Below are 72,089 nucleotides of genomic sequence, written 5' to 3' on the forward strand. Positions count from 1 at the left end.
CTTTGAAATTGTTGCATGTTGTGTTTATATTTTTGTTCAGTGTAGTATCATTCCGTATGTCAGTAAGATTACAGTAATATCATGGGTATGGGTTAAGAGGACTACACTCAGTAACCCTACAGTATAGATCCCTACCGACAAATGTAATGAGATTAAAGCTGTGTGTCAAGTGTGTGTGTGTGTGTGTGTGTGTGTGTGTGTGTGTTTTTGTAGAGCAGGTTCCGATGATGCAGGACTCTTGTTTATCCGTGCATTAAGAATAAATTACATCACACAGTCTTTTCTAACATTGCAAAATACTGTGTCATTCACATATTCATTCCAAATAGCAATGTTTGCAAGATCACACAGTAAGCCTATGAGGCAAATGAGAAGATATGATCTGCATTTAACCCGTAATAAATTATTTTAAATGATGTACATGCCCACTAACTTATACTGTATAAATTAGTGGACAATAATTTAACAACAGTTTACAAGCGAAGACAAATTACATGCTCTGATTTAGATTCACACGATATTAAAGTAAATCTTGATTTCTCAAATTTCACAAATTGAGTTGAATAACTTCTATCAAAGACTCAAAACCTGTAGCTTTCGCAAGACTATTTCTCCCAATTTCCTCCAGCACCAACTGTATCTGAGGTATAGAGGGAAGGAGTGAATGAAGGAGGAAGGGGATAAACTGGAGGGTGAGGGTAGCTCCATTTCACACTAAGGCCTGTGCTAATTTGCAATCAGACACTCTCTTTGAGTTCTCTCTCCATGCCTCCAGACAGTGTAAATGGCAGCTGAGACAAAGCAGCCATTCTCTGGGTCCTGAGCGGCCGACCAGCCAGGGCCCTAGCTAGCTCGCACTTTTATTTCAGGCCATTGCTCTCAGACGGAGACCATTCTGGGACGGGAGAGAGTTAAGAGATGGCAACGACGGACAAGGAGGCGAAACCAAAGCAGTACAAACTGTAAACTGAACTTCCCCCCTCCATTCTCTATCCCTCCTTTCCTCCTCACCAAAGACTTGCTGAGGTGCCACACCCTAGGGCCTAGGCAGGCACTGCGTGTTCAGGCCTCTGGGGTAGTTCTACTCTTTTAACATCTAATATCCATGGTTATGTAATCAGGTTTTATAGCTCTACTCTGTTACAATATCTCGTATCCAGGTCGTGGATTTCTTCTGTGCCTCTTGGCTATGCAGTATTACATTATGCACTGTGTTCACGTTTAACTGACATTGTGAACCTCATTCTCCTTGTTTCAGAAATGTATGCAGAATAATTTGCTAATCACTTTAATAACTTTAGTTATTATACAGTGTGTTCATGTTGAACTGACATCGTGAGGATTTCACTCTTGGAAATTAACCTTATGTCAGAAATCTACACAGAATAAACTGCTAATCACTCTTATTTCTTCAGAAGAACAGGGTTGTTAGAGGCCTCCCAATAACCTCTGCTATTTCACATAGAATAAAATAGAATATATTGTTATTAAATGGACCTGCAACATGTTCCAACACAAAGTATAGAAACCACCTGAAAGTCAAATATACCCATAATTTAAAAAAATCATTAGTACTAAATGTGACAGACTATGACAGAGTAGGCCTAAGCTTTCACTGATAAGGCACTCAAAAGTCTGTCTGTGTGATTGTCAATAACAGGTCACGTGTCTGTGTGTGTGTGTGTGTGTGTGTGTGTGTGTGTGTGTGTGTGTGTGTGTGTGTGTGTGTGTGTGTGTGTGTGTGTGTGTGTGTGTGTGTGTGTGTGTGTGTGTGTGTGTGTCTCTCCAGTGCTGTTATTGCCCTGCTATCTGTTGGCACTGCGGGTGTCTGCTGTAGCTCTGTTGCCACAGGTAACAGGTGAATGATTACCAAGGGAGGCTTTCCTCATGAACAGGTCATGGCCTAGCCATCAGGCTCACCACATTGAGACAGAGACACAAGCAGAACCATGCATTGTTGGGGTGTGGTAGCTAACCTACTGCCGGTAGATTTAGCTGTATTTAACTGTCTGATGATAACATATTTTTCATTTGTGTCTATTTGTTATTGTTAGCAAGGGCAATGCTAGCTGTATGCTAGTCTCATACCTTTTTGGTTACATACATGTTGTGAACCATAGTGACATATTAAAGTTTTGCATTATAAAAGTCAATTGAGCATGTCTAGCTCTAGCTGATTTAATAGAACTGGAAGACCTAGGTATTCAACTCTTACACTACGAGGTCCGGAGCCTGCTGGTTTTCTGTTCTATCTGACAATTATTTGCACCCACCTGGTGTCCCAGGTCCCAGTCCCCGATTATTATTAAATTAGAGGGGAACAATGAAAAAAAAACATAGTGGAACTGGCTTAGAGGTCCAGAGTTGAGTTTGAGGGCCTTGTAGGATACATTATGTTAAAAGAGTCAGTCACAACCTGACTTGTACATTATTTTAAAAAAGTCAAAGTCGTAGTTAAATTTCATGTCAGAAATAAATAACACTCGCCGAACTGCGTCACTTTTTCTTGGACTGAGTCCCACAGGTTGACATAGTTTCTGCCTTCCTGCGCTGGCTCTGAGGCACTCTGAGACTCTCTCACTCAACTCTACCCCACTCTACACAATACCCCTCACACCGACACTTACAAACTACAATGCCAGGAATGGATGCGTATTTGCAGAAACCTATTCAGAAATATCCCCTGGCCTTAATTAATTCCATTTCTCCTGCTGCCAAGCCAGCAAAAACTACCCTGAGTAGGACCTGAGGACTCGACTGGAGGGGAGTCAGTCTACAACTGCAAGCAAAGCTAAAAGTTTATCTTCATCTTATAATCACATAATCGTTATTGCAAAGGACAAGGGAATTGATAGAGTGACTGACTGGGAGCATTATGCCCTTGAGGTGACCCCACTAGTGCAGCAGCAATGAGCCACACACACACACACACACACACACACACACACACACACACACACACACACACACACACAGAGATATGGCCTGGTCTCTGAGCAGCAGTGAGTGAACAGTACAATTACTGTATAGCTTGCCTCGGATGACCACAAACACTCATTGTCACAGCATACCGCAGGGAACAATTGACTTCTTATACTACGGATAGTCAGGGGATCGGAGGATAAATTTGAGCATTGCAACAACTGCACAAACAAGCTACAACCATGTGTGTGTCCCCTCGTTTAGAAAGCACTGCTTTGTGTTGTGCTGCTAGAAAGGGTAGCACAAGTTCAGCATATTTACACAGTAACTATCCCTTGAGCTTAAACAGTGATGATTTTGTAGATGCACATAGGATTTTGTAGATAATACAATTGTTTACAGTTATTTGCCCTCTAGGGTTGTTACTATAAAGTTGCTGCATTATAAAGCACTATAAATGTATACATCTGCATTTTTCATCATAAACAGTGTGTTCTTTATAAGAAATAACTTAATACTGGGCTGCAGGGCTGAAGAGGAGCAGTGGCCTCTCCCCCTCCCTGCTTTTTCTGCCCGCCTCCCTTCCCTTTTCTCTCCCTCACTTGGATCAAGGCTCCGCCAGTCCGCTGTCCTCCCACGCTGGCTTCTTTTGCTCCACCCCTCCACACACCCTATCCCTTTCTGCATGACATCATTGCACATCTGTTGTCCCAACAGGGTGCTGATGACAAGGGCCACAAAATGACTAGCCTCTCTTTATCTTTCTTTCTCTTTGCCCCCTCACTCTTTTTCCCTCTCCCAGTCTCGCTCTCTTTCTCTTTCACTCATTACTATCACCCCATAGCACTCACATCTATAGCCATGAAATGCTTTGAAAGGCTGGTCATGGCTCACATCAACACCATTTCTCTTTCACTCATTACTATCACCCCATAGCACTCACATCTATAGCCATGAAATGCTTTGAAAGGCTGGTCATGGCTCACATCAACACCATCATCCCAGTCACCCTGAAACAACTCCAGTTACCACCCCAACATATCCACAGATGACGCAATCTCTAATGCACTCCACACTGCCCCCAACTACCTGGACAAAAGGAATATCTATGGAAGAATGCTGTTCATTGACTCCAGCTCAGCATTCAACACCATAGTCCCCTCCAAGCTCATCACCAAGCTCAGGACCCTGGGACTGAACACCTCCCTCTGCAACTTGATCCTGGACTTTCTGACAGGCCGCTCCCCAGGCGGTGAAGGTAGGCAACAACACACCTGCCACGCTGACCATCAACACGGGGCCCCTCAGGGGTGTGTGCTTAGTCCCATCCCTCAAGGAGCTGATCGTGGACTTCAGGAAACGGAGGGGCAAGCACATCCCCATTCACATTGATGGGGCTGTAGTGGGGCGGGTCAAGAGCTTCAAATTCCTTTGTGTCCAAATAACTAAGGAATTAACATGGTCCACACACACAGTTGGGAAGCGGGTCACACATACACACACACACTCACCACATACGCTGTTGCTACTGTCTATCATCTATCCTGTTGCCTCGTCACTTTACCCCTACCTATATGTACACAGTTACCTCAATTATCTCGTTACCCTACACATTGACTCGGTACTGGTATTCCCTGTATATAGCCATGTTACTTTACTCGTTATTGTTATTCACTGTGTATTTACTGTGTATTTATTTATTCCTTGTGTCACTATTTTTTATCTTCATAGTAAACTCTGCATTGTTGGAAAAGGACCTGTGACTAAGCATTTCACTGTTAGTCTACACCTGTTGTTTACGATTTAGCCAGTTGTTTGATTTAGCCAGTCTCTCTTTCTCTGCTGAGTCGAGTACTGCAAATAATCAGGCTACACACATTAGCATGTCTGCTAGTGTTTTCTCCAACATGTGCTTTGAGAAGCAGAAAATGGTTGTTAAAGTTAAAACAAATGACCCGTTCAGCTGACCTCAGAGTTGACCCATGTGATTATAAGCAAGCTCAATCAGCAAGGTCAGCACTAATGCGACATGACTCTTAAAACTTTTGCCTTTTGGGCTGAGCCATTAGAACCTGCTAAAACCTGTTAAGCAGTGCAGTGTGTGTGTGTGTGTGTGTGTGTGAGTGTGTGAGTGAGTGAGAGAGAGATTGTCTGTATGTTTCAACAAAAAAATCTAACCCTGTGGACTAATGGCACTCAGTATATTCAAGAAAGACTTACATAAATCTGATATGTGTTTGGTTCCCAAATACCCTATTTTGGGAACAACTAGTTCATAATGGGGACCAACGATCAGCACATAACTATAACTTCACAATGTAATGCTGTGATATAAGGGGCTTTACTTTTCCTGTCTTTGCTTTTAACATTTTGCCCCAAAAAGGGACAGTGCAAATAAACGTTCGCACTTTGCAGATAGTTACATAAAAGGTGAAAAGATGTCTTTAAACGTCCAATACTATTTTCAGGAAGTAATAATACGCCCAGTGGAAAATCACTGATTCAGCTTGGAACTGGTTAGTTGTGTATCAATAATACCGATGCTCACTCTCTTGCCAAGGTGGGAATCAAAATGGCGGAACCACTGCAAGGCAGAGTCTCTCTGGTTTGGAGGGTGTTGAACAGTATGATCTCCAGCACTTTTTCTGCTGCAAATATGGATGAGAAGAGACCTCATGTGGACATTTAGAGCATTGCTTTCACACAGAGACAATCCAGAACTTCATTGGCATCATTCTATTTTAATATGGAATATACTGAAATTCATGGGTACTACATTAATAAAATATGAAAGTTGAAACATAAGTGGAAACAATGACAATATGTATGGGGTAGAGGTAAGGGAGATGCAAAAGCTGGAAGATGAGGCTATATCATCTGAGCTCAGCCATTCTTAAGTGTATTGTCTCTCTCTATTGGTAAAAACCATAAGGGAGAATAAATCAGTTTCTTAGATCAGTTTCTGGGGGCAACTAACTTCATCCTACATCATCATGGCAACATTTTCTTACTCTGTCTTGAACTAATAAATGTCTGGCACAATGCATGCTTATCCCGCATGATGTTTTAAGATTCAAAGGATTATTTTGGAAGCTTAGACTTTCCATTCTGATTAACTGTAATAACAGTATAGTAAATAGTTGACTTACCAGTGAACTACACATGTCTATGTTAATATAAATAATAAATATTTTATGTTGGCCAAAAGGGGTCTTTCCTGAACATTAAAACCCTGTAACAATTGCTTACTTGTCTCAAGATTGTTTGTTTGAGAATGTATCTAGCTCACACAAACGCTAGCACATGCACTTTACACACATGTACATTGTAATATTGTTGTATGGTGGTATCATACATTTTGTATTGTAGATATGTAGTGGTGTAATAATGTTAAATGATGTACTGTTTTATTTTTGGTTTTATGTGTAATGTAAGTGCCTTAATGTGTTTGGCTCCAGGAAGAGTAGTTGCTGCCCTGGCAGCAGCTACTGGGTATCCTTAATAAATACAAATAAAAATATGGAACAGGTTTGAAACCCAAAGCGATATTTAAAATGCATAAATCCTAGCAATAGCTTGTATGGAAAGGGATAATTTCCATAGACATTTATGTGCAGCATATTAGTTTTTTAAATTTTCTAACATGCATTGGTCAAAACTGAAGTCACATTGTCGAAACTCTTCTGTAACGGCAGATTTCCTCCTCTTCGTCTGAGGAGGCCACGGAAGCGGGGATTGACTATGGTGGAGTGGGGGGCCGCCACCGTGGACATATGCCCACCCAGACCCTCCCCTATAGGTTCAGGTTTTGCGGCCGGAGTCCGCACCTTGGGGGGGGGGGGGGGGGGGGGGGGTACTGTCACGTTCCTGACCTTATTTCCTTTGTTTAGTCTTTATTCTTTATTTAGTTGGTCAGGACGTGAGCTGGTATTATCTATGTTGTCTGTTTCTATGTGGGGTTACTTGTTTGGCCTGATATGGTTCTCAATCAGAGGCAGGTGTTAGTCATTGTCTCTGATTGGGAACCATATTTTTAGGTAGCCTGTTTTGTAGTGTGTTTTGTGGGTGATTGTTCCTGTTCGTGTGTTCATCTGTTCTGTGTTCCCTAGTTCAGGACTGTAGCGTCTTCGGTTCTTTCTTTCAGTTTTTTGTTTTTGTTCGTCGTTTAAATATCCTATTAAAATATGGATTATCATCACGCTGCATTTTGGTCCTCCTCTCTTTCACCCGAAGACAGCCGTTACATCTTCACACAGTCAGCGAAACAGAAGTGTATGTGGACCAAACTGTGAATAATTTTTCATTTCTTTAACACAAAATACAGTCAATGACCACATTCTCTGAAATCCATTAACTATTTTTTAACTATTTTTTTCATTCATACTCCACCACCTGCAAAACTATATATTTGCAGCACGTTTTCAAATACTAACACACTGTTTCCAAAACTGTTAAAAACACATTCAAAACAGAATGATGGCAAATGTTGTGCATTTCTGCAGAAACCAGATTGAAACATATAGAAAATCTAAGCAGAAAATGTAATCATTCCATACACAGCTGATTGCAATTGCAGCTGAAAGCCAACCCATGTGTCCTGTTTTTAGTCTCGTTACCAAACAGACAAAAGAGGATGGCTTCAGAATGACTTAGTTTGAAACATGGATCAAGGAAGACAGGTTGGTGGGGAAAGAAGAGTGGCAGGGTTGGATTAGACATTCCAGAGGATACTTTCCAAGCTGCATCGCCATAAGATGTGATGTTGATGAGAACTTGTGGCCAAATGCTGAAGAGGGGGAGAACTAGAACCCTCACAGTACTGTACAGTATGAGTGATTACACTATACATGTTGTTGTTTTTTGTCATTATTATTGCAGACCTGCAATTTCAGGAATTTGTTTTGTTTCAACTTTTTTTTTTTTTTACAAGTATATTACTATATGCAAAGATAAAGGAGAGCCAAAAAAGACAGTGCTTTTTAGGTCAGTGTGTTATGAGTGACAATGTGTGCTTTCTGAGTGAGAATTGTTGCCAGTGTTATGGTCGAACAAGCTTATTTTGAGATATGTATGAAGTGTTTTGGTGGTTTGTGTAACGTCTGCTTCCAAATCACACTCTCAAGCACAAAGATCCCCTGAACGCAACTCACTTTCCAGCTCACACTCTCAAACACAAAGATCCCCTGAACGCAGCTCATTTTCCAGCCCACACACTCAAACACATAGATCCACTGAACGCAGCTCACTCTCCAGATCCCAATCACCTGAATTCTGATCACCTGTTCACACACCTGTGTCCTTATCACACACTATTTAGTTCAGTTCTTTACACCCCATCACTGTGAGGTATTGTTTGTTTTGTGACATGCTTCTATTCAGAGTGCTGGGTTTCCTGTAATGTAATTCTCCCATGTATGATAGTTTTGGCCTGCCTCACTAATGAGGTCTCTTGCCTATTCCCTGCCTGTACCTTAGCCTATTGGAGTTCCTGTTATCAACCTATTGCCTGATCTCCTGGATGATGTTACTAGCCTTTTCCCTGCCTGTACTGTTGCCTTTTTGGACACCCTGTGTATGACCTTTAGCCTGCCCCTGGACCCAGCTACCTGCCTCCACCTATGGTCCTTTACAATTAAACACCTGCTGCGCCCTGTGCTTGAAACCAGCTCTCTGTCTCCCATCGTGTTCATTAGTTTGAGTGAGTTTGAGGTGAGATTAACTGTTTGGCTGAGATGCATGTTGCTAATGCAGACTGAAGAGTTTTGAAAAAGTGGCTTCAGTATTGACCAATGCTTGTTAGCAATTGAGAAACTGTAAACAAAATGTTTCCTATTCTGTTCATCTGCTTTTAAAAAGCTTCAAGATGCTGCAAGGACAATAATGGCCCAAAACATGGATTTGCATTGTTTTTTTACCCCCTAAACATTGCAACAATTTTCCTCTTAGTTTTTTAAGGATTTCTAAATAGTGTAAATTAGATTTAATTACAAAGCAGCCTCTTGGGTTTGTCGTAAACACTCCCTCATACCAACGCCCCCCTGGGTTAGTTTACTTTTCATCTCCCATACTGTGTATGTGTAATTTACAATCTCATTGGAGCAGAGGGGGGATACAGATTCCTGACTGTTAGTTTATGCTTTTTCCTTTTACATATAAGCGATGCCATGTGTTTGTCCACGCATATTACTGATGAAAAATTCCTCTGCTGTTTTGTAAAGGATAACAGCTAAGCCAGTTCTGTGTAATTGTCAACATGGTGGTCTGACCTCATATGGTCTTTTAGACTGTATGGATGAGTTGAGATTACTTAAATGTGCTGGTTGGTCTCATCTTTTCCTACACTGTATAGTGTTTGGGGTGAATAGGATGAAAGTCAAGTGATATTTGGCGTGGAATCAGAAAGAATCCCTTTATGGCACACAATGTTTAACCCATAAAAGTCTTAGCAATTGTTCTATCTTAACATATGATTAATAACATGACCATCTAGCTATTTGATTCTCTATCTTTAGGGCACCTGGGGGTATCAGAAACAAATGTGTAAAAGTTATTTGATGACAACTGGGGTGGATTTCCACTTGACACATGCAGGAAGTCCTAGTCCAGGGGTTACCAAACTTGTATTGAACGTTAGCTAAAATTGGCACGAGAATTTCCAGGGGTCCCAACTTGGAAAAATGATATCCCCTATTTTAATGCTGTGTGTTCGTTCATATTCACTCAATGTTAGGTCCTGCCGGCTGTCCAGAAACACAATGACATGAAAGTAAAGTCTTATAGTATAAGAGGTTCTTAGTTGACACTAGAAGGTTGTATTATATACCCATTTGAAGAGAAAATGAATTTGTTTGGTAAGATTACAGATTTTCTCAGGGGACCCCATTTCAATTTCGGGGGACTCCATATGGGGTCCCGACACCAAGTTTGGGAACCACTATCCTAGTCACAAGTGGCTACATTGTAGCTCTCAAATCTGTCAAATGCCAAAAAGATTCATATACATGGCTAACAGGGACATTGGGAGAATCTCAATTACATACTCCTCTCTCCTCGCCGCCTTCTCAAAACCCATTTGGATGAGAGAGGCAGAGGTGAGGTCCCTTCTCTTCCAATGGGTTTTGAGAAGACAACGAGAGAGAACACGAGGAGATGCAATTGAGATTCTCCAATGGTATCCTACCTGACTGTCACTATCCCTATCCTTATCCTTGGGTCAAGTTATAAGTGAGGACAGAGGCCATCTTGCACAAATCAAGTTCTCAAGACAACTTACATTAGTCTCATGCTGTGAAGTTTTCCCGGTGGTTGCAAACCAAAATGATTTGAATCCCTTCCCTTTCTCCCCTTCTCTCCCTTACTATGTACAAATATGATAAGAAACAGATACCATTGTCCAAACCAGTCGAAATAGTGAGTGTGCTGCTTAAGTGCTGTCTTGGCTTTAAACGCAGTGGTTAAATACACTAACAACAGATATGTCCTTAATATATAGGCAATAGGGTGCCATTTGAGATGCACACTCAGTCTGCTGTGTTTTGTGCGGGCCCTGAACAGAAAGCCAACGATGTTATCTGTGAGATGTCCGCTGGAATCAGAAGTAGGACACGAGTTGTGTTTTACTGAGAGGCTTTGTTGGAATGAAAGATATTAAAGCCTGGATTGAGGAGTTATCAGCTATAGAATTCAATCTAACTGTAATATTCGTTGGTGGAGGTTTTAGACTGTGTGAATCTGAGTCTTTGTGGTCACAGATCTGTAGCGTTATATCTAACAGTCGTGACCAAGAGGTTGGCAAATAAGTTCAAGTAGGAAGGGTGTAGTGCCGTGGTTCTCAACTCCGGTCCTCGAGTACCCCCAACACCACACAAGTTGAATCAGGTGTGCTGTTGGGGTACTGGAGGAGTGGGGAAACACTGGTGTAGCGGGTTGCCTTGCCTGCCTCTTAAAAAGGGTGAGTCTGTCACAGTCTCAGCTTGGTGGTGGCTTTTCTGATCTGATATGAATAAAGAATGTGAGTTTTTATTGATTAAAACAAAGCGTGCCTTTCATACTTGTATGACTGCTCAGTGCTCAGCTGGTCCGGTGTGTGCTAGCAGAGCAAGATGAAGAGCACAACAGTCAGAATGTCTTCAACACTTCACTAACATGACATCTCCGAAAAGGAGAGAAGAGAGAGACAACATGGGCTTTGCCCTCAGCCATCATCCCATGAAAGAAGTATCCTTGTAAAACGGTCCATGCTTTGAAGGTTGTTTGAAACTAAACAGCACCATCCCCACCCATTGAGAGCTTTTACCCACACTAAGTTTCTAGGCAAACAAGCTGTTATTTGCATGGAACATCTTTAAAGGGGAGACTGCAAATATGTCTCTGTTTCTCATTCTCATCTGATATTTTAGAGAGCTTTTGGTGGTTTTATTTGCATGTCTTGGAAGTTTTCAACACGTGGCAACATGGGTCTGTTTGAGAAGAATCACTCAGCTTAGATAGTTTTGTCTTTATGAACCAGTAAATGATTCCTGACAAGATTAAATGTAAGGAAAATAAATAATAGCTTCTTTCTGCAGTTTGTTTTCAAGATCACAACTATTTGACCTCCTTGAAGTTGACAGTGATGGCATTGCATTCTAACTTTCAACCACATGAGGGTATCATCGAGATCTAAATACCATTGAGAGAGAGCAAGATAATTCATTGTATCCTCAAAGTAGCCTACATTCTTTCTATAGTTGTTATTTAGGGGTTGAGTTGTTATATTGTGTCATCCCATGTGTCCTACGTGTTTCCACACCAACCAATGTTATGGTGTCTCTTATCGGTTGAAATGAACTGGACACCTGTCCTGCATGCCTGCGTAATCAATTGGTGGTTTTACACGTGTTTTTACGCACGCCTTTAATGAATGGAACGTAATTCAATGAGACCTGTTGAAGACGGAATGTCCAGAAATATTAGCCTACCTAACACCATAATAACAACAATATACATTCATAAAGCACATACCATTTTTAAGACAGTATTGGTCACATGGATTAATTGATTGAAAAAATATATAGTTGGGAGCTAAATGGTGGAAGTTCGTCTCTCTACGGTTGCCCCGTTTGATTTTAACGGGGGGGGGGGGGGGGGGGGGGGGCGGTATAACACTGTCTGTCTCTCTCTGCCAATGATAAAACAGCGGCACATACCTGCTGTCCCGGAATCTAAAATCCACTCCATCAGTCTAGGAGGACAACCACATTAACACCACTGCCGTCAAGTGACGACCCGTCCAGTCTCCTCGTCCGAAGCCAACGCTACTACCGGGGGGCTTGGAGCTGCATAGCACCAACGCTCCGCGGACTGACCCCAAGAACTAGACGCGATTACCCCAAAGAAGCGAACAGAGATTTGTTTGATACGAACTCCCAGGACTACTTATCTTCTAAAGGAATTATCTCACTAATTTCATTTCCCCCCTCACTCAAGCAAGCAGCGGCCGTTGTGTTCAATGACACCATGCTCATTGTCTCGTCCCGCAGTGCGCTGCTGTCCGTCTACTATCCCCAGATCTTCCTCATCCTCACCAGCGGTAGCTACCTGTAGGTTGGCACGTGCTTTTTACCCTTCTCTTCAACAGGTGCTTGTACAGCCATGTGATGGTGTGCATTTGTAAAATCTCAATTTTTTTTTTTTATCTCTTATGCACTAATTTAATTAATTTGTTGATTGGGACATTTACGCACGTGGAAATTATAGAGCATTTGTGGTTTATAATACAATTTCACTATAAAATGAACAACTCAAATAAACTTTTGGAACTTATATAATAGCCTATTGTAAAATACTGGGAGTGATATCTTCACATGAAATTGTTGGTGTCAAACAATATCTGTTTGGTTTTGTGACTGAAAATAGAATATTAATAACAAAACCTATAAGAAAACCTCTTAACAAGAATATAAACGTTTAACGAACATTTAACATGTCTGAAGAGTTTAATTTAAACTTCCCTGACAAAATGTATTTTCCAACTAGCTTAAAAGTCTTAGTCAATGGAGAGGTTCACAATAACAGCTGCTACAACTTCCCAAAATGACAAATGACATTAAATAAATATTTTGATGGACTTATAAATGACTTATGTGGTATTCACAGTGTTCAATAAGTAAATTGAAGAGATTACCTGATCAGTAGGATTCACACATTGCAACATGACCATGTTCTCTACACGCTATATTTGTAAAGCAACATATGGGAAAGAGCGACATCCTGTGTTCTGTAGACATAAAACTGTACAAGTTATTTATTATTACATTAAAAGACCCGGGCCCTCACAGAACATATGATTAGTGCAGATATTTCTCATACTTGCACAGACAGACCTGACCAATACCTAAAACAGCCCTAGTTGAGGTTCATGGCTTTAGTTAAAATGTGGGCTTAAACGGCTATTAGCCAGAGTTGGTTTGTTGTCTGTTCTTCATTGGCTAACCATTGTTTGCTTTTGTGCATTTTAAAACCTAATTCAATGACTTGAAGTAAATCTTACACACAGTGGACCTTTAAAATGTATGAGGGTCAAGTTGCTTGGCTCAGATCTATAAGGTCACAATAAACAATCTCAGTGACCTGTGAGCTTGTCTCGAACCAGCCGTGTGTCTTAAATCAGCTGTGTGTATTAAGTGCTCTATCTAGAATGTTAGCCAAACCAAAACCTGACTGATGTGAGGGAACACTGTAGCTCATGGGGGGACCTATAGAATCTGTAGCTACAATACAGTCCGTGCCACGCCGACTCTGCCCCGCCGACTCTATGCCTTGATGTTTAGCCATCTCCCTCTTCCCCCCCCCATAGGGCACTGTCCTCGGTGGTAGCGTTGGGTGCTAACATCATTTGCAACAAGATCCCTGGACTGTCCCCAAGGCAGCGCACCCTCTGCCAGAGCCGCCCGGACGCCATCATCGTCATCGGCGAGGGTGCACAGCTGGGCATCAACGAATGCCAGTACCAGTTCCGCTATGGCCGCTGGAACTGCTCCACCCTGGGCGAGAGGACCGTCTTTGGACAAGAGCTGAGAGTAGGTCAGTCTACCTGCTGCAATTAGTCTAGTCAAATGTACATCACTTGTTAGGGGGTGCTGGGCCAAAGAAAACATGTAGGGACAGTTTCCCGGATGCAGATTAACCCTAGTCCTGGACTAAAAACTATTTTCGATGGAGATTGACCATTGAGCTTGCTTTTTAGTCCAGGACTAGCCTTAATCTGTGTCTGGGAAATCACCCTGGGGCTCCCGAGTGGCGCAGCGGTCTAAGGCACTGCATCTCAGTTGTATCACAACCGGCCGTGATTGGGAGTCCCATAGGGCGGCGCACAATTGGCCCAGCTTCATCCGGGTTAGGGTTTGGCCAGGGTAGGCCGTCCATAGTAAATAAGACTTTGTTCTTAAATGACTTCCCTAGTTAAATAAAGGTTAAATAAATAGATGAAGTAGGACCCGCAATGGTGTGGGTCCTACTTCATCTGATATAATGGTTTATGATGATGATGATGCAGTGATTGCATCAGAATGCCCACCAGACCAAGCATTGTCTAGAAATAGTGGAGAGCTAAGCATCTGATTGTGCCTCATGGGCAGAGTGAGAAGTCACTGGCTTTTCCTGTGCCCCAATGAAAACGTATAGGTCTACTGTCAGTGACTAGTGCCTAATTCACAGTCCAACCAACACTTTCCAAGGTGCATGACACAAAGGATAAGCTGGATATATAACAAATATGATCAGCCACTCTTACAGGAAAATGAAAGTTGTTTCTATTGAAGTTGTTTCTATTTCTATGGTCACTTCCTTTTTCTTCCCAATGGCTATGTTCAGGCCAGGGCACTGGTTACAGGAGAGGTTATGGTAGTTCAGAGCCATACGATTTGGTGAAGGTGGGAGCGATAGCTATCATCATGGCCAATTTGGTTGTTGTAGTGAGTGTGGTGCTACTCCTGCAATAGAAGCAACGATGGGAGGTTCACAAACTCACAAACTCGTAGAGTGAAGAGTGAAGCTCTATGGTTAGTGAAACTACTTCAGTGAAATCTTCCAGTGAGAGTAGTATTCTTTCACCATCATCCTTCTTCAATAACCACAGTGAATACCGTACTTTGACTCCATAATATTAGGAATACGGGAACAATTGAAACTTGAAGCCGTGTTGCTAGTGTTCTGAAGGGGTTTCAATCCTACAACAGTCTGTCCTACATGTGACCTCGTTGTGTAGAAGTCTGTCCTGCCTCTGGGCTTGAGTTTGGTTTGTGACATTCATTCTTACAACACTGACTGTCTTAAATACAGTAGGTCTGTATTAATTATTGTGTGAAAATGAACCAGAATGTCCTTAGATGTGCAACCTCTCCTAACTATCTATACTCATAATCTCTAAACATGGCTCTGATCTGGTTTTAGTCAGCATTCCCCTATTCTTTTATTTCCCACAGCACACTAGTCGATTTGCTCTTATATGAATTGTCTATCAGTCAGAAATGTTTTGTTGTAGTCTCGCTGTGGTTTGGGAACTGTGTTTAATCCAACAGCTCTGGGAACAATCACTCCTCTCACAGACAGGCGGACCGCTGGATCCAGGATCCATTTAGTTATTTTGTTAGAGGAAAGAAAATGTATCTATTCCTCTGTTCACCATGGTGTGTTAGGGTTATGGTGTGTTAGGGGGTTAAATGGGACACTCAGCTTGTCCCTCTACTGACTGTATGTGTTGGGAGAGATTGATATGACAAGAACTCTGTCGATCTACTGGAAAGTTATGGTAGGACTCATCTCTTGGGTTGTTGTTGGTAGTGATGAGATGTTGGATTGGTCATTCAAAGGGCCCGGACAGGCTCATCCTATGGTCAGTTGATCCATTTGAGTTCATGCATGTGTAAAGGAGTCACGTTTAAAAATATATATATATTTCACCATTATTTAACCAGGTAGGTCAGTTGAGAACAAGTTCTCATTTTCAACTGCAACCTGACCAAGATAAAGCAAAGCAGTGTGACAAAAACAACAACACAGAGTTACACATGGGATAAACAAACGTACAGTCAATAACACAATAGAAAAATCTGTATACAGGAAATCCAGGAGGTAAGACAATAAATAGGCCAATAGTGGCGAAGTAATTACAATTTAGCAATTTATATTGGAGTGATATATGTGCAGATGAGGATGTGCAAGTAGAAATACTGGTGTGCAAAATAGCAGAAAAACAAATATGGGGATGAGGTAGGTAGTTGGATGAGCTATTTACAGATGGGCTGTGTACAGCTGCGGCGATCGGTAAGCTGCTCTGACAGCTGACGCTTAAAGTTAGTGAGGGAGATATGTCTCCAAGTGATTTTTGCAATTCGTTCCAGTCACTGGCAGCAGAGAACTGAAAGGAAAGGCAGCCAATGGAGGTATTGGCTTTGGGGATGACCAGTGAAATATACTGGAGCGCGTGCTATGGGTGGGTGTTGCTATGGTAACCAGTGAGCTGAGATAAGGCAGAGCTATATCTAGCAAAGACTTATAGATGACCTGGAGCCAGTGGGTTTGGCGACAAATATGTAGCGAGGACAAGCCAACGAGAGCATACAGGTCGCAGTGGTGGGTAGTATATGGGGATTTGGTGACAAAACAGATGGCACTGTGATAGACTGCATCCAATTTGCTGAGTAGAGTGTTGGAGGATCATTTGTAAATGACATCGCCGAAGTCAAGGATCGGTAGGATAGTCAGTTTTACGAGGGTAAGTTTGGCAGCATGAGTGATTTAGGCTTTGTTGTGAAAAACGAAGCCAATTCTAGATTGAACTTTGGATTGGAGATGCTTAATGTGAGTCTGGAAGGAGAGTTTACAGTCTAGCCAGACACCTAGGTATTTATAGTTGTCCACATATTCTAAGTCAGAACCGTCCAGAGTAGTGATGCTAGTCGGGAGGGCGGGTTCAGGCAGCGATCGGTTGAAGAGCATGCATTCCGTTTTACTTGCATTTAAGAGCAGTTGGAGGCCATGGAAGGAGTGTTGTATGGCGTTGAAGCTCGTTTGGAGGTTTGTTAACACAGTGTTCAAAGAAGGGCCGGATGTGTACAGAATGGTGTCGTCTGTGTAGAGGTGGATCAAAGAATCACCAGCAGCAAGAGCGACATCATTGATATATACAGAGAAAAGAGTCTGCCCGAGAATTGAACCCCCATAGAGACTGCCAGAGGTCCGGACAACAGGCCCTCCGATTTCACACACTGAACTCTATCTGAGAAGTAGTTAGTGAACCAGGCGAGGCAGTCATTAGAGAAACCAAGGCTGTTGAGTCTGCCAATAAGAATACGGTGATTGACAGAGTCGAAAGCCTTGGCCAGGTCGATGAAGACGGCTGCACAGTACTGTCTTTTATCGATGATGGTTATGATATCGTTTAGGACCTTGAGTGTGGCTGAGGTGCACCCGAGACCAGCTCGGAAACCAGATTGCATAGCGGAGAAGGTAAGGTGGGATTTGAAATGGTCGGTGATCTGTTTGTTCACTTGGCTTTCGAAGACTTTAGAGGGGGGGGGGGGGGGGGGGCTTGGGCCAGTTGCTGCGAGTGGTGCATAGCTGTTGGTCGGGGTTGGAGTAGCCAGGTGGCCAGCATGGCCAGCCGGTTGTCAAGAAGTTCCTCTTCAATCACTTAATTTGATTGACCTGCAAGGACAGAGAACATATAACTATTGAGTGAGACCAGGTTTCTGTCTTGACCACTAATCAAAGTCAGCTACAGCAGTTAGAATACCAACAACAATGGAACCAAGCATGTATTACTCTATAATGAAAACACATTTATAAGCTGGGCATGACGTTTGGCAGCTCGAGGAAAACATTCACTATTCTACATTTACCGAAAGGTCTGGTTCGGACTGATGAGAGAAGACTTCAGAGTTAGTTTAAAGTTATGGATCAGGGAGCCACAGAGCTAATGGGATCTATGAGTGAGTGTGTCAGGTTGGAGAGAAGCCACCCCATTGCCTTCCACTAGACGCCATGCATTAATACTCAGGTTGTTGAGGAGAATGGAAGCCAACATAGTATCTTGATTGAGGCGAGAAATATCCTATTACAAGGACAACGCAATAGTAATGTTATATACAGTAATTAATTTCCTTTCCATGAGGTAAATGTTAATGTGTTTGTTCTGAAATGGAAAGCTTGCCATTTGAAAGGCTCTTACGGGTATTTATCGTTGCTCTGACGGTGTAGTTTGACAGATTGATCAATGGTATAGCGGATGTGAGAATGTATTGTGTGGTTGTGGGTCTACAACTCATAAGTTACCAACACCAGCTACAAAAACAATGAGTAATGTTCACTTAAGATTTATCTAGCATCTTTAAGTGGATTTGTGTGTTTATTAACTTCTTATAAATCATTTACAAGACGTTACGCTACATCCATAAACAACTTGTCTAGAGTGAAGGTAGTGAGATCAATAACACTACAATGTGAGCTATAGAATGACATGTGTTGGCTGAAACAGAAACCAACTGGCACACATTAATAAGTGCACTTATAGATAGGATAATCTACGCTGAACAAAAACAGAAACGTAACATGTAAAGTGTTGGTCCCATGAGCTGAAATAAAAGATCCCAGAATATTTCCATACGCTAAAAATATTATTTCTCTCAAATTTTGTGCACAAATTTGTTTACATCCCTGCTAGTGAGCATTTCTCTTTTGCCAAGATAATCCATCCACCTGACATGTGTGGCATATCAAGCTGATTAAACAATATGATCATTACACAGGTGCACCTTTTGCTGGGGACAATAAAAGGCCACTCTAAAATGTGCAGTTTTGTCATTCAACACAATGACACAGATGTCTCCAGTTTAGAGGGAGCGTGCAATTAGTATGCTGACTGCAGGAATGTCCACCAGAGCTATTGCCAGAGCATCTAATGTTAATTTCTCTACCATAAGCCACCTCCAATGTAATTTTAGAGAATTTGGCAGTACGTCCAACTGGCCTCACAACTGCAAACCACATGTATGGCGTCGTGTGGGCGAGCGGTTTGCTGATGTAAACGGAGTGCCCCATGGTGGTTGTGGGGTTATGGTATGGGCAGGCAGGCATAAGCTACGGACAACTGATGGTCATGCCATTCATCCGCCGCCATCACCTCACCTTTCAGCATGATAATGCACGGCCCCATGTCGCAAGGATCTGTACACAATTCTTGGAAGCTGAAAATGCCCCAGTTCTCCCATGGCCTGCATACTAACCAGACATGTCACCCGTTGAACATGTTTGGGATGCTCTTGCTCAATGTGTACGACAGCGTGTTCCAGTTCCCACCAATATCCAGCAACTTCGCACAGCCATTGAAGAGGAGTGGGACAACATTCCACAGGCCACAATCAACAGCCTGATCAACTCTATGCGAAGGAAATATGTTGCGCTGGTGGCCACATCAGATACTGACTGGTTTTCAGATCCACGCTCCTACCTTTTTTTTAAGGTATCTGTGACCAACAGAGACATCTGTATTCCCAGTCATCTGAAATACATAGATTAGAGCCTACTGAATTTATATACTTTATATATATTTATATACATATACTACTATAGTACATACAGGAGTTTTTACTGTATCTGCGGTACAGACACAGATACAGTAAGGCTCCTCTGGTAACCAGCAGATGTCACTTTGGTTTTATCAATGGAGTCTTACCCAGCCCGCCTGTTAAAAATTAGGGCTCTGACGACAGTCCAATAGACAGAGACTATCAAATAAGGAATGGTAGGTATTTATTAGCCTGTTACAGCTTAATTACATTACACTAGTATAAGGCCGAACTGCAGTCAGGTCACCCAGTAATGTAAAGTGAGGATACATTTTGTTGTAGTGGGCCACTAGCCTTTCATTAGGCCACAACATAAAATACTGTACTGTAACAAACTCATACTACGTACTGTAATGCACTACAACTTACCTAGGACTAGTGCAAGGTAACTCTTTGCCCCCCTCTCTCTCCTCCCCAGGTAGCCGAGAGGCGGCATTCACCTATGCCATCACGGCGGCTGGCGTGGCCCATTCGGTCACAGCAGCGTGTAGTCAGGGCAACCTGAGCCAGTGTGGCTGCGACTGGGAGAAGCAGGGCTACCATGACCAGGAGGAGAGCTGGAAGTGGGGAGGCTGCTCGGCCAACATCAAGTACGGCGTGGAGTTCTCCAGACGCTTCGTGGATGCCCGAGAGATCAAGAAGAACGCCCGACGTCTGATGAACCTGCATAATAATGAGGCAGGACGAAAGGTAAAGTGACTGACACTGCTTGTCTTGTTGTCTGTGGTTTTAACACATCTAACAAAAATGTAGTTGTTTCTGTAGGGATCTAGAATAGAAGACAATAGAATATAATACAACTCCATCAGAAAAGTATACTGAACAAAAATATAAATGTTTCATGAGCTGAAATAAAAGATCTCAGAAATGTTCAATGCGCACAAAGTGTAATTCTCTCAAATTCTGTGCACCGATTTGTTCACATCCCTGTTAGTGAGCATTTCTCAGTTGCCAAGATAATCCATCCACCTGACAGGTATGGCATATTAAGAAGCTGATTAAACAGCATGATCATTACCCAGGTGAACTTTGTGCTGGGGACAATAAAAGGCCACTCTTAAATGTGCAGTTTTGTCGCACAACACAATGCCACAGTTTTGAAGGAGGGTGCAATTGGCATGCTGACTGCAGGAATATCCACCAGAGCTGTTGCCAGATAATTTTATGTTAATTTCTCTACCATAAGCTGCCTCCAAAGTCGTTTTAGAATTTGTCAGTACGTCCAACCACGCCAGCCCAGGACCTACACATCCAGCTTCTTCACCTGCGGGATCGTCTGAGACCATCCAACTGGACAGCTGATGAAACTGTGGGTTTGCACAACCAAAGAATTTCTGCACAAACTGTCAGAAACCGTCTCAGGGAAGCTCATCTGTGTGCTCGTCATCCTCACCAGGGTCATGACCTGACTGCAGTTCGGCGTCATAACCAACTTCAGCGGGCAAATGCTCACCTTCGATGGCCACTGGCACGCTAGAGAAGAGTGCTCTTCACGGATGAATCCCATTTGTTTTCTCTTGATTGATGTGTTTGACAGCATGTTCCAGTTCCCAGGAATATCCAGCAACTTCGCAGAGCCATTAACCTCTCTAGGGTACGTGGGACGCTAGCGTCCCACCTGGCCAACATCCGGTGAAATTGTAGAGCGCGAAATTCAAAAATACTAAATTAAAATATTTAACATTCTTGAAAATATGTGTTATACATCAAAATAAATTCTTGTTAATCCAGCCACTGTGTCAGATTTCAAAAAGGCTTTACGGCGAAAGCAAACCATGCGATTATCTGAGGACAGCGCCCTGCATACAAAACTATGAAAAAGATATTTCAACCAGGCAGGTGCGCCACAAAAGTCAGAAATAGCGATATAATTAATGCCTTACCTTTGAAGATCTTCTTCTGTTGGCACTCCAAAATGTCCCAGAAACATAACAAATGGTCCTTTTGTTCGATAATGTCCTTCTTTATGTACTTCTTTATGTATGTACTCCATGTACTTCCAGCGCCGACAGAGATGGCCGCCTCGCATCGCGTTCCTAGGAAACTATGCAGTATTTTGTTTTTTTACGTGTTAATTCTTACATTGGTACCCCAGGTAATCTTAGGTTTTATTACATACAGTCGGAAGGAACTACTGAATATAAGAGCAACGTCAACTCACCATCATTACGACCAGGAATATGACTTTCCCAAAGCGGATCCTGGGTTTTGCCTTCCACCCAGGACAATGGATCTGATCCCAGCCGGCGAACCTAAACAACGTTGCCGTAAAAGGGGCAAACGAAGCGGTCTTCTGGTCAGGCTCTGGAGACGGGCACATCGCGCACCACTCCCTAGCATACTACTCGCCAATGTCCAGTCTCTTGACAACAAGGTTAATGAAATCCGAGCAAGGGTTGCCTTCCAGAGAGACATCACAGACTGTTCCCACATGCTTCAAGAGGGCCACCATTGTTCCTGTTCCCAAGAAAGCTAAGGTAACTGAGCTAAACGACTACCGCCCCGTAGCACTCACTTCCGTCATCATGAAGTGCTTTGAGAGACTAGTCAAGGACCATATCACCTCCACCCTACCTGACACCCTAGACCCACTCCAATTTGCTTACCGCCCCAATAGGTCCACAGACGACGCAATCGCAACCACACTGCACACTGCCCTAACCCATCTGGACAAGAGGAATACCTATGGGAGAATGCTGTTCATCGACTACAGCTCAACATTTAACACCATAGTACCCTCCAAACTCGTCATCAAGCTCGAGACCCTGGGTCTCGACCCCGCCCTGTGCAACTGGGTACTGGACTTCCTGACGGGCCGCCCCCAGGTGGTGAGGGTAGGTAACAACATCTCCACCCCGCTGATCCTCAACACTGGGGCCCCACAAGGGTGCGTTCTGAGCCCTCTCCTGTACTCCCTGTTCACCCACGACTGCGTGGCCATGCACGCCTCCAACTCAATCATCAAGTTTGCGGACGACACTACAGTGGTAGGTGTGATTACCAACAACGACGAGACGGCCTACAGGGAGGAGGTGAGGGCCCTCGGAGTGTGGTGTCAGGAAAATAACCTCACACTCAACGTCAACAAAACAAAGGAGCTGATTGTGGACTTCTGGAAACAGCAGAGGGAGCACCCCCCTGTCCACATCGACGGGACAGTAGTGGAGAGGGTAGTAAGTTGTAAGTTCCTCGGCGTACACATCACGGACAAACTGAATTGGTCGACCCACACAGACAGCGTTGTGAAGAAGGCGCAGCAGCGCCTCTTCAACCTCAGGAGGCTGAAGAAGTTTGGCTTGTCCCCAAAAGCACTCACAAACTTCTACAGATGCACAATTGAGAGCATCCTGTCGGGCTGTATCACCGCCTGGTACGGCAACTGCTCCGCCCACATCCGTAAGGCTCTCCAGAGGGTAGTGAGGTCTGCACAATGCATCACTGGGGGCAAACTACCTGCCCTCCAGGACACCTACACCACCCGATGTCACAGGAAGGCCATAAAGATCATCAAGGACAACAACCACCCGAGCCACTGCCTGTTCACCCCGCTATCATCCAGAAGGCGAGGTCAGTACAGGTGCATCAAAGCAGGGACCGAGAGACTGAAAAACAGCTTCTATCTCAAGGCCATCACTAACATCGAGTGGCTGCTGCCAACATACTGACTCAACTCCAGCTCACTTTAATAATGGAAATTGATCAAAAATGTATCACTTACCACTTTAAACAATGCCACTTAATATAATGTATATGTATATACTGTACTCTATCATCTACCGCATCTTGCCATCTTTATGTAATACATGTATCACTAGCCACTTTAAACTATGCACTTTTATGTTTACATACCCTACATTACTCATCTCATATGTATATACTGTACTCAATACCATCTACTGCATCTTGCCTATGCCGTTCTGTACCATCACTCATTCATATATCTTTATGTACATATTCTTTATCCCTTTACACTTGTGTGTATAAGGTAGTAGTTGTGGAATTGTTAGGTTAGATTACTCGTTGGTTATTACTGCATTGTCGGAACTAGAAGTACAAGCATTTCGCTACACTCGCATTAACATCTGCTAACCATGTGTATGTGACAAATACATTTTTATTTGATTTATGTCCCAAAAATGTCCAATTATTTGGCGCGTTTGATTCAGAAATACACCGGTTTCAACTCGCCCAACATGTCTACAAAGTATCTAATAAGTTACCTGTAAACTTGGTCCAAACATTTCAAACAACGTTCCTAATCCAACCTCAGGTACCCTAAAACGTAAATAATCGATCAAATTTATGACGGAATAAACTGTTTCTAATACCGGATAAAAACAACGTGGAGCGAGCTCCTGGTCACGCGCACCAAAACAGTAGAGTCCACCTGGAGTGACACTTACAATGAATATCACTACTTCTTCATTTCTCAAAAGAAAAACATCGAACAATTTCTAATGACTGTTAACATCCAGTGGAAGCCATAGGAAATGCAACCAGGTTCCTAATAAAAAGGGCATTCCATAGAAATCTGTTGGAAAATCCTATGACCTTAATTTCCCCCCCCCCTGGATGGTTTGTCCTCGGGGTTTCGCCTGCCAAATCAGTTCTGTTATACTCACAGACATTATTTTAACAGTTTTAGAAACTTTAGAGTTTTCTATCCAAATCTACCAATTATATGCATATCCTAGCTTCTGGGCCTAAGTAACAGGCAGTTTTACTTTGGGCATGCTTTTCATCCGGATATCAAAATACTGCCCCCTACCCAAGAGAGGTTAAAGAGTGGGACAACAATCCGCACGACACAATCAACAGCCTGATCAACTCAATGCGAAGGAGATGTCACGCCAGATACTGACTGGTTTTCTGATCCACGCCCCTACCTTTTTTATAAAAGTATCTGTGACCAACAGATGCATATCTGTATTCCCAGTCATGTAAAATCTATAGATTAGGGCATTATTTATTTATTTCAATTGACTGATTTCCTTAAGTTCATTTAACTCAGTAAAATCTTTGAAATTGTTGCTTGCTGCATTTATATATTTTTCAGTGTAAATATAAGTTCAGCAGAGACAGCATCGCTGTGCTAAATGATGCTATACTAGTTTAAAAACAGAGGGTTTCAGAATGTGTGTGTGTGTGAGAGCACATGCGTGTGTGCCTGCCCATGTGTCGGTGTGTGCGTGAGCATGCCCGTGTGTATGTGTGAGTGGAGGGAATGCAAGTCCAGGCAAACCGGCTGCCAAATGGAGGCCTGCCATAACCCTGCTTTCCCATTCATTGAATTACAGAGCATTAAGTCAGGATACAGGATATTATTGCAAAGTCTCTCTCTCTTCCTCTCGGTGGCAGCTCCCAAAACCATGCTGCTGCACCACTGCACACACTGAAGCAACCTAATCAAGAGCCAATTCCCCTAACTTGATAGCAGGGCAGATCAAGAGCAACAGGCTTGATACACTGATACACTCTTACATGATAGGCAAGTAGGCTACAGTACTGGCCACCCAGTTAGAAGTTTTACTTTAATTCCTATAGACAATGTATCTATGCAACACTGATAGATATTGCTTTGTGTTAGAAGTTGCTATAATTTTTGGGTGAACATTGGGCTACATAAACATTTCCGATTTGGTCAAAACTATATAACTCAACCCTAAACGGTAAACTGTCATCTGGCAAATGTGTCCGCTGAATATATCTGTGAGGCATCAAAACTTAAATTGCACATGAAACCTCAGTACAATGTTATACATGTTCTGGTAACTTGAGAGTTCTGGTCGTTTATTCTGTCTATTGTGGTCTTTAGGAAGGTCAAGTTAGTAAGAGAATAGAGGCTTGAACCTGGCATCACTGTCCAGTTGGGGGATTTGAAATATGTACTCCATATGGACTTTAGGCTATATTGCAGGGGATGCCCTTAGTTAATAGACGTAATGTATTGTAGAACTGTTGAATGAATTGGAAAATACAATTTGTGGATATGTGGGCTGGCCTAAACTTTTTCATGCAAATCTCCAATTCACATCACTGTGAATTAAGTAGTTAAGATGTAACTCTTAAGAGTGTGCTTTTGAACTCAATAACAATGGCAGCATATGTCTAACTAGCCTGATCCCCCCCATCCTGCCCGCTGGGCTCGGTTTATTTCACTTCACGTAATCACCTAATTTGTGTAGAGAAACAGAATGTAAGCTTGTGAGATCAGGATGGTCAAACTAGTTAATAACCATCAATGACAACAAATTACTCTCAAACACTTTAAGCTACCTACACACAACTATTCAACATTTGGGACATGCCAACTCTTTCTCAAAGCATGTATCTAGCCCTCAGGTTGCGTCAACCTTTTCCAAACCCTGTATCCAACCTTCTTCTCTCCTCTCCCTCAGATCCTGGAGGAGCATATGACGCTGGAGTGTAAGTGTCACGGCGTGTCGGGCTCCTGCACCACCAAGACCTGCTGGACCACCCTACCCAAGTTCCGGGAGATCGGCTACGTCCTGAAAGAGCGCTACGGCGAGGCGGTCCAAGTCGAACCGGTCCGGGCCTCGCGTCTCCGTCAACCCTCCTTCCTGCGTCTGAAGGAGTCGCGGGGGTACCAGAAACCCACGGACACAGATCTGGTCTACCTGGAGAGGTCTCCTAACTACTGCGAGGAGGACACGGCAACAGGGAGCACAGGGACGCGGGGGAGGCTGTGTAACCACACGTCACCCCATACCGACGGCTGCAATCTGATGTGTTGTGGTAGAGGCCACAACACCCACCAGTACACCCGCGTGTGGCAGTGCAACTGCAAGTTCCAGTGGTGCTGTTTTGTGAAGTGTAACACGTGCAGTGAGAAGTCTGAGGTGTTCACCTGCAAATAAAGGATGGATAGATGGATGGAGGAGGGGGACGGAGGGAGCTGGGAAAAGGGACAAGGGACAGGGCAAGGCCATGAGAGAGGATACAAGGAAAGGAAAAAAGGATATTAGGATGTGGACTTAGTGGGGAAGGACTCTTCAGGATGTACTCTACAGTGGACTTTGAAATTGTTAGATTCTTCATGGCTTCATTTTGCACATTGGACATCCTATTTCATTTTAAAGACAAAAGATTAAATTAACTAAAATGACTTTGAGAGAAAGTACTTTGAGAAGTAGGCAAATAATGTTTTTTTCTCATGCGCTGACTGGAAAACTGTGATGCCGATATACTATGTGTTGAAGGATATTGATGAAGTGAAAGGATTGTGGTTGTTCATTTTTCTGTCTCCAACCAAGCAAATCTGTTATTGGAAACATTGTGGACCCAAACTTTATCAAGTGCAGTTTTCACCTCCTCGGTAACACTGCTCAAAAAAGCTCAATAATCTCTTGACATCTGAAATGGGGGAGAATAAAAACTGACCAACTGACAACAAAAAAACAACCTCAAACTGGAAACGGTACATCAGCAAAATGCCTTTTGACGGCGATGCGAGACGGACAGAGAGAGAGGAGCATGGTTTCAATAGGCTGACGTTGAAATGGTGGCGTACCTTAACTATCCAATCACACTGTAATTACAGTGCCTTCAGAAACTATTCACACCCCTTGACTTTTTCCACAATGTTGTTGATCCATCCTCAGTGTTCTATCACAGCCATTAAACTCTGTAACTGTTTTAAAGTCACCATTGGCCTCATGGTGAAATCCCGGAGCAGTTTCCTTCCTCTCCGGTAACGGAGTTAAGAACGACGCCTGCATCTTTTGTAGTGACTGGGTGTATTGATACACCAGCCAAAGTGTAATTAATAACTTCACCACGCTCAAAGGGATATTTAATGTCTGCTTTCAATTTTTTTTACCCATCTACCAATAGGTGCCCTTCGTTGGGAGGCATTGGAATACCTCTTTTCTTTGTGGTTGAACCTGTGTTTGAAATTCACTGCTCAACTGAGGAACCTTACAGATAGTCGTATGTGTGGGGTACAGAGATGACGCAGTTCAACTTGTGACTTGTTAAGCAAACTTTTATTCCTAACGTATTTAGGCTTGCCATAGCAAAGGGGTTGAATACCTATTGAATCAAGACATTTCAGCTTTTCATTTTTATTGATTTGTAAAACATTTCCAAAAACAGAATTCCACTTTGACATTATGGGGTATTGTGTGTAAGCCAATGACAACATCTCAATTGAATCCATCTTAAATTCAGGCTGTAACACAACAAAATGTGGAAAAAGCCAAGGGGTGTGAATACTTTCTGAAGGCACTATGTTTGAACACTGAAAATAAATTATTTATTTATGTTAAGATACCTTCAAACGAAATGTCTTATAAGCTCAGCAAAAAAAGAAACGTCCCTTTTTCTGGACCCTGTCTTTCAAAGATAATTTGTAAAAATCCAAATAACTTCACAGACATTCATTGTAAAGGGTTTAAACACTGTTTTCCATGCTTGTTCAATGAACCATAAACAATCAATGAACATGCACCTGTGGAACGGTCCGTTAAGACACTAACAGCTTATAGACGGTAGGCAATTAAGGTCACAGTTATGAAAACTTAGGACACTAAAGAGTCCTTTCTACTGACTCTGAAAAACAACAAAAGAAAGATGCCCAGGGTCCCTGCTCATCTGCGTGAACTTGCCTTAGGCATGCTGCAAGGCGGCATGAGGACTGCAACTGTGGCCAGGGCAATACATTGCAATGTCCGTACTGTGAGACACCTAAGACAGCGCTACAGGGAGACAGGACGGACAGCTGATCGTCCTCGCAGTGGCAGACCACGTGCAACAACACTTGCACAGCATCGGTACATCTGAACATCACACCTGCGGGACAGGTACAGGATGGCAACAACAATTGCCCGAATTACACCAGGAACGCACAATCCCTCCATCAGTGCTCAGACTGTTCTCAATAGGCTGAGAGAGGCTGGACTGAGGGCTTCTAGGCCTGTTGTAAGGCAGGTCCTCACCAGACATCACTGGCAACAATGTCGCCTATGGGCACAAATCCACCGTCGCTAGACCAGACAGGACTGGCAAAAAGTGCTCTTCACTGACGAGTCGCGGTTTTGTCTCACCATGGGTGATGGTCGGATTCGCGTTTATCGTCAAAGGAATGAGTGTTACACCGAGGCCTGTACTCTGGAGCAGGATCGATTTGGAGGTGGTCTGCGGCGGTGTGTCACAGCATCATCGGACTGAGCTTGTTGTCATTGCAGACAATCTCAACGCTGTGTGTTACAGGGAAGACATCCTCCTCCCTCATCTGGTACACTTCCTGCAGGCTCATCCTGACATGACCCTCCAGCATGACAATGCCACCAGCCATACTGCTCGTTCTGTGCGTGATTTCCTGCAAGACAGGAATGTCACTGTTCTGCCATGGCCAGCGAAGAGCCCGGATCTCAATCCCATTGAGCACGTCTGGGACCTGTTGGATCGGAGGGTGAGGGCTAGGGCCATTCCCCCCAGAAATGTCCGGGAACTTCCAGGTGCCTTGGTGGAAGAGTGTGGTAACATCTCACAGTAAGAACTAGTAAATCTGGTGCAGTCCATGAGGAGATGCACTGCAGTACTTAATGTAGCTGGTGGCCACACCAGATAATGACTGTTACTTTTGATTCTGACTCCACTCCTTTGTTCAGGGAAACATTATTCAATTTCTGTTAGTCACATGTCTGTGGAACTTGTTCAGTTTGTCTCAGTTGTTGAATCTTGCTATGTTCATACAAATATTTACACATGTCAAGTTTGCTGAAAATAAAGTTGACAGTGAGTTTACTTGAATGATCAAGTAATGCAGCAGCAAAATGTTAAGTATTAAGAAAAGAAATGGATGCTAGAGATCGAGTGTTGGATTGGATGTCTGCTATATGTCTGATAAATGATTGCACAGCTTTTAGGCCATGCAGGATTGTGTGCACCACAGAAAAATTGACAATTATAATTTTTCTAATAAAATCTGAGCATCTTTTATTGATTTCTTGGGTTTCCTGTCCAGACTACTGTACCACTGTCTTTAGACACAAAAGCATACATCAATTTACATAAGACTGACCCATTCTCTCTGAAAAAAACGGGATCATTTGTCACACAAAAGTTTTATTCAGCAGTTAAAGTTACAATCATCCATTATATAGACCTTGAGTAGTACAGATATAATTCTGGAAGAATACCAGTACAGAAGAAGGCACAGGAGGACAGAGTTATGGTTTGAGTTGTGAAACGCTGATCTAGATGACACCTTTCAATCCTGGCTGCTGTTGGACAGCTGTTTGCTCCTGACCCTGAAGTTGTTGAATAGACGGCTGTGACGGCCACCTCATTCAGCCAGCCTGACGCTCTCTCTGGGTTTTCCTGTGTTTGAAAAGCATTGCAGGCAGCCACTGGAGCAGAAGTAAAAGCCGTGTTTTGTCAGCCGTCTGAAATGCTGGGGACCGGAACCTCATAAGCTCCCCTCACTATACCCAGCGGATTGGGGAAAGTCAACCCGATTGTTTCAATACATTTTGTCATTAAAAAACAAGGGACAGAGTAAATAGGGCAGAGCGGCAAGTGGGCCGGGTGACTAAAGCAATGTATTGTTGAGGTGTCAGGACCGGTCAGCTTATTCAGTGTGTGGGGGGGGGGGGGTCATTCTGCAAGCCAATACTTCTGGTCTGATTCACTCGCACTGCCACTCACACTACTTGGGTCTCTGTCTACAAACAAATATACTACCACTTACACAAGGCCTCACTGTCTACACACTGCCAATCACACTCTGTCTGCCCCATCTAGCTGGCTGCCAAAGACCCATACCAGTAAAAGTACACACACAGCAAACATAGCTGACACATAACATAGATTAGGTTATTGAAATGCGTAAGGAAGTTGAAGACTGGTGCTGTTGGTTGGAATATGTAACTACAAATATGTATCTACATGTAACTAAATCTACGTTTTTTTTTGTGAAGAAACATGCGGTACCCTGAAGTACAGGAATAGTCCTTTGTATCATTGATATTCTCACCAAAAGCCAAAACAGGGTGGTAAAAGCAGATATAGTGCAAAGCTTGTAGCAAGACAATCAAAATCCATTCCCTTTGCAACACCCTTGGAACGGAAGGGGGAACCCTATAGTTTGGTTAGCACCAACAAATTGGTTTGAAATCATTTGTGTGAAAACCTTCAAGGGTCTTTTGAACAGGGTTTGAGCAGCATGATACCATCTCTCTCCTTTACTCTTAAGCCCATGGTCCTCAGGGCGGAGTCATTGGCCACCCCACAACGTTCTAGAGCTGCCACCAGCTCCTGATTCACCAGGTTGTGTTCTAGAATATTCCGGGTAGCAAAGTAGGCCCACTGGCTGATGGAGAAAGAAAGGTTAAGGATGGCATTACATTTATGGCACACAGAGAGTGAGAGTTAGTTTTATTTTACAATGGAAGAGGAACAAGAGGAATGTAGAAACCCAACTCTCAAAAGCTTTTTTCTACAAAACTACACATATTGGTTGCTGTCTCCTACACATTCACACATACTTTACTTTGATTTGTGGTTGAAGGGGAGTAACACTAACCCACTCTCAATTAGCTACCACCATCCCACTGTACAGGACACTATCAGTACAATGAGTGAGTACTGTGTCCATGTTGAATGACAAGGAAGCGACCCAGCCTCCCACCCCCTCTAGTTCTCTTCCTCTCCACATATGCCCAGTCAGCATCTGTGACCAGGCCATGTAGCGGTGTGGCTGTGGCCCAGACCTGGGTTCAAATACTATCTGTGCTTGATTGAGCTTGCCTGGCTGAATGGACCAATAGAATCATCTCAAACCAGCAAAGACCACACATCCGGCACTCCAGGCAAGCTACCCACTGGGCACAGACATCATTTCAATGTCTAGCTTTGGTTTACATTTGGTTCAGTTGTCAATTTAAGTGGATTTTACTTGAAATCAACAACACATTTAAATGTAATTTGATTTAAGTTGACTTTTCAAATCCAATCAGTTTTCCACATTGATTCAACGTTATCACATCATTTTTGTTGAATTGACTTGGAAACAACATGGATTCAAACAGTTTTTGCCCAGTGTGTCTGGCTGTAGCCCACCTGAGAAGAGCAGAGGGAGCTCAACAATAACCTCGATGACAACTTCCTTCCTGGGGGGGTCAGGGGGACAGTGGGGCTCATTAATAGCTCACCGCCTGGTGAAAAGACAAGCTGGCACCGTGCCCTGACCGACAGCTAGCCCCCGGGGGGTGGACGGAGGTGGACTCAAACTAAGCTGTTGTTGTGTCAGTGCCAACATCCACCAACAGTATAAACATGATGGATACACGGCACATACTGTATAATAATTCACCACAGTGACTTGTCATGCCACTAGAGGTCTCTTCACAGTCCCTAAGTCCAGAACAGACTATGGGAGGCACACATAATACATAGAGCCATGACTATTTTCCACATCAGGTAACTGATGAAAGCAGTATAGTCAGAATTAAAAAGCAGGTAAATATACACCTTATGGAACAACATGGACTGTGAAGAGACACACACAAAGGAACAGACACATGCATACACACACACACATTGTGATATTGTTGTATGGTGGTATTGAACATTTTGTGTTGTCGATATGTGGTGGTGTAGGGATGTTAAATGATGTACTAGTTAATCTTTAGCTCATTCAATACAAACATAGTTCAATGTTTGATCTTTTGTTTTATACGTAAATGTGGGTGCTTTGGTGTGTTTGGACCCCAGGAAGAGTAGCTGCCGTCTTGGCAGCAGCTAATGGGGATCCCTAATAAATACAAATGTAGACACTCACCTACATTTATTTGGACAGTTAAGCTAAATTGTTTAATTTGGCTCTATACTCCAGCATTTTGGATTTGAGAGCAAATATTTTACGGATGTGAAAGTACAGAATGTCACCTTTTATACGAGGTTATTTTCGTACATATATGTTTTACATTTAGAAATGAATGCACTTTATGCATCTAGTCCCCCCGTTTGAAGGTGACATTAAGTACTTGGACAAATTCACTGCATAAAATGTAGTATTTGGTCCTATATTCCTAGCACACAATGACTACATCAAGCTTGTGACTCTTCAAACTTGTTGGTAGCATTTGCAGTTTGATTTGGTTGTCTTTCGGAATATGTTGTGCCCAAAATAAATGGTAAATAATGTATTTATCACTTTTGTGATTAACAAGTATTTTTTGAGGGGATATGAATCTTTGTTCCTCTTTCTCACTCAACATTATTCACGATTTATTCAGGACTATCCATAATCATGGAAGCATCCACATGAATGTAGGACATTCATGTGAACTGAAAAGCTCAGTTCTGGGATTTTCTTCTACTCCAAAATGAATTTAAAAAAAATGTATGCTGACACCATCTGAAATATAATTTCCATCTCCAGAAATGAGCCCAATAACATACTGGCAAAAATTATATTTAAAATTATTTTAATTAACATATTGGACCATGCATATAGCCTATGCATGGTCTACAGTGCCTTCAGAAAGTACTCGGACCTGTGGACTTTTTCCAAAAATGTTTACGTTAAAAATGTATTATACATTTTTTTTTTTTAAAGACAAACTCCTCAGCAACCTACACATAATGACAAAGCGAAAACAGGTTTTAGGAAATGTTAGCAACTTCATAAAAACAGAAATAAGATATTTACATTAAGTATTCAGGCCCTTTGCTTTGAGACTCGAAATTAAGTTCAGGTGCATCCTCTTTCCATTGATCATCCTTGAGATGTTTCTTCAACTTGGAGTCCACTTGTGGTAAATTCAATTGATTGGACATTATTTGGAAAGGCACACACCTGTCTATATAAAGGTCCCTCATTTGACAGTGCATGTCAGGGCAAAAACCAAGCCATGAGGTCGAAGGAATTGTCCATTGATCTCCAAGACAGGACTGTGTCGAGGTACAGATCTGGGAAACGGTACCAAACATTTCTGCAGCATTCAAGGTCCCCAAGAACCCAGTGGCCTCCATCATTCTTAAATGGAAGACGTTTACATAGACATACGTGAATTTGTCCAAATACTTATGACACATTCAAAGAGAGGGACTAGATACATAAAATGCTTTCATTTCTAAAATGCTAAAACAAATATTTAAAACAATACCCTTAAATAAAAGATGACATTCTGTACTGTCGCCTCATGACATTTGTCAAATCCTAAATGTTGGAGCATAAAGACAAATGTACACATTTTAGCATCACTGTGTGTCCAAATAAATACGTAGGGAGTGTATACAGTAAAATATATCCATCAACCACCAACATTGACTTATGACTATAAACATGTTAGATAAACGTACGTATCAGCAACAACAATACTTACAGGAAGACAAAGGATGATACATAAAAGTACAAAGCTCATTAGGTTAACATCCATCCACAGTGGCTTTAACATGATAGTTACGACTAGTATAATTTAAACACCACAGGCACATCAGATTCTATACGAATCAAAAGGACACAGGGATTGTTGCTGTCAATAACGCAGTTGTCCATAATGAGAGGAAGACCATCCAGTTCCCTAACCTGGAAGAAGAATACAAAAATCGAATTAGGGATGCACAATATATCGGTGAACATATCGGAATTGGCCGAAATTAGCTAAAAATTCCAACATCGGTATCGGCCTGATGTCTAGTTTAACAACGATTTGCAAAACCGATGTCAAAGCTGACGCGCATACCTAAACTCAGCAACAACAAAAAAAAGTCCTCTCACTGTCAACTGTGTTAATTTTCAGCGAACTTAACATGTGTAAATATTTGTATGAACATAAGATTCAACAACAGGCAAACTGAACAAGTTCCACAGACATGTGACTAACATAAATGGAATAATCCAGGACAAAATCAAAAGCAACAGTCAGTATCTGGTGTGGCCACCAGCTGCATTAAGTACTGCAGTGCATCTCCTCCTCATGGACTGCACCAGATTTGCCAGTTCTTGCTGTGAGATGTTACCACACTCTTCCACCAAGGCACCTGCAAGTTCCCAGACATTTCTGGGGGGGGAATGGCCCTAGCCCTCACCCTCCGATCCAACAGGTCCCAGATGTGCTCAATGGGATTGAGATCCGGCCTCGTCGCTGACCATGCCAGAACACTGACATTCCTGTCTTGCAGGAAATCACGCACAGAACGAGCAGTATGGCTGGTGGCATTGTCATGCTGGAGGGTCATGTCAGGATGAGCTTGCAGGAAGTGTACCAGATGAGGGAGGAGGATGTCTTCCCTGTAACACATAGCGTTGAGATTGCCTGCAATGACAACAAGCTCAGTCTGATGATGCTGTAACACACCGCCCCAGACCATGACGGACCCTCCACCTCCAAATCGATCCCGCTCCAGAGTACAGGCCTCGGTGTAATGCCTATTCATTCGAAGATAAACGCGAATCCGACCACCACCCCTGGTGAGACAAAACCGCGAGTCGTCAGTGAAGAGCACTTTTTGCCAGTCCTGTCTAATCCAGCGAAGGTGGATTTGTGCCCATAGGCGACATTGTTGCCAGTGATGTCTTACAACATGCCTACAAGCCCTCAGTCCAGCCTCTCTCAGGATATTGTGGACAGTATGAGCACTGATGGAGGGATTGTGCGTTCCTGGTGTAACTCGGGCAATTGTTGTTGCCATCCTGTACCTGTCCGCAGGTGTGATGTTCAGATGTAACGATTCTGTGCAGGTGTTGTTACACGTGATCTGCCACTGCGAGGACGATCAGCTGTCCGTCCTGTCTCACCGGTAGCGCTGTCTTAGACATCTCACAGTACGGACATTGCAATGTATTGCCCTGGCCACAGCTGCATTCCTCATGCCTCCTTGCAGCATGCCTAAGGCAAGTTCACGCAGATGAGCAGGGATCCTGGGCATCTTTCTTTTGGTGTTTTTCCAGAGTTATTAGAAAGGCCTCTTTAGTGTCCTAAGTTTTCATAACTGTGACCATAACTATGACCTTAGTGTCTTAGCTTCTCTAGGATAGGGGGCAGCATTTTCACGTTTGGATGAAAAGCATACCCAAATTCAACTGACAGCTACTCATCCCCAGACGATAAGATATGCATATTGTTAGTAGATTCGGATAGAAAACACTCTGAAGTTTCTAAAACTGTTTGAATCATGTCTGTGAGTATAACAGAACTTATTTAGCAGGCGAAACCCCGAGGACAAACCATTCAGATCTTTTTTTTTTTGAGGTCACTCTCTTTTCAATGGATTTTCATTGGGAATACAGATTTCTAATTGACCTTCTTGCAGTTCCTACCGCTTCCACTGGATGTCAACAGTCTTCAGAAATTAGTTGAGGGGTTTTCCTTTGTGTAATGAAGAAGTACGGCCATTTTGAATCAAAGTCACTTGAAGTGTCCTGTTAGATAGAAACGCATGACCAGAAAGCATGCTACAGATTGTTTTAATCCTGTATTGAACACAGATCATCCCGTCTTCAATTTTATCGATTATTAACGTTAAAAAATACCTAAAGTTGTATTACAAAAGTAGTTTGAATTTTTTGGGCAAAGTTTACAGGTAACCTTTGAGATATTTTGTAGTCATGTTTCACGAGTTGGAACCGGTGTTTTTCTGGATCAAACGCGATTTTGGATATATATCGACGGAATTAATCGAACAAAAGGACCATTTGTGATGTTTATGGGACATATTGGAGTGCCAACAACAGAAGCTCGTCAAAGGTAAGGCATGAATTATATTTTTATTTCTGCATTTTGTGTCGCGCCTGCAGGGTTGAAATATGCTTCTCTCTCTTTGTTTACAATGGTGCTAACTCAGATAATAGCATCGTTTGCTTTCGCCGAAAAGCCTATTTGAATTCTGACACGTTGGTTGGATTCACAACAAGTGTAGCTTTAATTTGGTGTCTTTCATGTGTGAGTTCATGAAAGTTTGATTTTTATAGTAATATATTTGAATTTGGCGCTCTGCATTTTTACTGGCTTTTGGCCAAGTGGGACGTTAATTTCTCTAGGATATGTGGGACGCTAACGACCGTTCCACAGGTGCATGTGCATACATTTTTTATGGTTCATTGAACAAGCATAGGAAACAGTGTATAAACCCTTTACAATGAAGATCTGTGAAGTTATTTTGATTTATCTTTGAAAGACAAGGTCCTGAAAAAGGGATGTTCCTTTTTTTTGCTGAGTTTATATAACACAAATAGATGTATAACATCTTTGTATAACGTAGGTACATGAAGTGATGACTCCATGTAAAATTTTGCACTACATGTGCAACACAGCATTCCTAACCTAGCCCACAATGTCTGCTGTGTGGATCGAGGAGTCAACAAGTCGAGCAGTCATTTGAAAGAGTAAAGGAAATTTCAGCGAGACAACTTAAAGGCGAAATCCATTAACGCCAAGATAATGGACTTCATTGCCCTTGACAAATCAACCGTTCTCTCTCATGGGTGATTTTGGCTTTCACCGACTGGTCGAGCACCGGTACACTTTTTTTTACTATTTATTTACTATTTTTCAGATGTTGCCCTACCGGAGATACACCATAATAGCGTCACAGCTATTAGCTTCACGACTGACATCAACCCTATGAGCATGCTGAGACTGTGTCGTCGAGGATTTCATACTGAAGTCGTATTGAATGCTCATGAATATGCTGGTACTCATACCGCTATAACAACATCTCCACCCCGCTGATCCTCAACACTGGGGCCCCACAAGGGTGCGTTCTGAGCCCTCTCCTGTACTCCCTGTTCACCCACGACTGCGTGGCCATGCACGCCTCCAACTCAATCATCAAGTTTGCGGACGACACTATAGTGGTAGGCTTGATTACCAACAACGACGAGACGGCCTACAGGGAGGAGGTGAGGGCCCTCGGAGTGTGGTGTCAGGAAAATAACCTCACACTCAACGTCAACAAAACAAAGGTGTTCCTCAAGGTTCCGTTTTAGGACCACTATTGTTTTCACTATATATTTTACCTCTTGGGGATGTTATTCGAAAACATAATGTTAACTTTCACTGCTATGCGGATGACACACAGCTGTACATTTCAATGAAACATGGTGAAGCCCCAAAATTGCCCTCGCTAGAAGCTTGTGTTTCAGACATAAGGAAGTGGATGGCTGAAAACTTTCTACTTTTAAACTTGGACAAAACAGAGATGCTTGTTCTAGGTCCCAAGAAACAAAGAGATCTTCTGTTAAATCTGACAATTAATCTTGATGGTTGTAAAGTCGTCTCAAATAAAACTGTGAAGGACCTCGGCGTTACTCTTGACCCTGATCTCTCTTTTGACGAACATATCAAGACTGTTTCAAGGACAGCTTTTTTCCATCTACGTAACATTGCAAAAATCAGAAATTTTCTGTCCAAAAATGATGCAGAAAAATTAATCCATGCATTTGTTACTTCTAGGCTAGACTACTGCAATGCTCTACTTTCCGGCTACCCGGATAAAGCACTAAATAAACTTCAGTTAGTGCTAAATACGGCTGCTAGAATCCTGACTAGAACCAAGAAATTTGATCATATTACTCCAGTGCTAGCTTCCCTACACTGGCTTCCTGTTAAGGCAAGGGCTGATTTCAAGGTTTTACTGTTAACCTATAAAGCGTTACATGGGCTTGCTCCTACCTATCTTTCCGAGTTGGTCCTGCCGTACATACCTACACGTACGCTACGGTCACAAGACGCAGGCCTCCTAATTGTCCCTAGAATTTCTAAGCAAACAGCTGGAGGCAGGGCTTTCTCCTATAGATCTCCATTTTTATGGAATGGTCTGCCTACCCATGTGAGAGACGTAGACTCGGTCTCAACCTTTAAGTCTTTACTGAAGACTCATCTCTTCAGTAGGTCATATGATTGAGTGTAGTCTGGCCCAGGAGTGTGAAGGTGAACGGAAAGGCTCTGGAGCAACGAACCGCCCTTGCTGTCTCTGCCTGGCCGGTTCCCCTCCACTGGGATTCTCTACCTCTAACCCTATTACAGGGGCTGAGTCACTGGCTTACTGGTGCTCTTTCATGCCGTCCCTAGAAGGGGTGCGTCACTTGAGTGGGTTGAGTTACTGACGTGATCTTCCTGTCTGGGTTGGCGCCCCCCCTTGGTTTGTGCTGTGGTGGAGATCTTTGTGGGCTATACTCGGCCTTGTCTCAGGATTGTAAGTTGGTGGCTGAAGATATCCCTCTAGTGGTGCGGGGGCTATGCTTTGGCAAAGTGGGTGGGGTTATATCCTTCCTGTTTGGCCCTGTCCGGGGGTATCATCAGATGGGGCCACAGTGTCTCCTGACCCCTCCTGTCTCAGCCTCCAGTATTTATGCTGCAGTAGTTTGTGTCGGGGGGCTAGGGCCAGTTGGTTATATCTGGAGTACTTCTCCTGTCTTATCCAGTGTCCTGTGTGAATTTAAGTATGCTCTCTCTAATTCTCTCCTTCTCTCTTTCTTTCTTTCTCTCTCTCGGAGGACCTGAGCCCTAGGACCATACGTCAGGACTACTGGGCATGATGACTCCTTGCTGTCCCCAGTCCACCTGGCCTTGCTGCTGTTCCAGTTTCAACTTTTCTGCCTGCAGTTATGGAACCCCTACCTGTCCCAGACCTGCTGTTTTCAACTCTTAATGATCGGCTATGAAAAGCCAACTGACATTTATTCCTGATTATTATTTGACCATGCTTGTCATTTATGAACATTTTGAACATATTGGCTCTCTCTAATTCTCTCCTTCTCTCTTTCTTTCTCTCTCTCGGAAGAACTGAGCCCTAGGACCATACGTCAGGACTACCGGGCATGATGACTCCTTGCTGTCCCCAGTCCACCTGGCCTTGCTGCTGTCCCAGTTTCAACTGTTCTGCCTGCGGTTATGGAACCACTACCTGTCCCAGACCTGCTGTTTTCAACTCTTAATTATCGGCTATGAAAAGCCAACTGACATTTATTCCTGATTATTATTTGACCATGCTTGTCATTTATGAACATTTTGAACATCTTGGCCATGTTCTGTTATAATCTCCACCCGGCACAGCCAGAAGAGGACTGGCCACCCCTCATAGCCTGGTTCCTCTCTAGGTTTCTTCCTAGGTTTTGGCCTTTCTAGGGAGTTTTTCCTAGCCACCGTGCTTCTACACCTGCATTGCTTGCTGTTTGGGGTTTTAGGCTGGGTTTCTGTACAGCACTTCGAGATATTAGCTGATGTACGAAGGGCTATATAAAATAAACTTGATTGATTGATTGATTGAAAGGAGATGATTGTGGACTTCAGGAAACAGCAGAGGGAGCACCCCCCTATCCACATCGACGGGACAGTAGTGGAGAAGGTGGAAAGTTAAGTTCCTCGGTGTACACATCACGGACAAACTGAATTGGTCCACCCACACAGACAGCGTTGTGAAGAAGGCGCAGCAGCGCCTCTTCAACCTCAGGAGGCTGAAGAAATTCGGCTTGTCACCAAAAGCACTCACAAACTTCTACAGATGCACAATCGAGAGCATCTTGTCGGGCTGTATCACTGCCTGGTACGGCAACTGCTCCGCCCACAACCGTAAGGCTCTCCAGAGGGTAGTGAGGTCTGCACAACGCATCACCGGGGGCAAACTACCTGCCCTCCAGGACACCTACACCAACCGATGTCACAGGAAGGCCATAAAGATCATCAAGGACAACAACCACCCGAGCATCTGCCTGTTCACCCCGCTATCATCCAGAAGGCGAGGTCAGTACAGGTGCATCAAAGCAGGGACCGAGAGACTGAAAAACAGCTTCTATCTCAAGGCCATCAGACTGTTAACCTCTCTGGGGCAGGTGGGACGCAAACGTCCCACCGGCTAATAGCCAGGGAAAATACAGCGCGCCATATTGAAATAACATGATATAAAAATCAAACTTGCATTAAATCACACATGTAAGATACCAAATTAAAGCTACACTCGTTGTGAATCCAGCCAACATGTCAGATTTCAAAAAGGCTTTTCGGCGAAAGCATAAGATGCTATTATCTGATGACAGCACAACAGTAAACAAACAGAGTAGCATATTTCAACACTGCAAGCATGACACAAAACGCAGAAATAAAATATAAATCATGCCTTACCTTTGACGAAATTCTTTTGTTGGCACTCCAATATGTCCCATAAACATCACAAATGGTCCTTTTGTTCGATTAATTCCGTCGATATATATCCAAAATGTCAATTTATTTGGACCATTTCATCCAGAAAAACACAGCTTCCAACTATCGCCACTTCTCTACAAAATATATCAAAAGTTACATGTAAACTTTACCAAAACATTTCAAACAAATTTTGTAATACAACGTTAGGTATTTTTAAACGTTAATAATCGATCAATTTGAAGACGGGATGATCTGTGTCCAATACAAAAGAAAACAAACTGACGCAACTTTTTTCGTAACGTGGCTCTCTCAAAAGATTTACTTCATGTGACCCTCATTTACGATAGCCCTACTTCTTCAGTACACAAAGGAATAACCTCAACCAATTTCCAAGGACTGGTGACATCCAGTGGAAGCGGTAGGAACTGCAAGCAAGTCCATTAGAAATCTGGTGTCTCTTAAAAAATACATTGAAAAGACAGTGACATAAAAAAAAATACAAATTCTGAATGGTTTGTCCTCAGGGTTTTGCCTGCTACATAAGTTCTGTTATTCTCACAGATATGATTCAAACCGTTTTAGAAACTTCAGAGTGTTTTCTATCCAAATCTACTAATAATATGCATATCTTATATTCTGGGGATGAGTAGCAGGCAGTTGAATTTTGCATGCTATTTTTCCGAAAGTGAAAATGCTGGCCCCTGCCCACAAGAAGTTAAACAGCCACCACTAACATTTAGTGGCCGCTGCCAACATACTGACTCAACTCCAGCCACTTTAATAATGGGAATTGATGGACATTATGTAAAAATGTATCACTAGACACTTTAAACAATGCCACTTAATATAATGTTTACATACCCTACATTACTCATCGCATATGTATATGTATATACTGTACTCTATATCATCTACTGCATCTTGCCATCTTTATGTAATACATGTATCACTTTAAACTATGCCACTTTGTTTATATACCCTACATTTCTCATCTCATATGTATATACTGTACTCTATACCATCTACTGCATCTTGCCTATGCCGTTCTGTACCATCACTCATTCATACATCTTTATGTACATATTCTTTATCCCTTTACACTTGTGTGTGTATAAGGTAGTAGTTGTGGAATTGTTAGGTTAGATTACTCGTTGGTTATTACTGCATTGTCGGAACTAGAAGCACAAGCATTTCGCTACACTCGCATTAATATCTGCTAACCATGTGTATGTGACAAATAACATTTTATTTGGAAGAGGTCACGGACAGACATAGCTGAAACGTCACTGCTTGACATGTATGATGCAATCATGGTTGAGAATGAAACGACTGAACAATGAAACAGCACAGCAAGTAAGTGAAAGAAATCGGTTTTGATTATGTTTTACTGGTAATGGGGACATACGTCAATGCCAACAAAAAAAACGTTTTGGTCATTGTGTGTGTGTGTGTGTGTGTGTAACCTTTATTTAACTAGGCAAGTCAGTTAAGAACAATTTCTTATTTACAATGACGGCCTACCCCGGCCAAACCTGGCCGACGCTGGGACAATTGTGCGTCGCCCTATGGGACACCTAATCACGGCCGGATGTGATACTACAGTCCCTGGTTCGAATCCAGGCTGTAACACCTCTTGCACTGAGATGCAGTGCCTTAGACCACTGTGTCCATGTGTGTGTGTTAACTATTAAAGTTGTACAAGAACGCTTAAAAGACAGCTAAAATGTTAAATATCGGTATTGGGACTTTTGGCAAGGAAAATATCGGATATCAGTATCGGCCAAAAATGTCATATCGGTGCATCACTAAATATAATCAAAACAAACATATTTACAATGCAGAAATAGAATCTCACCATCCCCAAAAAACTACTTTCTCATCCAAAACACAGTAAAAAACACTAGTCACTAATTATTCTGTTTGTCTTGAGTCTATGGATAGGGCCAATTTCAAACAATGCTGAGATGGCAATTTTCCTTATGCAAGAAGAAGCTGTTTAAGTATTGTGTTTCCTTGGTTTCTATAGGGCAATCTCAATAACCAACCAACATCCATGTCCCTATCAGCCAACATTGAGGTCCCTATCCTTAGGAATTCCCTACTACCACGGAAAATAGCCATGTGTGGTTGCGGGTTGGTCTAAAGCTGTCACAACGTGTTGCACTGGTCTCTGTCACCTATCTAATTATATAGGTTAAACTTACATACATGCGGTTACTCTGCAAATTAAATGGTAGAGTCATGAACGGCCATAGCAAGAGAGAAAATGCTGAGTTAGTTACTGTAAAGTGTGTACTTTTTGATCACTCAAAATCAAAAAATATGAACTTCAGCCTATATGTAAAAAATACTTAATGAAAGACTATCATATTAAATTATTATTTACCAGCTGGGAGCCGACGATAGGTTATTATCATTCAAGGGCCTTGTAAAGTGGGAGCAAGGTTTTTAAGCCACTGCAAGTGGACACATGCCAGTTTCCCCCATCCCTATTAATGTGCTTTATATCACAGTCAGTGATAGCTGCCGATAGCTGGGATGGAACAGATAATGAGAGTAAGGAAATGTTTCTCTTTCCTCCATTAACGTAATAATAATAAAACCACCATGAGGAAGCCAATATGGCTCAGTGCTACGATGGACTCAAAAACACTTATTGTCTCTCCGGTGTGGCCCAGGAAGCACAGATACAGCATGAGGAGATTACTGTATGTGCTATTTAACTCAACATGTGTCTCAAATGACATCCTACTCCGTTTAGTGAACTACTTTCGACCAGAGTCGATTAGAATAGGAAGAGTCATTTTACATTTTCAGTCTCCATTCCTGACATTTTACACATGCTTCTTGACCCTTGATCTGTCATTTCCAAGGATTAAATACCTATTTTAGACACGGAGATAAGCACTCTAAGGGCTGATTTAAGGGTTCAAAAGGAGTCTGCAAATCCTACTCTGAAAGGACACGCTCACAGACAGAACTTGTGGCGGGTGAGTAAACTTCAAAGCATTGGATGAAATGTAGTATATCAATGGTCTTGCAACACAAGAGAGTAAATTATTTAATCTTCGACCCCCACAACCATGTTTTGTCAACTATCTGCACTATTACCCAAGAAAGCAAAGGCAACTGAACTAAATGACTATCTGTCATCATGAAGTGCTTTGAGAGGCTAGTCAAGGATCATATCACCTCTACCTTAGCTGACACCCTAGACCCACTTCAATTTGCTTACTGCCCCAATAGACCACCAATCATCAAGTTTGCAGACAACACAACAGTAGTAGACCTGATTAACAACAATGACGAGACAGCCTACAGGGCGGAGGTGAGTGCCCTCGGAGGGTGGTGCCAAGAAAATAATCTCTCACCTAAAGTCAACAAAACAAAGTAGTTGATCGTGAACTTCAGGAAACAGCAGAGGGAGCACCACCCTTATTCACGTCGACGGGACCGCAGTGGAGAAGGTGGAAAGCGTCAAGTTCCTCGCCGTACATATCACTGACAAACTGAAATAGTCCACCCACACAGACAGTGTGGTGAAGGCGCAACAGAGCCTCTTCAACCTCAGGAGGCTGAAAAATTTGGCTTGGCACCTTAAAACCCTCACCAACTTTTACAGTTGAGAGCATCCTGTCGGGCTGTATCACCGCCTGGTACGGCAACTGCACCGCCCTGCGTTCTGACCAAACAAACAAAATGATAACTGTAAAATACTTTGTGTCCGTAAATTGTATATAGTATGTAAAAGCTGGAAGTAGAAGCCTAAGTATTGTTGTCCATTAGTGTACACCAATTAGGGGAGGGGTGGCAGGGTTAGGGGAAAATAAAGGAATACAAAAAAAATAAAAACTTTTTTAAACTGCCAACAGTAACTTCGATCCAGTCCGGGACATTTCGCTGACACTATGCTTTCATGCATAAAACCCTTATATTCCAGTTTGAAGGCCTAAAGGATCAATAAAGATTAAGTCCTTTTTCCTAATGTGAATTATGACAACTGTGTAAGGCATACATGATTTGCACATTAGGTCGAGGCCTTGAGAAGTGAAACTGATGTAGGGCCAAAGTACTTACATGAGAAGATCTGGAAAGATGAGCGCCCAAATGTCCTCTTTGCAGAACTGGTTATCAACAGCAAGGTTTCCAATGAACAGTACCCAGCAACGAAGTGCTAGATCAGTGGTAAAGTGCAGAGAACAACAGTCAGACACGTATAAGAAGACTTAAGAAATAAAAAAAATAATGAAATTTGAACGGTTACAATACATTACAATTGTTTTGCACACAACTGCAAATACCAGGAGATTACGCTTATTCTCTTCAGCCATAGGAGGGAGAATAAAAACAAATCACCTTCAAAGACGTGTTCTCAGACTTCAGTTTCTGAAGCATGTCTAGGATTCTGATTGACAGGTCAATAGCACCAAGGGACCTGGATAAAAAGGTAGATTTGCTTATGTTTTAACCAACCAACCCACCCACCCAGTACAACTGGACAGAGGGGGGGGGCATTTCATAACAGGGAAACTGCTAAATAGAACACCCCCAGAATTTTGAAGTGTAAACACACTTGAATTCATGTGAAAACAAAACTACCAACATGGATGCGCTTGGTAATGTTATTAGCTCTTCCTTGACTGTGCGTGACTGGATTAACCCTTTCATGCGTGAGTTCCAAATATCTCTCAAACCCAAACCCAAGCACGCAGCCTGTTTATATTTATAGGCTGTTTCAACTTCAATTTCAAATTATTTTCTAACAAGTTTTTATTTTCTAAAAACAGTTTGAATTTAGGTGTGTTCCGCCTCCTCATTCATTCACATAAAAATAGTAATTTTTACTTTTGCGGACAATTACATTTTTGGGACATTTCTGACACGGACAAAATTCCCCCAAGCACTTCCCAATTGTTTGTGCAGTCCACGTCTGCAGACATTTGCTCATCTCCCGTCAGAACATGATCTGCACACGTGTTCACATTTTCTATCTGTTGCCCTCATTGCAGTCATTGTTTTCGTTAATAATAATAACTTTGGAAATGTGTGCGTTTCTATCAAAGTAAGTGCATTATTACGTTGTAATAGTTTCTGTATGTCGTTTCTATTGTAGCGTACTGTATGTATGGAGCGTAATATATTTGTGTATATTCTTTATAACCGCGGACACGTGAGGTAACGTTACTCATTTTATAACCTTTATGGTGTTATAGTCAATCGTGCTTATGTAGCTACATTATTCTATTAGCTCTGTAAAACAATGCTAATTGCGTCAGAGAAGTACTATCTTGTGTTGTATTTTGAAGCTACATGGCCTTATGACTCCCAAGTGACGCAGCGGTCAAAGGCACAGCACATCAGTGCTACAGGCGTCACTACAGACTCCCTGGTTCAAATCCAGGCTGCGTTTCTATCAAAGTAAGTGCCTTATTACGTTATAATAGTTTCTGCTGTAGCTCACTGTATGTATGGATCATAATATATTCCTTATAACCGCGGACACGTGAGGTAACGTTACACATTTTATAACCTTTATGGTGTTATGTCAATCGTGCTTATGTAGCTACATTATTCTATTAGCTCTGTAAAACAGTGCTAGTTGCGTCAGAGAACTATTAGCTTGTGTTGTATTTTGAAGCTACCCTGACCTTATGACTCCCGAGTGGCGCAGCGGTCTATGGCACTGCATCTCAGTGCTAGAGGCGTCACTACAGACACCCTGGTTCAAATCCAGGCTGTATCACAACTGGCTGTGATTGGGAGTCCCATAGGACAGCGCACGATTGGCCCAGCGTTGTCCGAGTTTGGCCGGTGTAGGCCATCATTGTAAATAATAATTTGTTTTTAAATTACTTGCCTAGTTAAATAAAATAAAAAATATGACCATGGTTTGTTTATTTGGTCTATTCAGCATAGCTCTGTTCTGCCCTGCCTTGCCCCCCTGTGGAGCTCAAAAGTTAGTTTCTTAATGCAATAAACTATTTTTTATAGCAGTGTTTATTATGTTACTTCTTTGTAGTATTGTTTTATTGCTATATCCTTATATTGTATTCTAATTAATAATTCCTCTTTCTTCTGTACTTTCAGAAACCACAAACATTATTTGCCAATATCATAACTGGAGCTGGACATCTTTGGAGCAGAAGAATGAGGACAGCTTTTGTATGCTAACGTACACTCCTTAACAGTCTTACTGGATGAAAAGACAGCAAGAAAACACATATGCCAATATGTAATAGTCGTCTATTTTATTGCAGTATTGGTAGTTGGTTCAACAACTTGTTATACTAGAGGACAAAAAACTGAAAATGCATAACCCATATTTAATATTCATGCAGTGACTGAACAACAACTGCATTTCCACCCCCACCCCCCCACCTCTGAAGGCATAGTATCATGGCAGTCAGTCACTTATTGCTGCAGATGTGCTCAATAATGCTTGAGCATGTGATACTCCTCAAAGCATGGTGAAATACATAGAGGTGTATCACAAGCTAAACACATGTATTTTGTCATCTTCCTCTGCTTACTTCTCCTGGTGCCAGACAGGCAGACTTTGCAGTGCCTCCTTGTGCGACTACCTTGAGCAGCAGTTTGAGGGACTTTGCAGGGAAAATGCCGTGCAGTAAGGCGTAGGGGATTGTTTACAGCAGGACGACCCCCAGTGGATGGGCGCCGAGGGGTGTGGTGCTCCTCCAGCAGCTCTCTCATTAGGTTCTCTCTGTATTTTTGGTAGGTAATTACTTTACCTAAGAGGGAGTGGGGAGGATGAAGAAAGTTAGAGGATGATGAGGCAGTGGGTAGGTGGGTGAGATATTGTCACTATAATTGCATAATGGATTTGTATCTGAACTGTACATCAAATTACAAAAATAGCTTGTTCAGTAATCATCTCACCTGTTAGTTGGCGGTGAACTATGCTGCCATTGAGGGCAGCAGTGTCGATCAGATGGAAAAATATCTTCTTATACCACTTGGTTGTTTTCCGAGTGCATTCCACAAAGCTGTTTATCATGTCTGGCTTATCCACTGCCCCCATTTTGAGGTTATAGTCGAGCACACAATCTGGTTTGATCTTTCTCTCTCCAGTCAGGTGATCCACCTTCCCTGTGGCCGACATGGTTGCTGTATGGACAGTGGAGAGGACATGGACATCTCTTTTGTCATGCCACTTTACTGCCAGCTGTTGACCATTCTCCTGGAACTCCACCTCCCCTCTCTGCATCTTCCTGCATCCGAATGCCGGCATCCCCTTCCTGTTCGACCTGACTGTGCCACAGGCCCCTGTGCTGTTGGAGAGCAGATGCTGGAAGAGTGTGGGACTGCTGTACCAATTGTCCACGTACAAAGTGTGTCCCTTGCCGAGATGAGGAGCCAGCATGGTCATCACTACGGACCCGGACACCCCAAGCCCCTCATAATGTTTGATGTCAGTGGTGGACCCTGTGTAAACTATAATATCCTGGACAAATCCTGTCTTCACGTCGCACATGACAAAGAACTTGACTCCAAACCTGTGCCTTTTGGAGGGAATATATTGACGGAACGCCAGCCTACCTTTCCATAACATCAGGGACTCATCAATGCATAGGTCCTTGTATGGCACAAAGACCCGACCAAATGCTGATGTCAGGCTGGTTAGAACATTTCTTATTTTGTATAACGGGTCACTTAAGATGGCAGTAGCATTGTTGACGAAATGCAGGCATCGCAGCAGAACTAGGAAGCGGTCTTGGGAAAAGAGGGTGGCAAAGAAGGGAGTTGCAAACATAGGACCTGTGCTCCAGTATTCTCTTAGGGAGTTCTTCTTTACTATCCCCATGAGGAGGACTGTCACCAGGAAGGTATACATTTCACTAATTGTGGTTGTCACCCATTTAGCGAGTTTCCCCCTCACTCCTGGCTCTCTCTTCTCCTGTAGCTCCAAGGCATAGCGATTGGTCTCCTCTACTATGTCTCCCACCAGCTCCTCTGTCAGAAACAACTTGAAGCACTCTGCCTCAGTTGGAAATGGCAAGGGGCGTTGCACTCCAGACTGGGACTCGTCAAAGCAAACAGCAGGGCCAGGAGGGGTGAAATTACTGGTGGCCTTCCAGCTACCACAGAACTCCTGTACTTCATCCACTGTCGGTCTGCCTCCATCACCACCAGCATCTTCAAAGGGAACTGGTACTTCGTCAGTGGACAAGGGAAATTCAGATTCAGGGTTCTCAATGGCTACAAGGTTGGAGGGCAGCTCCTCACTGTCACTGTCAGAATCTGATTCCTGACTTTCATACTCAGACTCATTGTCAGAATTTAAAAAAATCTCCAGAATTTCCACATTTGTGAGTTGTCTCCTTTTGAAAGACATTGCTAATGCTACAGCTTAGCTCACTAGCTACATACATAAACAACAACACTGAATGGCTCAGAGGAATGGCTCAGAGTGAGAGGGTACGTGTTTGACTACCGGCACACGCCACAATAAATCACTATCAGAAAATGTTTCGTGTGGCAATTATTTGTGTATTTACGGTTTTATTCACATGTTTTCAATTCTAGGTGACAAATCATGCATTCCGATTCTTGCACAGATTGTAATGGGCACATATTATGTGTGTAAAATATTTTTTTTGAAGGTTGTACTGATTATGATGAGCTAAGCTAATTCCAGCTGTGTAGCCATGTTTGTTGACATACAATGCATTCTGGGTTTCACGTAATCGTCTGTTTGACCAAAGATGTTATAACAAAATGAGGTGAGTAAGAGTTCACAAATTCTTTGAGGACTTCCGGAAATGAATGGTGGGATGTGAACGACGGTAGATGACACACCCCTTCAACATGCATACTATAAACAGACCAAACTCATCTCGTCTTCTCTTATTATCATCAGGTTTCTGTGAGGAAAATGCATGGCTGCGCGCTGAAACTAATCATCGGATTACTTTCGATTTCTATAAAGTGTTTTACCTAATTATTTCGATCAATGGTGAGCTCACCCGTGATGTGATTAATTATACATAGTAATTGCTATTAGCTAATTCATATTGTAGTTTATGTCAGCCTAGAGTTAGAAAATATGACTGCTTGTGTTGGGTCAATCTTTCCTCAGTTAGCGCTAGGACTATTGTAGCCTACATTTTCCCGGTTAGGATGATTGTGTTATGCTATATATACACTTCTGTGAATATCTGAACATTGAATCCAAAAAATAAACTGCTCACATTCTGGACATAACTTTGTAAGGACTGTGTTTGTGTAAATAGTTTCTGAAAAAAGTGTGGCCAGCTCAAACGCTGATTGTTGCGTCATTCGAAACTGGCCGTTCTAAACGAGCGTTCTAAATGAGTGTTCTAATCACACGGGTGTGATCGTACGCTTCAGGGACCACTGTAGAACGATCACACCCGTGTGATGGTACGTGTGAAAGGGTTAAAGTGTCTGGTAAATTGACTGCAGCTCACCTCATTAGGGTCTGGTTGAGCGCACACTGTACACAGCCATTGCTCTGAAGCATACTGCGGTCAACAGCAGGATCAGCTCTTCAACCTCTCTACCTGCAGCCTGGATCTCCTCTGATAGCTTTGACAGGATCTTCATTAGGCTCCTGAAGGCTTTATCCTCACTGCGGTCTCTGTGATAATACAGAAAACGAACAATGTTTCATTTAAACAGACAAAAGCAGGACATGGGTAACAGCCCAGTTCAATGAAGAGACAGCCCGTTTAGCTGAGGTCTTTTGCTAGCTAGTTAGCTAGCCACATAACTCTCCCCTTTGCGCACCTGTTTCCCTGAATTTGTAACGCATTTGTCAGTGATCGTAAAACCGGTCAATGTTTTTCACGGAACTTCTCAGCAACAATTTCATTCAATAATGTTGTAAAGTCCATCCTTATCCATGATTCCAACGCGGGTTCCGCCATATTTGTTTGTATTGTTTCCAGTGTGGGTGGGACATCCGTGTTATATCCTGGTGTTTGATTTGATAAAACCAGGAAGGAGGCTGCGATGGAACATTTGTTCCACCAAAATCATCAGTTTGATGGAACTTTGAAATCGATATCAATGATATTTCACCTTCACATCAATACCTATTTAAACCTTCTAATTTCCATGACATTAGCAGCTTAAATGCTATGTTTTAGTTTTTTTTCACATGAGAAATATACATAGGTATTGAAAGAGATTTGCGTCTGTTCAAATCTGGCATCAGGACAAAATGTGATTCATAGTCACCGAATATATTTTAAGTATTTTAATTAAACTCAAACCATAAATGGCAAATGCAATTTTCGTATATACGGGTTCACTGGATCTCCGCGCAGGGTAGATCAGAGAACTGTGGAATGTACTCAAAATAGTAGTTTTATACTATGACAAGTTTATTCTCAACTCTTCCAGTTGGCCTATCATAGTAGAGGTTTAGCATGGTTCATACTCTTGCTCCTCCTTTGTGGGCCCCCAAACTTGTCCAAGCCCCTTGGCGTTTTCCTTCTCCACATCTGGTTGTTGGGTAGAGCAGCTCCATTCTGTGTCCCCCTCGACCATTCACTGAAACAGTTCCTAATATGGTATTGTCCAGTATTCTAAACTCCTGGTTGGTCTAGAGAGATGCACCCCTCCCCTCTCCAGACTGTCCACAGCTTTTATGGCCTGTGGTGGTCAGTTTTTACACACCCCCTCTGCATTGTGTGTGTGTGTGTGTAACAAAACATCATTCACCTTCAACCAATCTGCTAACAGCCTATAGTGCATAAACATAAATCCTAACAGTATGTATATGTACATAAAAGCAAAGCACAAACTACAGATTATTGTGACCATGCTATGAGTTTCACAATGACCCCAGCTAGCACATAATGTTCTGAGTGAGAGCGTGGTTGTCCAATAATAATAAGTATTTTTTTATAGCGCTTTTTATACATAATCTCAACGTCGCTTTTAAAAAACGAACAAAAACTAATAAAAAATAACCCCTTTATAATAAAACATTGCATGCATCTATAATCACATTTGCGTAACAGTGGCATACAGTAGAACAGATTGGCCTTTTATAAATGCATTTCATGCAATTCTATTAAATGTACATGATATAAAACATGAGCATAATATGTTTTAATACCACACAAATGACTGAAATTAGTGGCTACTCTGACAATGCCAAACTGAGAGCAATAAACACGACCTGGTCTTGAACGCAAACAATAGCCCAGTTCAATGAAGAACGACCAATTTGATGTTCCAGCTCAACGAGGGGCTCAGGGGACTCAGATGATGTTCCCCTCACTTCATCATCCCCCTAGCGTTTCCGTCGACTCAGGGGCGCGCAAGGGCTGAAGTGGGGCTTCACAGTGGTGAGCGATGTGGCATTTCTGGCCACAACGAAAACAGATTATCTTAGGCTGGTATTGACCTCTAGAAGTGGACCATCATGGAGTCCACTGTCGGTGTTCCATGTTGGCTTGACAGACCACCTCATCTGAAATCACTCTTGGTCTCTACCTCCGTTTCTACCCGACCGCATCCGTTGGGATAACCCGACTCTCTGGACTCAAGAAGTTTTCCACTCTTTCCACTTCTTCCAGGGCCTTACACAGTGTGGCAGGAGTAGCCAGGCACACCTGCTGTTGGAGCCTCTCTGGTGTCAAGGCCTGGAGGAAGGATTGTAAGGCCAGTTCATTTTGAGCAGTCATGGCAAACTGGGGGTACCTTTGTCTGGCGAAAAAACATATCTGCAGCCAGGACGCCAAGGATCTCAAATCCATTTATCTTACGACCTGCTAACTTCTCCCACATTCTCTCGCTGGGGTCTCAACTGCCAAACCTATACCTCAAGGTGGTAGTTAGGGCAGTGTAGTCCGTCCACAGATCCGAGCTGAGGCCTGTAGGGCCTGTAACGCACGCCCCTCCTGGGCCAGGGCAAGCTGCACAGCCATTTTCTCTTCAGCCCATATATTGTGCCACACAGATAGCTGAAACTGGGCTAGGTAGGGTTCCCTTCACGTTCCGGGTGGGCACTTAACTTTGACCACCACCATCTGGTCCAGGTCCGTCTCCATGCCACTGTGCAGGACGGCGAGGCACCGCACATTCCTCCAGGTGGCGCTGTGGGACATGGTGAAAAAGGAACCTCCACTGGGCTTGGAGCGGGGTGTCCTGGTATGAGCCCTCCGGTGCAGGATGTATGGCCGACTTGCCTGTTTCTCCCAGGGGCCGGGCCGTTCATCGTCCTTCCCCCAAGTTCATGTGGGGGGGAGCCACTTCCAACAGATGCTCAGCTCTTGGAGCAGAGTGCTCAGCTCCTCCTCTTCTTACCCGGTCTTCTTCGCCAGCTGCTTCACGGTGTCATCCATCTCATCAAGGCTTGGGTGTATAGCTATCCCACTTCTGACACCAATGTAAGAAAATGGAACTCTAGTAGACTTGCAAGATTGCAGAACTGGCAGTGTACAAGCTTAACCTTTATTGAAACCTCTTCTGGATAGGACCCTTCATCTCAATTTCCAACTAAAATGACATACCCAGTCTAACTGCCTGTAACACAGGACATGAAGCAAGGATATGCATATTCTTGATACTATTTTAAAGGAAACACTGACGTTTGTGGAGATTGGAAATTAATGTAGGAGAAAATAACACAATAGATATGGTAACAGATTTTTTTTTAAGCATGCTTTTTCTATTTTCATTTTATCATCTTGAAATGAAAAATAAAGGCCACACATTGAGATATGGTTGGGGATCATTTAGATGTTGTCCACTACAGGACAACAGTGTGTGTGCAAAGTTTCAGACTGATACATTCAAGAAAGAGAAAGCTACATAATATTTAGTATGAAATCTCCCAGGTATCCCTCACGAGTTTGCCCAAATATACCCAAGTGGCCGAATTGGTCAATTGATACATTTTCAAGTACATAACTATAGAGAACATACAAAAATACTATGGTAATAAAAAATGTAAGTTTACACACTCCCAGGAGAGCCCTGCATCAATAATTTTACGGATGAACCCTGCATCAAAACATCAACTACACAACACATATCTATAAACATTTATATTATATAGAGTATGGGGAACACAATCACTATACTGAAATAGGTGGACCAAAAGGAAATCAGACACTAAAAAAACACAGCCCCAGCATGTCATAGCCAACATAGAATACACATAGACTGTTCTAATACATTGTATGCCTCAGGACAATATATAGTACATACACATACATATATATACACACATACATACATATGTATATACGACTGGAAAGCCCAGCTCATTGACAATCTAGTTAGCTATGTTTCAAAACAATAGGTGGTCATTGGACCAAGACACTGTCAATCAAGTGAACAACGCTTGTCTCATTGGTGCGTAATGATGGCTGACCTTCATGGGCTAATTGACGTGTTGTGTCGCCAATACGTAATGTAGAATGATGAAACAAGTTTGGTTGCATTCTAAAGTGTCTGAGGATTGACAAAAACGGAACTTGACCGGGTTAAACAAAGTTTTGCCGATTAGATTTCATAAACTGTTAAAAGAGTCAGAAATAAAAAGTTAAAAGAGTCAGAATTCATGCAAAACGCTGTATACAACATGGATCGTGTTCGGATATACAAATGGATTTTATGGACCCTCAGGATGACAAATCAGAGCAAGATTACTGAATGTAAGTACATTTTATTTACTGTCAGAGGTGAACGTAACAAACCAGTTGCATTGATAAAAGTGTTTTGTTGTTGTTGTTATCCTCAACCAATAACATGGTATTTTTTCGCTGTAATGGCTACTGAAAATTGGAAACTGCAGTTATATAACAATCATCTAAGCCTTCTGACGATGTAAAACATGTCTATGTCTAACATTTATCTAACATTTATTGTGTAACTGGGAGTCTCGTGAGTGCAAACATCCAAAGATTATCAAAGGTAAGCGATTCATTTTAATGCTTTTCTGACTTTCGTGACCATGCTAATTTGGGGCTAGCTGTTCTAGCATTGATTGATACACTCACAAAAGCTTGGATTGCTTTCGCTGTAAAGCATATTTTCAAAATCTGACACGATAGGTGGATTAACAACAAGCTAAGCTGTGTTTTGGTATATTTCACTTGTGATTGCATGATTATAAATATTTTTAGTAATATTTTGCGCCCTGCAATTCAGCGGTTGTTTAGGAAAATGATCCTGCTAAAGGGATCCGTAGCGCAGAGAAGTTAACTGACAAAAACAGACTAGGCCTGTGTGTTATCATCCATAGAAAATACAGTTTAGCAAATCTACTACTGACTAATCTTTGCCAATAGACTACCTGCCAATTTGATTGATAATTTTCAGATTTCAGGTAGGCCTAGTATTGGTGCCTAGTGGCTATATGCCTATATATAACATTGCACAGCTTACAGCGCATTCAGAAAGTACTCAGACCTCTTGGCTTTTTCCACTTTTTGTTACTTTACAACCTCATTCTAAAATGGATGACATTTTTTCCTTCATCAATCTACACACAATACCCCATAATGACACAGCAAAAAACAGGTTTTTATAAATTGTAAAAATCTCTCTGTACTTTGTTCCGTTCATTTTTCCCTCAATCCTGACTAGTCTCCCAGTCCCTCCCGCTGAAAAACATCCCTACAGCATGATGCTGCCACCACCATAATTCAGCGTAGGGATGGTGCCAGACGTGACACTTGGCATTCAAGCCAAAGAGTTCAATCTTGTTTATCATGTTCTGAGAGTCCTTTAGGTGTCTTTTGGCTAACTCCAAGCGGCTGTCATGTGCCTTTTACTGAGGAGTGTCTTCCGCTTGGCCACTCTACCATAAAGGCCTGATTGGTGGAGTGCTGCAGAGATGGTTGTCCTTATGAAAGGTTCTCCCATCTCCACAGAGGAAGTCTGGAGCTCTGTCAGAGTGACCATCGGTTTCTTGGTCACCTCCCTTCTCTCTTGATTTCTCAGTTTGGTCAGACCATGAAAAACAAGATTATCTAGTCTGATGAAACTAAGATTGAACTCTTTGGCCTGAATATCAAGCATCACGTCTGGAAGAAACCTGGCACCATCCCTACGGTGAAGCATGGTGGTGGCGGTGGCAACATCATGCTATGGGGATGTTTTTCAGGGACTGGAAGACTAGTCAAGATAGAGGAAAAGATGAACGGAGCACAGTCATGTGCTCCAGAGCGCTCAAGACTGGGGTGAAGGTGTACCTTCCAACAGGGCAACGATCCTAAGCACACAGCTAAGACAATGCAGGAGTGGCTTCGGGACAAGTCTCTGAATGTCCTTGAGTGGCCTAGCCAGAGCCCGGACTTCAACCTGATCAAACATCTCTGAAGAGACCTGGAAATAGCTGTGCAGCGACACTCCCCATCCAACCTGACAGAGCTTGACAGGATCTGCAGAGAAGACTGGGAGAAACTCCCCAAATACAGATGTGTCAAGCTTGTAGCATCATACCAAGAAGGCTCATGGCTGTAATCGCTGCCAAAGGTGCTTCAACAAAGTATTGAGTAAAGGGTCTGAATACTTACAGTACCAGTCAAACGTTTAGACACACCTACTCATTCAAGGGTTTTTCTTTATTTTTACTATTTTCTACAATGTATAATAATAGTCAAGACATCAAAACTATGAAATAACACATAGGAAATCATGTAGTAACCAAAAAAGGGTTAAGGCACTGCATCTCAGTGCTAGAGGCGTCACTACAGACCTGGTTAGATTCCAGGCTGTATCACAACAGGCCATGATTGGGAGTCACATAGGGCGGCGCACAATTGGCCCAGGGTCGTCCGGGTTAGGGCTTGGCTGGGGTAGGCAATCATTGTAAAGAATAATTGTTTCTTATTAACTGACTTGCCTATTTAAATAATTTTTTACAATTTTAAATTTAACCTTTAAAACCAAATGTGCGATCTGAGAGGTAACTCCAATTTGCCTGACATTATAAGAGGTCTGATCCCACTTCTCTCAGACATCTGCCACCCATCCACATCAAACACTGATAATTTCAAAGGGCTAGTTGTAATGGCTGTCTAATGACTCCTCCTCGGATGAGGAGGAGGAGTAAGGGTCGGACCAAAACGCAGCGTTGTATGCAGACATAATGGAATTTTATTAAAGACAAGACGAACCACGAAAACTCTTACACAAACTACAAAACAATAAACGACGTAGACAGACCTGAACTTGAGAACTTAATTATACACGAAGAACGCACGAACCGGTACAGACTACACAAACGAACGAAAACACGAAACAGTCCTGTGTGGTAGACACAGACACAGGAACAATCACCCACAAACAAACAGTGAGAACAGCCTACCTTAATATGGTTCTCAATCAGAGAAAACGTCAAACACCTGCCTCTAATTGAGAACCATATCAGGCAACACATTTAACCCAACATAGAAACACATAACATAGACTACCCACCCAGCTCACGTCCTGACCAACTAAACAAAGTAAAACAAAGGCAAATAAGGTCAGGAACGTGACACTAGTAGTACTAGGGGATCAATTGATCTTTATTCCCTAGACAAGTTGTGGGACAAGTGCTACAGCTGCAACAACAAAGAGAAACCATGTTTTTAGAATTTTCATGAGTGTGGTGGAGTATTTTGGGTCTGTTGATTTCCATTCAGTGGTCATTCTGTGTTGACTCTGGCCTTGAGTAGAGAAGCACTGGTAAAAGGCAATTGAATGGGGGGAAAGTTAATTATGGGATGGACACGGTATAAGAATAAACCTCCTGAGCAGCTAATAGAAAGTTTAAAAAAGGAGGAAGAAAAACGCTGCTAAGGTACACTATAGTAGATTTTGGTAGACATTAGGTGCTCTTTGGTAATAAGGGTAAATTGGTCATCAAAAAGAAAGGAGGACCAAGGCACTCTAAGAATTTGTTCTTAACTGACTTTCCTAGTTAAACAAAGGTTAAATAAATACAATAAATAATGTTCATTGAACATGCCATACAAATAAACACATTTTAATTAATTATATGAAGAGTGCCTTGGTCCTACTTTCTTTTTGATGAGCTAATAGATAGTGTTCTAACAGTAACCAACCCTATAGAAGGATATTCACAGGTGTTTTAAGAAGCAGAAAGATTGGAAGTGTAGGTTTCTAGCACCAGTGAAGAGGACATCCAACCTTCTCTCTGAGTTGGTCAGTTTGAAAGTCTCTGTAATGGATAGTGTACCAAGTCCTGAGCAGCTAATAGATAATGTACTAACAGTAACCAAACCATATAAGATGATATTCACTGGTGTTTTATGAAGCAGAACGATTGGAAGTATAGGTTTCTAGCACCAGTGAAAAGAAGACATCCAACCTTCTCTCTGAGTTGGTCAGGTTGAAAACCTCTGTAATGGATAGTGTTGGCTAATGTATGCAGCTGGCTTATAGTTTCTGGCCAATTCACCCACATACAATAATATGATGTCAAAGAACACAGAGACAATAATTATATAGCAATATGTTATAACCTAATGATGAAAAACCCAACATTTACAGTAAATACCGTTTCTATTCAACAGTAAGATGGTACGGATCAAATTAGGTAAACAATAGGTTATATGCATCAACAACAAAATTCATACCTTCATTTTTTATCATTATGGTGTTCATAAGGATTTTCTCACATTCTGATATTTACACATAAATCAATATAAGTCACAGTTATAACATTATACAATTCCACAGAAATTGCACAGGTCAATTCCACAGGTCAACATTGCATCACAGTGGCAAACGTGTATTAATCATTTACCGTTTATTTCTCATTTATCAAAACCAAAACTCTGAGATGAAGATGTAGACGACAACAATATTCCTGTGAGAGATGACGTCTGCCTTAACATAGTTCATTGCCAACTCCAGCATGACATTCAGAGGGCCGGTGATGGGCTTCACCTGCCGAACAACACCTGAAGACCACACAAAGACAGAGACAAACATTAGCCTGCGTAGGAGAATAACTCTGGTCACACATTTACGTAACATTATTTTGAGAGCTCCTATACTGTCAAATTTCTGACCTTATTTCCTTTGTTTAGTCTTTATTTAGTTGGTCAGGACGTGAGTTGGGTGGGTATTATCTATGTTGTCTGTTTCTATGTGGGGTTTTCTCGTTTGGCCTGATATGGTTCTCAATCAGAGGCAGCTGTCATTCATTGTCTCTGATTGGGAACCATATTTAGGTAGCCTGTTTTCTGTTGGGGTTTGTGGGTGATTGTCTATGTGTAGTGTTTGTGTCAGCACTAGTTTTCATTAGCTTCACGTTGGTCGTTTATTGTTTTGTATTAGTTTGTCAAGTGTTCTTCATTTTCGTCTTCGTTAAATAAAACAAGAATGTATTCATTTCACGCTGCGCCTTGGTCCTCCTCTCTTCAACGTTACGACGAGCGTGACATACACTAATGTACAGTAATGCTCAATAAACTCTCAATAGAATATGCAGTTGACATGTTACTAATGGTCTATTGATAATTTGTCAGGAGTATAGGGACTCTCAACTTAAACATTTGCCCACATTAAACATCCAAACGGGGCCCATGGGAATACTGCTATTTGTATATTGGCTAAATCTCCTCTTCTCAAATCTGGCTTTTGTCTTCTTGTATTATCTCTTACGATCCAAAAGCCAGCCTTCTCTCTGGCTTCTGATGCAAGCAGAAGGGACACAAAACTAAGTAGTAGCCTATCTGAATTCCAGAGGAATTTGGGGAGGCTTGTTTAAATTAATATGTGATTGTAAGGGAGCAGAAATTCCCGGTGTTTATGTTCCTGTCCAGTTTACTTCTCTCAGTGGAGCCCTAGTGATATTCTAGCTTGCTTGGATATTGCCAAAGAGAAATTAAGGCTGAAACTAGCATTTCAGTATTCTTACTGAACTTGTTCTTCACACATTCTTCTTCGTTCTCTGTCTCTCTCACTCTCTCTCTCTTACTCTCTCTCCTGTTTTGAATGACTGCGTAGCACTTGACTCCCTCTCTACTCACCCATAATCATGTCATTTTGAGAGCGCTTTACAACATCGAAGGAGAACTGGTTGTCATCGGCCAGGATGTCAAAGAAGACATCAGCATGTGTTAACAAGGGAGCTGGGTTGGCAGGTGCGATGGTCCTCAGGAAGACAATCTCTGTTGTTCAAAGGTAGAATAAGAGGTATGCAGATTATGCTTTCAAAATACCTTACAGAAATTATATGTTTCACCAACTACATTCAGCTAATAACCCAGTTAGCACATAATGTTCTGAGAATCATATGTTTCTTAGAACCATCTATAGGTTGTCCTATGGTTATTTTGCATACACCATTCCCACCAGTTTCTGGAATTGGTGCAGGACAGTTGCTTGGCTTTGGAACATTTGCAGCACATTAAAAGGCCCCGCTCAGAGGAAGTTGCCTCACCTATTTTGAGAAATTCCTGTCCTAGAGCGGGAATTCTCGGTTAGATTCCACCTCGAAGAATGACGCGGGCTTGCTTATACATATTCAGAAATTGGGTGTGGGAACGTTGTGGTGATTTCTACGTGTAGAAGAGAAATGACAAATAGGGCACTGACTGACAGATTTCAGTGTAACTAGCTAGCATGCTAACTTTAGCCAGCTAATTAAGTTATGTGAGCACCATTTCAGTTAAGACGGGCATAGTGAAATAATTATTTCAGAAAAAGACTACCAGCCTACCTGTAAAGAGATGAGTCTGAGCTAAACTGTGCCTATACAAGCTGTTGACATGTTGAGGGTTGACGTTTGATAATTCCAGTGAAACCATGTCGGATTCCAGACATCATTCATATTTGCACATGCACACGGACATGATCAAATAGCTATATTCTTTGTTCTCTCTGTTATCATTTCAGCAAGCTAGCTAGCTACAGTGCCTTCAGAAAGTAGTCATACCCCTTGACTTAATCCACATTTTGTTGTTACAGCCTGAATTTAAAATAGATTAAATAGATGTTTTTTCTCACCCATCTACACACAATACACCATAATGAAAAAGTGAAAACATGTTTTAGAAATGTTTGTTAATTTATTGAACGTGAAATACAGAAATATATATCATTTACATAAGTATTCACACCCCTGAGTCAACATACATTTGGCAGAGAGCTTACCACACCTGGATTGTGCAACATTTGTACATTATTCTTTTCAAAATTCTTCAAGCTCTGTCGAATTGGTTTTTGATCATTGCTAAACAATCATTTTCAGGTCTTGTTATAGATTTAAGTCAAAACCATAACTCGGCCACTTAGGAACATTCACTGTCTGCTTGGTAAGCAACTCCAGTGTAGATTTGGCCTTGTGTTTTAAGTTATTGTTGTAACGGTTTTCTTCCGTTGGTGAAGGAGAGGACCAAAACGGCTAGTGTTCAACATGTTTAATAAACAAAGAGACGATAACGTGAACACTATACAAAATACAAAACAATAAATGTGAAAACTGAGACAGTGTTACGTTTCCAATGGTGAATGAAGGAGTCAGGCGCAGAGAGCAGGGTAGTTTCGAGCAAGTGGATATACTTTAATATTCCAAAATAGAATATAAACGCGACGGCTCCGCCACGCAACAAAAGAGCGCGTCAACATCCAGTCCACAATTAACAAGGACAAAATCCACACGAATACAAATACCACAAACAGAATAACAAGCCCGCACAAAAGCCAGCAGGCCTACTGCCCTTAAATAGCCTACCCACAAAACTAAACTCAAAACAGGTGCACCCAATCAGCCCAAACTAACAGAAACAAAAAGAAGAGAATCGATGGCAGCTAGTAGGCCGGTGACGACGACCGCCGAGCGCCACCCGAACAGGAAGAGGCACCATCTTCGGCGGGATTCGTGACAGACAGTCCTATCTGGTGCAGAACACAAAGACAGAAGACAACCACCCACAAACACCAACACAAAACAAGCCACCTAAATATGATTCCCAATCAGAGACAACACAAAACACCTGCCTCTGATTGAGAACCATATTAGGCCAAACATAGAAACAGACAAACTAGACACACAACATAGAATGCCCACCCAGCTCACGTCCTGACCAACACTAAAACAAGTAAAACACGCAAGAACTATGGTCAGAACGTGACAATTGTCCTGCTGAAAGGTGAATTAATCTCCCAGTGTCTGGTGGAAAGCAGACTGAACCAGGTTTTCCTCTAGTATTTTTTTTACCCTGAAAAATTCCACAGTCCTTAACAATTACAAGCACACCCATAACATGATGCAGCCACCACTATTCTTGAAAACATGGAGAGTGGTACTCAGTAATGTATTGGATTGCATTTGCTCCAAGCATAACAGTTTGTATTCAGGACAAAAAGTGAATTGCTTTGCCACATTTTTTGCAGTATTACTTTCGTTCCTTGTTGCAAGCAGGATGCATGTTTTGAAATATTTGTATTCTGTACAGGCTTCCTTGTTTTCACTCTGTCAATTAGGTTAGTATTGTGGAGTAACTACACTGTTGTTGATCCATCTTCCGTTTTCTCCTATCACAGCTATTAAACTCTGTAACTGTTTTAAAGTCACCATGTCACGACTTCCGCCGAAGTCGGCCCTTCTCCTTGTTCGGGTGGTGTTCGGCGGTCGACGTCACCGGCTTTCTAGTCACCATTTGTAACGGGTGTCGTCGTCGGAAGAGACCAAGGCGCAGCGTTCTTAGAGTTCCACATGATTTAATCACGCAGTGAAACTAAAACAGGACAAAACAATAAAGAATACACCGACCGAACAGCTTCGATGTGCAAACTCCCTGCACACAAACAAAGAACAAGATCCCACACAGAAAGATGGAAAAGGGCAGCCTAAGTATAATCCCCAATCAGAGACAACGATAGACAGCTGCCTCTGATTGGGAACCACACTCGGCCAGAAACAAAGAAATACAAAACCTAGAAATACAGAACATAGAATGCCCACCCAAATCACACCCTGACCAAAACAAAATAGAGACATAAAAAGGATCTCTAAGGTCAGGGTGTGACACCATTGGCCTTATGGTGAAATCCCTGAGCAGCAACTGAGTTAGGAAGGACGCCTGTATCTTTGTAGTGACTGGGTGTATTGATACATCATCCAAAATATAATTAATAACTTCACCATGCTCAAAGGGATATTCAATGTCTGCTTTTTATTTTTACCCATCTACCAATAATTGCCCTTCTTTGATAGGCATTGGAAAACCTCCCTGGTATTTGGGGTTGAATCTGTGTGTGAAATTCACTGCTCGGCTGAGGGAGTACAGAGATGAGTTGATCAATCAAAAATCATGTTAAACACTATTATTGCACAAAGTGTGTGTCCATGCAACGTATTATGTGACTTGTTAAACACATATTTTTATTTATCTTTAGGATCAATGGAATGGTTGAAAATGAGCAAACCCAGCACACCCGGGACACCGGGCCATGCAAAATGAATTTGCCTAAAACGTTAGTGGTCAAAACCATTAATCTTAGAGCGACAGGTGGAACGGGGTTCTAAAATGCTATCATATCACAAAATTTTACCATTTTTAAAACTACATTTTTAAAAAAGCTGACTAGCTCCAAAATAATGTAACTAATTATCCAATGGATTATGATAATTTGCTGGTAAAAAAGGGGACATACAAAGACATCAGTTTGCACCACCTATTTTAATTTTCTCCATGACAAGACGGCCAAGTGTAGGGTCATCACTAGTTAACACAGCCACAAAGTCATAAACCCTGTCTAATTCTAACTTTCCTCGTCTTAAAATCTGATTTTAAACCTAACTCTCACTTTAACCCTGAGCTTAACCACACTGCTATCCTTAGCCTAACCCTAAGGCCAAAAGCTCATTTTATTTTCATGAATATCTACAATATAGCCAGTTTTGACTTTGTGGGTGTTTTATCTAGTGGAAACCCAAGTGAGGGTTTCAGAGAAAATCTCTTTGGCTCTCAGACGACTCATAAATAGGAAGAACTTTGCAGCAGGTGTTTCAGATTATTAAACATTGCCATGCTGTTGGGTGGTGATATTTAAATAAAACCCAGCCCTGAATCACAGACTGAAATTATTATACATGTAAAACATGTATCTTTCATCAAAGTATCTTTCATCAAAGTTTATAGTTGACGTGGCTCTCTGCAATTACTCCGGATATTTTGGAGGCATTTCTGAACATGGCGCCAATGTAAACCGAGATTTGTGGATATAAATATGCACATTATCGAACAAAACATAAATGTATTGTGTAACATGATGTCCTATGAGTGTCATCTGATGAAGATCATCAAAGGTTAGTGATTAATTTGATCTCTATTTCTGCTTTTTGTGACTACTATCTTTTGCTGGGAAAATGGCTGGGTTTTTCTGTGGCTATGTACTGAGCTAACATAATTGTTTGGTGTGCTTTCCCCGTAAATCCTTTTTGAAATCAGACATGTTGGCTGGATTCACAACATGTGTAGCTTTAATTTGGTGTCTTTCATGTGTGATTTCATGAAAGATTGATTTTTATAGTAATATATTTGAATTTGGCGCGCTACATTTTTTCTGGATTTTGGCCAAGTGGGACGCTATCGTCCCACCTATCCCAGAGAAGTTAATAATGGAACACTAGTCACTTTAATAATGTTTACATACTGCTTTACTCATCTCATATGTATATACTGTATTCTATTCTACTGTATTTTAGTCAATGCCACTCCGACATTGCTCAATCTAATATTCATATATTTCTTAATTCCATTATTTTACTTTTAGATTTGTGTGTATTGTTGTGAATTCTTAGATACTACTGCACTGTTGGAGCTAGGAACACAAGCATTTCGCTACATCCAAAATGACATCTGCTAATAACATAACATTTGATTTGATTTATGTGATAACAATGGCAACGGCGTGATGGAGGTGCAACTCATGAATATGCTTTTGATCGAAATCAACACAGGTAGTGTGAGAGTTTAGTGACCAGCCGGAGGAAGAGGACACGACAGCACCCTCCTCAGGGGATAGGAACTCAGTGTAAAGTCCATTAGTACACAGCTGGGTCCACTAATTGCTTTGTGTCTTCCATACATTAAGGGAACGATTTGGCATTTCCCATATAATTGATGAGGATCTCCATATGGCAAATGTACGGTCCCTTACTAGATGTCCGCGAGTGTTAATAAAATAGGCCGACGGCCTTGGGTCGTGCGCAAGGGCCCGCTCTTCCGGCAAGTCATCAAATTAAGTCTCTCGGACATGCTCCCTCTGCTGTTTTTTATAAATTATTACATTTTTTGTCATTTTTCTGCTGTACCGGAAAATTCCACCAGATGGCGACTGGCTGCTTATTGCAAATGGACAAATCATCACCAAACGGACATGGCCATTTCTCCTAAACGGAAAAGACTTCAAAGACGAAACTTGGTGAGCACAGGTTTGGCCAAATGGGCTTTTAGCCCAGAAACAAGATGGCATTGAGGCCTCAACGCTTTTTGAGTTAAGGCCCATTTTCTGGGATTAAAGGTCAAAAACGGTAATAGAGCGCTAATTTGACCGCTTCACGTCAAAGTACATGAACCTGCGGTGTAAGGAAAAAAAGATCAGTCATTTATCCATTGTAATTTATGAGACATCGTACAATGTACAATTGGTGATAGTTAAAGAAACGGGTTGTTTTTTCCCAAAAAAGATATAGATCCAGTTGCAGCTTGTTCAGACAAATCCATTAAGACGGGTTTCGGAGCACTACGTGATTTATGTGATTTTCTGAACTCACTCACACACACATTCAATGGGGAGTCACACAGTGTGAGGCTTACAGACACACAGAGCCTGCAATAGTTACCTGCGTTCGAACTATCAAAGAACCATCAGACCTAGAGCTCTGAAACTTTAGAAACCTGTTCTTGAGCTTAAGTTGATAGTGCACGGTGAGTTATGTGGCTCTAGAAGGTTCTCAGGCCGAGAAACAGCCTCATACATTTGTAATGACTTCAATTAATTTTGACCATCGCGAAAATGACGACATTTAGAAAAGTCCCAGAGTCACAAGACTAGGTGACTAGACTAACATTTCTGTCCGATAGCTCTTTCAAGTACCCCGTAGCAACGCCCGGAAAAAGTGATTTTTGAGCACTTAATTAAGGTTGCTGCTCGGGCTCCGAATGACCAATCGAGCCGAAACGCGGGATTCCGGGTTGCCTCAGCTAGGCCTACACATAATGTCAGAACTGGACCCACAGCTAGAACGTAACTATGTATTTTAAGTTTTTATTATGGTTTAGACAGAAGGCACTGTGAATTTTAGGCCTGCTCTGAAATATGTGATAGTTGGCTTCTACATTTGTTGGACAAAGTGGGTTTGGTGTCAGTGTGTATCAGTTTGGTGTCAGAATGATATCTTATTGACTGATGGACGCTGACTTGATGGCTGACTTTTGTCCGTTTAAAATAAGTTTAAACAGTGATGAACCATCACCAAATTGACATGCTGAAATCAACACCAACGAGCGATGGAGAGGAACCACTATCACTGCCTGGCCATCCCGAGTTCAACGGGCCAGTCAATTGGGCATTTCTGAAGTATATTAGATCAATGTCCAATTTGTGATGGTAAATGCCCATTGTAAGATATTGCAAATGGACAGCCGTGCATCTGGTAATCTAAACGGGTTACCATGAGCACATTTTTAAATGGTTTTTAATGCCTTTAGGGGTCTATGGCCGAGTAGGGAGCACCCCCCACCCAGGCCCATCCAATAGGAAGTCATTTTGGAAATTTTTCAAAAAATATTTTTTTTAAACGACAGAATCCCACTTCTCTCTCTCATTGCACCAAAATCTTACTCCTTGTAACGGTTTCTCTCCTCCTCTTCGTCTGAAGAGGAGGAGTAGGGATTTGACCAAAACGCAGCGTGTTGTGAAGACATGATGAATATTTATTAAAGCAAAGACGAACACGAAAAAACACTTGAAAATTACAAAACAACAAAACGACGTAGACTGACCTAAAACATGAGAACTTACATATAACATGAACGAAGAACTCACGAACAGGAACGGACTACATCAAACGAACGAACAAACGAAACAGTCCCGTGTGGTGCACATACACAGACACGGAAGACAATCACCCACAAACAAACAGTGTGAACAGCCAACCTATATATGGTTCTCAATCAGAGGAAAACGTCAAACACCTGTCTCTGATTGAGAACCATATAAGGCTAATTACAAGTGACCTAAACATAGAAACACAAAACATAGAATGCCCACCCCAACTCACGCCCTGACCAACTAAACACATACAAAAATAACATAAAACAGGTCAGGAACGTGACACTCCTTATGACTTCCTATAATCAAACATGACAAATATACCTTCTAGGTTGATTCAGGGCTTAACTTGTTATGGATAGGGTGCAGCATTTTCACGTTTGGATGAAAAGCGTGCCCAGAGTAAACTGCCTGCTACTTGATTTGTATAGAAAACACTCAACCGCTGTGTCAGATTTTTAAAAAACTACGTAAAAAGCATACCATGCAATAATCTGAGACGGCGCTCAAACATAACAACATTTCTCCGCCATGTTGGAGTCAACAGAAATACAAAATTACATCATAAATATTCCCTTACCTTTGATCCACTCCCAGGAATCCTAGTTCCACAATAAATCGTTGTTTTGTTCGATAATGTCCATTACTTATGTAGCTACTTTTACTAGCATGTTTAGTGCACATGTCCAAACGCTCGCGCAAAAAGTTATATAACAGGTCGAATAAACTGGTCAAACTAAGTAGAGAATCAATCTTCAGGATGTTGTCATCATATATATCCAATAACGTTCCAACCGGAGCATTCCTTCATGTCTGTAGAAGTTATGGAACGCAAGGTGATATCATGAGGAAAGCGCATGACCAAGAACTGGCAATCTGCCAGACAACTGACTCATTCCCCTCCCATCCGGCCCCACAACACAGCATAAGCTTCATTCCACATTCTACAGACTGTTGACATCTAGTGGAAGGCGTAGGAAGTGCAAACAGATCCATATCTTACAGGGAATTTAATCGGCAATGAGTTGAACATTGACCAGTCTCAGAATTCTCACTTCCTGTTTGGATTTCTTTTCAGGTTTTTGCCTGCCATATGAGTTCTGTTATACTCACAGACATCATTCAAACTGTTTTAGAAACTTCAGAGTGTTTTATATCCAATAGTAATAATAATATGCATATATTAGCATCTGGGACAGAGTAGGAGGCAGTTCACTATGGGTACGCAATTCATCCAAAAGTGAAAATGCTGCCCCCTATCATAAAGAAGTTAACCAAGGCAGGCTATATGTAGATAGAAGCGTTCCTCCTGTAACTATTATGTGTAGACCAGGCCTGGTCAATTATTTTCCAGGGATGGCCACATTAAAATATATTTTTGCCATCGTTGGCCAGAATCATATTACAGGATTATACATCATGTGTATGACTGTGTTTGCATATATATCTACTGCAAATCACATCCAGATATGCTACTTTTTTAACATGCACAGAAATAAACCACATCCATGTTCTCCTTTTGGTAAATATTTTCATTATTAAACATGCAATGAAGTACACCGAGGGAAAAGTACACTGTGCATTCAGCACAACAGACAGAACTCTTGTTAAGGTGTATGCACAAAAACACAAGAAAAAGAGAGGGCTCAACATTACATTTAAACTACTCAATCAGTGTGAGGAGTGAAATCTCTGATGGGCATTGACTAGAACAGTGAAGTCAGGTATAGTTTCTGATGTCATTATGCACAGGATTGCTGAGAGGTGAGAGTCAGCAAGAGAAGATCTGTGCCTTGACTTGTTATATTTCATCACTAAAAATGTCTGCTCACATTCATAGGTTGACTCAAACAGTACAAACATCTTCTGAGCATGACTCCTAATCTTTGGAAAGTTGTGTTCGTCGAGACATGCATAGCACCCCATCAGTGACATTTTTTGAATAGTTATCCAATAACTGCATCAGACTGAAGATTGATAAACTCAAGTTGCAGGTCAGTGGGAGCGTTATCCACATTGACGGTGAAAGGAGAGGAAACCAACAGCATGTCTTTTTCCAACACTTTGAAATCCTCAAAACAATGAGAAAACTCACCGTTCAAAGCACGCAGCAGCGATGTATACTTCTCCTGCTGGTCATCTGATAGGGAACAGACTAGTAGTGTCGGAAGGTGGGTGAGATTGTTGGCTTCTACTTGGCGGGTCAGGAGGAGTAATTTTCCCTTGAAGGCTTTGACAAGGCTGTACATCTGATGTGCAAAAAGGCCCTTCCCTTGTAGTTTGGAATTCAGTTCGTTCATGAGGGCTATGATGTCCATGCTGAAGGCAAAATCAGCCAACCATTCTTTATCTTGCAGTTGAGGGAAATCCACATATTTTCCTTTCATTTGCAAAAACTCAGCAATCTCCGACTTCAGGTCCCACACCTTTTTAAGCACCTTCCCCAAACTCAGCCATCTCACGTTTGTGTGGTAGGGGAAATCTGCATGACCCGACTCTGTCTCTTCCAACAGTGAGACAAACTGCTTGTGGTTTAAAGATTTTGCTCTTATGAAGTTCACCACTTCCATCAGTGGTCACACTGGATAACTTTTCAAAACTCAGCCCCAGCTTTGCCACACACTTATTAACCTCCTCCAATAAATCTTTCCCTGTGGTAGTGCTCTTCATTGACTGCACTGAAGCAAGCTCCTCTGTAATTTCAAAGTCTGGGGTTATGCCTCATAAGAATATCAACAACTGTGTCGTGTCACTTGCATCACTGCTCTCATCCAGGGCCAAGGAGAAATAGCTGAAATCCTTTACCTTGTCTTTCAACTGTTGTTCCATATTCTCTGCTATGTCCTCAACACGCCGTGTCACTGTTCGTCTTGACAGGGAAACATTTTCAAACATCTCTTTCTTGTCGGGGCAAAGTATTGCTGCAGAGACAATTAAACATTATTTAATGAATTCACCCTTCGTGAATGGCTTGCTATGTTTAGCAATTTTGTGGGACAGTACAGTGGGGCAAAAAAGTATTTAGTCAGCCACCAATTGTGCAAGTTCTCCCACTTAAAAAGATGAGAGAGGCCTGTAATTTTCATCGTAGGTACACTTCAACTATGACAGACAAAATGAGAAAAAAAAATCCAGAAAATCACATTGTAGGATTTTTAATGAATTTATTTGCAAATTATGGTGGAAAATAAGTATTTGGTCAATAACAAAAGTTAATCTCAATACTTTGTTATATACCCTTTGTTGGCAATGACAGAGGTCAAACGTTTTCTGTAAGTCTTCACAAGGTTTTCACACACTGTTGCTGGTATTTTGGCCCATTCCTCCATGCAGATCTCCTCTAGAGCAGTGATGTTTTGGGGCTGTTGCTGGGCAACACGGACTTTCAACTCCCTCCAAAGATTTTCTATGGGGTTGAGATCTGGAGACTGGCTAGGCCACTCCAGGACCTTGAAATGCTTCTTACGAAGCCACTCCTTCGTTACCCGGGCGGTGTGTTTGGGATCATTGTCATGCTGAAAGACCCAGCCACGTTTCATCTTCAATGCCCTTGCTGATGGTAGGCTTTGTTACTTTGGTCCCAGCTCTCTGCAGGTCATTCACTAGGTCCCCCGTGTGGTTCTGGGATTTTTGCTCGCCGTTCTTGTGATCATTTTGACCCCACGGGGTGAGATCTTGCGTGGAGCCCCAGATCGAGGGAGATTATCAGTGGTCTTGTATGTCTTCCATTTCCTAATAATTGCTCCCACAGTTGATTTCTTCAAACCAAGCTGCTTACCTATTGCAGATTCAGTCTTCCCAGCCTGGTGCAGGTCTACAATTTTGTTTCTGGTGTCCTTTGACAGCTCTTTGGTCTTGGCCATAGTGGAGTTTGGAGTGTGACTGTTTGAGGTTGTGGACAGGTGTCTTTTATACTGATAACAAGTTCAAACAAGTGCCATTAATACAGGTAACGAGTGGAGGACAGAGGAGCCTCTTAAAGAAGAAGTTACAGGTCTGTGAGAGCCAGAAATCTTGCTTGTTTGTAGGTGACCAAATACTTATTTTCCACCATAATTTGCAAATAAATTCATTAAAAATCCTACAATGTGATTTTCAGGATTTTTTTTTCTCATTTTGTCTGTCATAGTTGAAGTGTACCTATGATGAAGATTACAGGCCTCTCTCATCTTTATAAGTGGGAGAACTTGCACAATTGGTGGCTGACTAAATACTTTTTTGCCCCACTGTACATAGCTAGCTCTCGCAATTCCGTCATTTGCTAAATGCAGTTTTGTGAAAAGTCCTTGCTGCTTTTGCAACTGAGAAAGCAACTCTTTCGATGCACTTGCCCTCTGCTCAGATGACGTATTCCTATATTTCTCTTCATGCTTCGTCTGGAAGTGTAAGGACAAGTTGTGGTCTTTCAAGATAGTAAGGCTCTCTTTGCACACTAAGCACACAGCTTTCCCTGATACCTCAATAAAGCAATATTCTGATGTCCACTCTTGCTGGAACACCCTACATTCATTGTCTACTTTCCTTTTCTTTGAAATCTTTGAAAAACACATTTTTGCGCAATTTCTAGCTAGCTACTATTTGTAACTGTAACGTGTGTCAGCCTGTCAGTCACTGTCTGTCCTCGTGCAGTTGTTATTCATACGTGCCTTCAAAATAAATGTCCCACAAGCGGTGGGAGTTAAATCATTACAGAAAGGCGAGTATTCATTGGGCTTTTAATTTGAATAACAAATATGTTTTTCAAAACTTTACTACCGTAATTTCTTTACTATAAGCCGCTACTTTTTCCCACGCTTTGAACCTCGCGGCTTATACAATGACGCGGCTAATTTATGGATTTTTCCCGCTTTCACAAGATTCATGCCGCCAAAAAACTGAGCACCGTCACATAATTTGACGTGAATCGAGCGCGCTCAAACTTCCCATCATTCTGATTACGGTAGTCATTTTGTCGCCCTCATCATGGCAAAGACACGGAGAAATGCATATGATGCAGCTTTCAAGTTGAAGGCGTTCGATCTGGCTGTTGGAAAAGGAAATAGAGCTGCTGCACGGGAGTTTGGCCTTAATGAGTCGATGATAAGACGTTGGAAACAGCAGCGTGAGGAACTGACTCAGTGCAAAAAGACAACAAAAGCTTTCAGAGGGAAGAAAAGCAGATGGCCCGAACTAGAAAATGAGCTTGAAGACTGGGTCAACACACAGAGAGCAGACGGCTGAGGTGTTTCAACTGTGCAGATCCGACTGAAAGCCAAAACAATCGCCACCGCAATGAAGTTTGAGGATTTTAGAGGTGGACCATCGTGGTGTCTAAGATTTATGAGACGTAAAGGCCTGTCCATCAGGGTACGGACGAGTCTGTGTCAGCAGCTCCCTCCCGACTACGAGGAAAAAAATTCAAACTTCCGCAAATTCACTG

At 42.2% G+C, this 72,089-nt stretch overlaps 1 protein-coding gene, 1 long non-coding RNA gene and 1 pseudogene across 3 annotated transcripts; 2 read left to right on the forward strand and 1 right to left on the reverse strand.

The window, feature by feature from the left end:
* Window positions 1-12,420: 12,420 nt before the first annotated feature.
* Window positions 12,421-26,407, forward strand: LOC120049314 (protein Wnt-7b-like). The gene is made up of 4 exons (XM_038995564.1): window positions 12,421-12,503; window positions 13,760-13,986; window positions 19,948-20,219; window positions 25,928-26,407. The coding sequence occupies exons 1-4, from the start codon at window positions 12,421-12,423 to the stop codon at window positions 26,405-26,407; spliced, it is 1,062 nt and encodes a 353-aa protein (XP_038851492.1).
* Window positions 26,408-30,686: 4,279 nt separating this feature from the next.
* On the reverse strand, window positions 30,687-50,550 carry LOC120049055 (annotated as a pseudogene).
* Window positions 46,011-47,781, forward strand: LOC120049315. Of its 2 annotated transcripts, XR_005477106.1 has the most exons (4): window positions 46,011-46,060; window positions 46,730-46,874; window positions 47,192-47,374; window positions 47,732-47,781. It is a non-coding gene; the product is annotated as an uncharacterized LOC120049315 (long non-coding RNA). The 2 variants fall into 2 exon arrangements; XR_005477105.1 differs by having other exon boundaries at window positions 46,730-47,374.
* Window positions 50,551-72,089: the final 21,539 nt, after the last annotated feature.

The sequence above is a fragment of the Salvelinus namaycush genome, chromosome 6 (genome assembly GCF_016432855.1).
Source record: "Salvelinus namaycush isolate Seneca chromosome 6, SaNama_1.0, whole genome shotgun sequence".
Taxonomy (NCBI): Eukaryota; Metazoa; Chordata; class Actinopteri; order Salmoniformes; family Salmonidae; genus Salvelinus; species Salvelinus namaycush.

Coding starts and splice junctions, on each gene's coding strand:
- LOC120049314 (XM_038995564.1), top strand. CDS start 12,421: ATGCTCATTGTCTCGTCCCGCAGTGCGCTGCTGTCCGTCTACTATCCC. Junction 12,504..13,759: donor CTCACCAGCGGTAGCTACCT/GTAGGTTGGCAC, acceptor CCCCCCCCATAG/GGCACTGTCCTCGGTGGTAG. Junction 13,987..19,947: donor TGGACAAGAGCTGAGAGTAG/GTCAGTCTACCT, acceptor TCTCCTCCCCAG/GTAGCCGAGAGGCGGCATTC.